Genomic DNA, 72,089 nt, shown 5'->3' with positions numbered 1-72,089 from the left:
AAGTCAATAACCATGTCCTTGGTTTTCAGTGTGTTGATCTTTAAGAAGGACTGATCACACCACGAAACAAACTCATCCACAACAGGCCCATGGGAATCCTCTTCACCATGAAGGAGGCTTTCAATGACTGTGTCATCTGCGTATTTAATGAAATGCCTATTAGCCTGTGTACTGCGACAGTCATTAGTGACAAAATATACAGTAGAGGAGAGAGACAGCAACCCTGTGGTGAACCAGTAGAAGAGTTCAGCTGTTTGGAAAAACAGCCGTTTACTCCATTTACTCTCAAAGAGATCCTGAATCGACTAACACCGCAAACAGTCCCCGACATACCACCAGCAGAAGAGCACCTCTGTATCAACAGCAGTCCACCAATCAAGGCAGAGATCACCAAAGCCATCAAGTCCTTGAAAAATGGAAAGGTACCAGGGCTTCCAGAAGCTGTCAAGGCAGACGTGGCAGCAGCAGTGGAGATGCTGCAACCTATCCTAGTGATAATATGGGAACAGGAGCAAGTGCCTGCTGACTGGAAGCTTGGGTACCTGGTGAAGCTCCCCAAGAAAGGCGATTTATCTCAGTGCGGCAACTGGCGAGGAATTATGCTGCTGTCCATCCTCAGCAAGGTGTTGACCAGAATCATCTTGGAGAGAATGAAGGAGGCATTGGACAAGAGACTGAGATCAGAGCAGGCAGGATTAAGACAAGACAGATCATGTACAGAGCACATCAAGTCAAGTCAAGTCAAGTTGGCTTTATTGTCACTTCAACCATATACAGTTAGTACACAGTGAAGCGAAACAACGTTCCTCCAGGACCAAGGTGCTACATGCAACATAAATTTACAACATAAATTAACAGAAAACACTAAACTAGCTAACTAAGAGGCCTAGTTAATGGTTATGCAACTTAATGGTCATGCAACACAGAGCACCTGTATAACAAAGGCCAAAGCCGACTGTACTTCCTCAGGAGGCTGAGGTCTTTCAACATCTGCAGGAAGCTCCTGAGGATGTTTTACCAGTCGGTGGTTGCTGGAGTACTTTTCTATGCTGTGGTGTGCTGGGGGAGCAGCACAGCAAAGAAGGACTCATGCAGGCTGGAGAAACTGATCAGGAAGGCTAGCTCTGTGGTCGGCATGAAGCTGGACACTGGTGACAGTGGCAGAGAAAAGGACACTAAAGAAGCTGCTGGACATTATGGACAATGCTGGGCATCCTCTGCACACGGCCATTAACAACCAGAAGAGTCTGTTCAGTGACAGGTTGCTTCTCCCAAAGACAAGAACTAACAGACTTAAAAACTCCTTTGTCCCACACGCCATCAGACTGTTTAACTCCTCTCTGGAGGGGAGAGGGAGGGGAAACAGGAGGACAAAGGAGGGGGGAACAACTAAGCTGTAGTGCCTCTTCACCTCACTGTGCAATACCTTTGTAAATCGTCAATGGTGCAATAGACCTCAATACTTGAAATGTGCAATTCACTTGTATTTTTATTTTTATTCCTATTTATTCTATTTATCCCCTTCGTATATTTTGATTATATATGTGTGTGTATTTATATACGTGTGTGTGTGTGTGTGTATATATATATATATATATATATATATATATATATATATATATATATATATATATATATATATATATATATATATATATATATATATATATATATAGAGCAGCTGGATAGCGTAGTGGTTAAACTACACGCCTTTGGAACAGAGGATCGCAAGTTCGATTCCTGCCTGGGGCGTCTGTATCCAGTAAGGGTCCTAAGGCTAGACCCCCTATGCTAAGCAAGCCTACCGCAGACATGAGCGAGACAGATAAATATGAAGGCATGCCGGCTCGGACGTCGCCCGGATCAACAAGGTCCGCGTCAGGTGTTGAGGAACCAGGGCACCCTGACGAAAAGTGGGCTACTGGAACAAGAAGGCATCGGTGGGCAAGGGACGAAAACAGGGCGTTGTTGGAATGCTACTACGCAAGTAACCCCGGCGGAAGGGGCTACATGAATAGGATGAGGGACCTATGGATTCTTCGATACCCAACATCCACAATGACGGCGAAACAACTAGTAGCTCAGTGTTCCAACATTCGAAAGAAGGGACTGCTCTCACAGCTAGAGATTGACGAGGTACAACACAAATGCTACGGCAAGGAGGAGTCAGGACGCCAGGTCAGGGGGGAGATATCATCACCCCCACCCGAGATTGGGTACATAGCCCCAAGTGCGATAGGAGAAGGATCGTTGAGTGCGAGAGGAACTGACCTGAAAAATAGGATCATGGCCAAGCTTGAAACCTGGATCCCCCGTAGCCGGTTACCAAGATTACGTGAAGTACCCTCAGAAGGTCTGCTAGATGATGTTAATGCAGCACTACGGGCAATACCTACAACCACGATTACCGACACTAACAAGCTGATCTACAATACGGCAGCAGTGATCAGTGAGATGCTTGGCTACAAGTTGAACAGCCACAAGGGGCAGTACCCTCCATGGAGAAGGAGGCTAGAGGGCAAGATCAAAGTAGCACGGAGGGAGGTTAGCCAACTAACGGAGTTGCAGAAAGGTGCGACAAATAAGGTGCCTAAGAAATACAGCAAGCTGTCCATACCTGAGGCCTTGGAAACTGCCAAGCAAAGACTCACAGCCTTGGCCAGCCGCTTGAGGAGGTACACCAGAGAGATAGAAGGCAGGAGAATAAACCAGCTGTTCTCCACAGAACCAGCAAAGGTGTACTCTCAGTGGCAAGGGAACAATAAGAGAACAGCACCACCAAGGCTGGAGACGGAGCAATACTGGAAGAGCATATGGGAGAAGGATGCAACCCATAACGGCAATGCTCAGTGGCTAGAGGATCTGAGGGCAGACCACAGCGACCTCCCTGAACAGGGTCCAGTAACCATCACAGTGGCAGATATCCAAGAAAGGGTCTCCAGTATGAAGAGTTGGACAGCACCAGGGCCCGACATGGTTCACGCCTACTGGCTGAAGAAGCTGACTGCACTCCACGAGCGTCTGGCAGCACAAATGAACCAGCTGCTAGTTAACGAAAGACACCCAGAATGGCTAACTGAAGGCCGGACGGTCCTGATCCCCAAGGACCCCAAGAAGGGACCGGTCCCCTCCAACTACCGACCAATAACCTGCCTCAGTACTACATGGAAGCTCCTGTCAGGCATCATATCGGCTAAGATGAACAGGCACATGGGTCAATACATGAGCGGGACACAGAAAGGAATTGGCAAGAATACCAGAGGTGCAAAACACCAGCTACTGGTAGACAGAACAATCAGCCGAGACTGCAAGACCAGACTGACCAACCTGTGCACTGCCTGGATTGATTACAAGAAGGCCTATGACTCAATGCCCCACAGCTGGATACTGGAATGCCTAGAATTGTACAAGATCAATGGGACCCTAAGAGCCTTCATCAGGAACTCAATGGGGATGTGGCGTACAACACTAGAGGCCAACTCCAAGCCCATAGCACAAGTTACCATCAAGTGCGGGATCTACCAAGGAGATGCTCTGTCCCCACTGCTGTTCTGCATAGGCCTGAACCCCCTCAGTGAGATCATTAACAAGACTGGCTACGGATACCGACTACGGAACGGAGCAGTTGTCAGCCACCTCCTGTACATGGATGACATCAAGCTGTATGCCAAGAGTGAACGAGACATCGATTCACTGATCCACACTACCAGGCTATACAGCAATGACATTGGAATGTCGTTCGGACTGGAGAAGTGTAGTCGGATGGTAACAAAGAGAGGGAAGGTAGTCAGAACTGAGGGGATTGAACTACCAGAAGGCAACATTGCAGACATAGAGGACAGTTACAAGTACCTGGGGATCCCGCAGGCAAATGGGAACCATGAAGAGGCCGCTAGAAAGGCTGCAACCACCAAGTACCTGCAGAGGGTCAGGCAAGTCCTGAGGAGTCAGCTGAATGGTAAGAACAAGATCCGGGCCATCAACACATACGCCCTGCCCGTGATCAGGTACCCTGCTGGGGTAATAAGCTGGCCAAAGGAGGAGATAGAAGCCACTGACATAAAGACAAGAAAGCTCCTGACCATGCATGGAGGGTTTCACCCCAAGTCCAGCACCCTGAGGCTGTACGCTAAGCGGAAGGAAGGGGGCCGGGGACTGGTGAGTGTCAGCACCACAGTCCAGGATGAGACAAGGAACATCCAAGAATACATTGGGAAGATGGCCCCAACTGACCGAGTGCTCAGTGAATACCTCAGGCAGCAGAAACCCAAGAAAGAGGAGGGAGACGAGGAACCATCATGGAAGGACAGGCCCCTGCACGGTATGTACCACCGGCAGATAGAGGAGGTGGCTGATATCCAGAAATCCTACCAGTGGCTGGACAAAGCTGGACTGAAAGACAGCACAGAGGCACTAATCATGGCAGCACAAGAACAAGCTCTGAGTACAAGATCCATAGAGGCTGGGGTCTATCACACCAGGCAAGACCCCAGGTGCAGGCTGTGTAAAGATGCCCCAGAGACAATCCAGCACATAACAGCAGGGTGCAAGATGCTAGCAGGCAAGGCATACATGGAACGCCATAACCAAGTGGCCGGCATAGTGTACAGGAACATCTGTGCCGAGTATAACCTGGAAGTCCCGAGGTCAAAATGGGAGATGCCCCCAAGGGTGGTGGAGAATGACCGAGCTAAGATCCTGTGGGACTTCCAGATACAGACGGACAAAATGGTGGTGGCTAACCAACCGGACATAGTGGTGGTAGACAAACAGAAGAAGACGGCCGTAGTGATCGATGTAGCGGTTCCGAATGACAGCAATATCAGGAAGAAGGAACACGAGAAGCTGGAGAAATACCAAGGGCTCAGAGAAGAGCTCGAGAGGATGTGGAGGGTGAAGGTAACGGTGGTCCCCGTGGTAATCGGAGCACTAGGTGCGGTGACTCCCAAGCTAGGCGAGTGGCTCCAGCAGATCCCGGGAACAACATCGGAGATCTCTGTCCAGAAGAGCGCAGTCCTGGGAACAGCTAAGATACTGCGCAGGACCCTCAAGCTCCCAGGCCTCTGGTAGAGGACCCGAGCTTGAAGGATAAACCGCCCGCAGGGGCGTGCTGGGTGTTAAAAAATTATATATATATATATATATAACATTCTGTAACTGAAACTTCTGTCGGTGCTGTGCTTTTGGAAACCGAATTTCCCAGAGGAACCCACCCGAGGGATTAATAAGCTTCTATCTTATCTTATCTCTTATCTTAGTTAGCTGGCTAGCAGAGACAAGACAGACTGACCTAACATAAATTACAACATAAATGAACAAAAACTAACTGTCTAACTATCTAAGGAAGCCTTTTTTTTTGGTTAACAGACAGCAGACAACAAAGTGCACATGCAAATGTGCAAACAAGAGCAACAAAGTGACAGTGTGACAAAAAAACACAACGTAACATAATAATAAGGTTTTGTGATGATGAGTTGAGGTAGTGGAGGAACAGTAAACATTCCTTAGTGTAGCAGCAAAAATTAGGAAGTGAAGAAGTTAGTGCAAAAAGTCCAGTAATAATATTGTGCAAAAGAGCATTTACAGGTTGGTGTGTACGATATTGATGGTGTAGGTCAGTGTGTTTGCGCTTGTGTTGATTAATCAGTCCAGTCTCAATGTTTTGAGGTAGTTGAGTTAAGCTGAGTGATAATGTTTGTGTGTGTGTGTGTGTGTGTGTGTGTGTGTGTGTGTGTGTGTTTATCAGTCAGTCCCTTTTTGCTGAGGAGACGGGTGGCTTGTGGAAACTGTGTTGCACAGTCTGGATGTGTGTGCCCGAATGCTTCGGTACCTTTTTCCAGATGGCAGGAGTGTAAAGAGTGTGTGAGAGGGGTGTGTCCGATCAGCCACAATGCTGGTGGCTTTGCGAATGCAGCGTGTGGTGTAGATGTCCTCAACAGAGGGGAGAGAGACCCCGATGATCTTCTCTGCTGTTCCCACTATCCGCTGTAGGGTCTTGCGGTCCGATATGGCACAGTTCCCAAACCAGACAGTGATGCAGCCGCTCAGGATGCTCTCGATAGTTCCTCTATAGAAGGTGGTCAGGATCGGTGGTGGAAGCCGGGCCTTTCTCAGTCTTCTCAGAAAGAAGAGACGCTGTTGGGCTTTCTTGTGCAGGGAGCTGGTGTTGAGGGACCAGCCGAGGTCCTTCTCCAGGTGGACGCCCAGGAATTTGGTGCTGCTGACGATCTCCACAGAGGAGCCGTTGATGCTCAGCGGTGAGTGGTCGCCTCGTGTCCTCCTAAAGTCAACAACCATCTCTTTTGTCTTGTCAACCTTCAGAGACAGGTTGTTGTCTTTACACCAGCCCGTTAGCGTCTTCACTTCCTCTCTGTACGCTGACTCGTCGTTCTTGCTAATGAGACCCACCACGGTCGTGTCATCAGCGAATTTAATGATGTGATTTGAACTGTGTGTTGCTACACAGTCATGAGTCAGCAGTGTGAACAGCAGAGGACTGAGCACACAGCCTTGTGGGGCCCCAGTGCTCAGTGTGGTGGTGCTGGAGGTGTAGTTCCCGATCCGTACTGACTGAGGCCTTCCGGTCAGAAAGTCCAGGATCCAGTTGCAGAGGGAGGTGTTCAGGCCTAACAGGCTCAGCTTTCCGATCAGTTGTTGGGGGATGATCGTGTTAAATGCTGAGCTGAAATCTATGTACAGCATTTGAATGTGTGAGTCCTTCTTGTCCAAGTGTGTGAGGGCAAGATGGAGTGCAGTGGAGATGGCGTCGTCCGTTGAGCGGTTATGGCGGTACGCAAATTGCAGTGGGTCCAGTGAGGGGGGCAGCAGGGTCTTGATGTGTCTCATGACGAGCCGCTCAAAGCGCTTCGTGATGGTGGGTGTAAGTGCAACAGGACAGTAGTCGTTGAGACAGGACAACGAAGACTTCTTGGGCACGGGGACGATGGTGGTGGCCTTGAAGCACGTGGGAACGACGGCACTGCTCAGAGAGATGTTGAAGATGTTGGTGAGAACATCTGCCAGCTGTTCAGCACATTCTCTGAGCACTCTGCCTGGGATGTTGTCTGGTCCAGCAGCTTTACGTGGGTTGACTCTGCGTAGAGTTTTCCTCACCTCAGCTGTAGTGAGACACAGGACCTGGTCGTTCGGAGGACGGGTGGTCTTCCTCGCCGCCACGTTGTTCTGCCTGTCGAACCAAGCGTAGAAGTTGTTCAGCGCATCTGGGAGGGAGCCGTCACTGTCACAGGCAGGTGATGTCATCCTGTAGTTAGTGATGGCTTGTAAGCCCTGCCACATGCGCCGTGTGTCGCCGCTGTCCTTGAAGTGGTTGTGGATTCTCTGGGTGTGTGCGCGCTTCGCCTCTCTGATGGCCCGAGAAAGTTCGGCCCTAGCTCTTCTAAGCGCCACCTTATCTCCTGCTTTGAGGGCAGAGTCTCGGGTCTTCAGAAGTGCACGCACTTCCGCAGTAATCCACGGTTTCTGGTTGGGTCGTGAGATGATGGTCTTGGAGACAGTGACGTCATCGGTGCACTTGTTGATGTAGCTGGACACTGATGACGTGTACTCCTCCAAGTCAGTGAAGTCGCTGTAAGTTGCAGCCTCCCTAAACATGTTCCAGTCAGTGCTCTCAAAACAGTCCTGAAGAGCAGAGATGGCTCCTGCTGGCCAGGTTTTCACCTGCTTCAGAACCGGTTTTGATCGCCTGACGAGTGGTCTGTATGCTGGAATTAGCATAACAGAGATGTGGTCTGAGTAGCCGAGGTGGGGGCGGGGCTCTGCCCGATATGCGCCGGGGATGTTTGTGTAAACAAGATCCAGCGTGTTTTCCCCTCTCGTTGCAAAGTCCACATACTGATGGAATCTAGGAAGCACTGACTTGAGATTTGCATGGTTGAAATCTCCAGCAACAATAAACAGTCCATCCGGGTGTGTATTTTGCAGTTCACTGATCTTTGTATACAGTTCCCATAGCGCTTCCTTAGCGTTAGCGCTAGGTGGAATGTACACTCCGATAATGAAAACAGTGGTGAATTCCCGTAGTAAATAAAAAGGTCTGCATCTAACAGTCACAAACTCCACCAGCGATGAGCAATAACTAGAAACTAGCACAGAGTTCTTGCACCGTTTTGCGTTGATGTAAACACACAAGCCGCCACCGCGAGTCTTACCGCACAGAGCTGCATTTCTGTCGGTGCGAAACGAGGCCAGCCCGTTTAGCTGAATAGCGGTGTCCGGTACTCTGTCGCTGAGCCATGTTTCTGTGAAAACAAAGACACAGCAGTCTCTAACCTCACGCTGTGTAGCCTGCTGGAGTCGGATATAATCCAGTTTATTATCCAGGGAGCAGACGTTGGATAAGATGATGGATGGTAGAGCCGGCCGGCTAGGGTTTGTTTTTAGCCTAGCACAGACTCCCGCCCGCTTGCCGCGCTTCCGCTTCCTTGCGCACCGCTTCCGATGTCCCCTCCTCCGGCCGCCGGCATCAGGCAACGCCGAGGCTTCGAGGCCTGGTTCGCGGAGCAAGCCGAGTTCACGCAGTGTTTCCCGCAGCCCATCCTGGATGTTGTCAACCGGGTTATTTAGGTTGAAAAGTGTCTGGCTGTTGTATGCACGGACACCGACACCAGTTGCGACGATATCCATACATAGTGCAAAATAAACACGCTGCACACAAAAAAACACACAAAAAACTTAAACAATGCAGCACCACTTTGGCCCCAGAGCGTCCGCTGCGTGCTATTGCCGCGCCGCCATCTTGTTTACAAGGTGGCGGCGCATCGCCACTCTGCGCCACTCTGCGCATCATCATCAAGCAGTCTATCGAATGGCCGTCTCCCTTGTACACAATCTTCGTTGACTTTGAAAAAGCCTTCGACAGTGTCGACAGGGAGACCATTTGGAAACTGATGCAGCACCATGGAATTCCACATCAACATCATCCAACAGCTATACGAAGACTCGTCCTGCCAGATCATCCACAAGGGAAAACTGACCAACCCCTTCGCAGTGAAAACCGGAGGGAGGCAAGGCTGGATGTTGTCACCGACATTATTCCTGATTGTCATGGACTGGAGCATGAGAGGAACCACAGAGGGCAGCAATACTGCATTCCAGTGGACCTTCACCAAACAGCTGGAGGACCTGGATTTTGCAGAGGACGTTAGCCTTCTGTCCCATAAGCAGCAACATGCACAGTCCAAGCTTACCTGACCTGAAGATCAACATCAGAAAAACAGAGGTGATGCAGCTGAACAACTGACAAAAAGATCCACTGCAGCTACAGGGAGAAGACTTAGTGGAAACCGACTGCTTCGTCTACCCTAGGAAGATTAATCAACAGCAATGGTGGCACAGATGAAGACATTAGGAGCCAGATCAACAAAGAAAGGCTTGCATTCAACATCCTGCGACCCATCTGTAACTCCAAAGCCTTATCTCAGCGCAGCAAGATCTGCATCTTCAACACCAATTTGAAAGCAGTCCTCCTGTATGGGTCCGAGATGTGGCAGGGAGTGTTGGTCAAAATAAAATAAAAGACTCAGCAGTCCTGTTGCTCTATTTTCACCTGTATAGCAGGAGTGGGGGGGGCGGAGGTTTGCCCCGGTGCAGGTGTGCCGCCACGGTCACACCTGCACATAAGGTCAGTACTTCCATGCTTTAAACGCTGCACGGTCATACTCTCTCCGGCACTCGTTATATTATCTGTTTTTGATCTGCACACAGCTGTTGCCACGAAAGTCGCACTCGCTTACGTCATTGACATGAGACACTCTCGCAAAAAAATCATGGTTTTAGTAACGCAGTAACGCAGCGTGCTTACGGGGAAAGTAACAGTAATCTAATTACCTTTTTTGCAATAGTAATCCCTTACTTTACTCGTTACTTGAAAAAAGTAATCGGATTACGCGTTACTCCCCATCTCTGGTGGCAGGTGACCAACACCATTACCAGCAAGATACAGAGCTTCATCAACAAGTGCTTGCGACACATCCTCAACATCAGATGGCCTGAGAAGATCTCGAACACAGACCTGTGGAAGAGAACCAGACAGAACCCGGTCGGTCAAGACATCAAAAACCATTCGACAATGGCAAGCACTGGACTGGAACCCACAAGGAAAACGGAAAGTGGGGAGACCCAAACAGACGTGGAGAAGATCTCTCGAGAGTGAAGTAAAGGCCGCCAGAATGACGTGGACCCAGCTGAAGAAAACGGCTCAGAACAGAGTCCGTTGGCGTGGTGTTGTTGCAGCTCTATGTCCACCAGGAGTCTACAGGCTTGATAATGATGATGATACATAAAACTGTATTATTGGAACCTTATAGATGGCAAATGGACTGATTCTTGAATAGCCCCTTTCTACTCTCCAGAGTACTCAGAGCGCTGTATACAACACCGCATTCCCTTTCTTCTATGCTTTTCAGTGCTTTCTAGTTAACAATAAAACGCTAATGGATGCATTGGAGAGCAACCTGGGGTTAGTATCTTGCCCAAGGATTAATTGGCATGCAGACTGGAAGATACACGGATGGAACCCACAGCTGGACAGGCCGTCAGGCATACCGGCCATTTGCCCGGTGCCCAATGGCAATTTTCCATTTTTATGGGTCGATGTTTTTTTTTGTTTTTTTCTGTTGTAATGGTATAAACCAGGGGTGTCGAACTCCAGGCCTCGAGGGCCGGTGTCCTGCAGGTTTTAGATATCACCGTGGGTCAACATACCTGAATGACGGCTTCTGGAGAACTTCAAGACATGTTGAGGAGGTCATTTAGCCATTTAAATCAGCTGTGTTGGATCAAGGACACATCTAAAACCTCGAGGCCTGGAGTTCGACACCTGTGGTATAAACAATGAAAGGTGGTGGATTGGCCAATTGGTCATGATCAACTCTGGGCTGGACCAATTACAGCCGAGGAGGTTGAACTTCAATATTGAGGTGAAAAGAATATTGAGGTGAAAAGAAACACGATTTGTCCTGTACTTCAGCTAGAATGAAAACCAATCACAAAGCTGGAGTTATTCTGTGTCTTTACACTGCACAGCTGCCTCTTCTTCTCTCATTCTCTCCCCCTCCCTCTCCTGTTGCTACTTCAATCATGAAACTGATCAATGATCAGCTGATCGGCTTTTCTGTCCCGTCTCTCGTGTTTGTTTAGTGCCCTCTTTGCGCTGGAAAGAGGAAACCAGCGGTAGTCGCAGGTAGTGCACTTTCTTATTCTCATTTAAAAATGTCTGATGATGTAAGTGATGGTGTAGGTTTAAGTTTATTAGATTGATACATATATACCAACAAGACAGTGTACATCACTGTCACAACAGGGTTCGTTTTCATTCACAGGCTTTACGGCTTTTCCTATAATACCTGGTGGGCCGGTCTGTAGTCAAAATGCCCGGGCCGATTTTTTTGTCCCAGTCCAGCCCTGATAGAACCACTAACCTTCCGAGCAGTAAATTACCTGCTTTACCTCCTGAGCTACAGTCACCCACTTACCTAAAATGATTATTCTGCAGAAAAATGTTCCCCACCATTATTAAAATATTTGTTGGCCTTTTTTGGGGGGCTGTATTGGACAGAGCAGTGAAGAGTGACAGGAAGATGGAGGGAGAGAGAGAGAGAGAGTAAGACATGTGGCAGAGGGGCTGAAAGGGCCAGTCCGCCCCCCCACGCCCCCGATCAGTATTAATTAAAATTACTCTTGCATGTGTTTAAGACTGAGCTCATTTACAATGGACATTTACAATGTTTAATGTCCATCATCATATTTTATAAATCACATTTGCGTTGACTAGCCATATACTACTGGAAATAGAAGTTGTTCATGACCTCAGAAACACAGGTCTACATCTTGAGTTTTCAAAAATTATATTAAAATGATCAATTATATCAAATTGATCAAATAATCAATCTTCTATACATCACACATGTTGGCCAAAGTGGTAGGCAAGAGGAAGCTCATTTGTTAGGATGCTAAATCACTGGAGCTCATTTATTTGCTAATGCTAGCTGTGTTTCCATAGGAAGTGCAAATTGTAACTGATCTCAGAGCAGTAACAAAAAACGACCAGCTCCTGTTTGCCTCACACTGGTTTCCCCTTAGTTTCCTGTCAAAGACAGCGTGCATGTGCAAGAACCCTAACTTTATCAGAAAAAAGTTGCTGGCCAGCTCCAGTCATTGTTACATGATGGACACGCCCTCAGAGACAGAGACATAACACCATTGCAATGACATTGAAATAGCTTTCAAAAGAAAAATAACACACATATATCAGATGTTGCTCCCAAAGAAAAACAAAAAAAACAAAAAGCTTTTGGCAGCAATAGCCGACTGCGGCAACAAGATGGCAGTAATGTAGCGGCTGGATGCACATATTAAGTGGCAGAAGAGAAGCTTTATGGCAGTGATGTCTGAGACGAAAGGAGAGAGATTGCTTTACTTTGGTATGTTTTAATGTAATTTAAGATAAGATAACTCTTTATTGTCATTGCACAGTCATATCTACTACAATAGTACAACGAAAGTGGAAACTGTTCCATGTTGGCACTATGCACAACTAAACACAACTGAGCACAACACAGTAACAACACAACACAGTAACAACACAACACAGTAACTTAAAGTGCAAGAAAGGTATGAGCAAAAAAAGAATGACTTAATAAATAAATAAAAGAATGAGTGAGTGTTTATTGCACATTATTATTATTGTTGTTGTTGTTGTCCCTCAAAAAGTCCAGGGAGGTAGCCAATCAGGTTAGTTGTTAGCACTGATATTGAATATTGATGAGACTGGCATAACAACTGTGCAAACCCCAGACAGAATGATTGCAAATGTGGCACTAAACAAGTCGGGGCAATGACATCAGCAGAGAGAGGTTCACCCTTGTATGTGCAGTTAATGCCATTGGCAACACAACTCCTCCAATGTTTGTGTTCCCATGCATACGTTATGCAGACACTTGTCAGAGATGGGCCAGTAGGAAGTATTGGTAATGGAAATATAGGATGGATGGAGTTCCTCATCTTTCTGAAGCACTTTGCAAACCACACCAAGGTCAGCCATCTGATGGTGATTAAAAACTTGACACAAACGCATACAATTCAGTTAATGAAGCTGGTGCACAAATACATTTTTTTCATCTTCATTATTATGTTCAAATCTTAGTGCAAGAGTTGTAGGTTACAATGCCCACTGAGCCAATGAGGCGAGACTGAATGAAGGCCAAACAAAATGAATGAAATATTCAGTTGGTGAAAAGTTGTTGTTTTTGTTAGAATAGGTTCAAAATCCATATTTCTGCACTCTGTCACACACACCTCCACACACACAAATGTTTATCCGTGCATTTAAGTGTTGAATAAAAAAGATTACATACTAAGGTTTTGTCAGCACCCTTATTTCATTGTGTTACATTATGTTACAACGTACCCAGACTATGTGGTTAATTGTAAAATTTCACTCATGCCATGCAATTAGTAAATAAAATAAAAAATAGCTCTACTATTTAATAACAGAGACATGCAGATATTTTGGATTGCAGTGTGTTACAACTATCCGTCTCCCCCACTTGAGCAGGGATGGAAAAATACACCCAAAAACGTGATGCTCACCTTGGATCATGATAGAGAAATCACAGAGAGGCTGCTGCAAGATTTTATGTCATCATTTGCACAAGTTTAAAATTACTTTTGAATAGGTTCATTTACAACTATCATAGCTTTGAACATGAAAAGTCAATCATTTTTTTCGTTATCATTTTACATAAATAGATTTTTTTAAATTCACCGGCTTTGAAAAGTTACATTTTCATTCATTTCCATTAACAACGTGTCGTTCAATTAATATGACTCAGCTCAGCTTTCACACTAATTCAGCAAGTGTGTGAGTTCAATGCATAAAAGAAAATTGGTATTTATATTTGGAGCCCTGAAGCAGTGGGAAGACAAGACTGGCGGTGTGTGTGTGTGTCTCTTTGCAGCGTACACAGCAGCGGGAGGGCTGCAGGTCGGTGACAGCAGACAGAGGCGGCGCAGCGACGAAGCTCTGCACTTTTCAGCAGCGATCGCTGTTGGTCTCTGGCTGCCTCAGCTGCAGTACTTCCGACCTTTAACACACGCACAAGACCGTTAGTGAGGATGGAGCCTTTCTTCTTTCTGTACCAAGGTAGAGGAAGTCCCTGATCAGGAAGTTCGTTTTCTCAGATGGTAGTCAGCTGGGAACGAAGGAGGCGCCTCTTCTCTGAGGGATCCACTATTTGTAATAATAGTTTAATTATGCCCGAGCTCAGCTTTGGATCCTGCGTGTTGCTGCTGCTGCTGCTGCGTCTGAATCGGGGTTCTTCTGTGCCTGTATTTGGAGTTATCTGAGCAGGCGGGTAACATCGCGTCCAGGTCAAATGACCGTCCAACGCTCGTGAACGTGATAAGAATTAACTGTGACATGGAAAAAACGGGACTCGACGGGATCCTTTATTGTTTCCTTATCAACTCAGCCTGTATGATTTGTGCCAATGGTAAGTGAAGTGACATGAAGGAAACATCGGAGATAGATTGGCATTAAAAAGCTCCTTCAGCTAAGCGCCACTTGCCCTGCTAATGCTGACACTAAGCAGCTTATCCTTCTCTAATAACATGAATAGATAAATAAAATGCTTTCACTTAAATAAAGCCAGGGGAGATTTTTGGATACCTCAGTAGAAACGTGTCAGACTATGAAAAGGATGTGATTTAAATAGGGGCAGATGAAAGACCAATCTGCAGAGGAGGGCATTACTCATTTAAAAACTTGCAAAATTGCCGTCTCACCTTTTTCTCTCTTCTACCCTTACACACCAAAGCTACATTTACTGAAGTCCCTAAAGATGTGAGTGTGGGGGAAGGAGATGATGTTAAAATGCCCTGCGCCTTTAAAGCTGTCAGCTCAGCACCCATGTCTTTGGAGATCCAGTGGTGGTACCTGAAGAAAGATATGTCTGAAGATGAGCTGCAGATCACTGCTCCGGCTAACAGAGCCAAGGTACTTATAGCCCTCACGCATATGTGTGTGTCTCTGTCTCTACCCTGCATCATCTGCACTACAATTTATTTTAACATCCTTTAAGCATTAACACTGACTATATTTGGGAATACTGCTAAAGCATTTCTCCACATTTCAGTAGCCATAAGCAGCACTTGTTGAACCATTTTAAAATCCACACATCACTCAGACTTTGGGCACTTGGTGATTGTCAACATTATCTGATAGGTCTGGTGTTTCAAGCCACCATCATGAGCGCATATGGAAATTCATTTCCCCTTCAGCCCATTACAACATGTAGCAGGGGGGAAAGAAAGCAGAAGAAAACACACCCAAGGGACAAAGAGAGAGGAGAGAGGCTATCAGCGGTGTCTTTGAGACAAACAGCTCTGCTTGTGCCATTTCCTCTCTCTGAAACAAAATGAAGGAAAACTCGTGTTGTTGCCAAAATGTGCAGCTGACATTCAGTGAGATTTTCAAAACTGATAAAAGTATCTCTTTTTTTAGGATGTTTCAAGAGAAGCCACAAAAATAAGTGTAAGTACCCGCTTTACTGTCCCGTTGAAAGTGTTTTATTCCCTGGATTTGTTCTATGATATTCACACTTTAGAGAGAGCATGAAATTCTTTCTGGCACATGAAGATTGATCTGCGGCAGCACAAAAGTGAGGCTCAAAGATTCCTCTTGTGCACATTTAGTTTATGCTAAACTAGCAAATAATATGTTATATAGGAGTTAGTAACATGTGTCCTTATTAGAGATAATGAAGGCTTTATAAATCTTTTGTGTTGATGTGTTGAGCAACTAATGAAGAGTCACATTTTGGTGGTTAGTCATAAAACATGGAACTACAGGTCGATGAATAAAATGCATAATAAAAGCAGATGTTACTGAGGCATTGCCATTTTTTCCCATGATCTCTGTGCTTGACTTTCAGACTGTGCGTGTTCAGGGCAATGCCATCTCTCACAGCCTCAGCCTGTCCAAGGTGAAGAAAGAAGACGAGGGCGTGTATGAGTGCCGTGTTTCTGATCTGTGGGCTGATGAAAGTCAGGAATTTAATGTTCATGCTACACTGCATGTCACACTGGCTGACAGCATGGTGGCTGAAGAGGCTGTGTCACACATTCAGAACCGTGGATCACTGAGGAATACCATCACAGCTTTGGGAGGTGCCTCATCTTGGAGGGCCACCTCTGAGCCTCGCAAAAATTTTGCAGGAGGTCAAATGCCAGGGCTGGGGAAGCAGCGGGTGTCTCAAGAGTCTCAGCTTGGTCTCCTGTCTCCCTTCATATCCACCACCTCAGTGGCCAGGTCATCAGCTTCACCCCTGTCAGGAGACGCAGGCATCCTCAGGCAGCAGTATGGGGCTGGTGAGTGAATGCTGGAGGTGGGTGGAGATGAAACAGAGCTACAGTGACCCCCAGGTGTTCTACAATCTGAGATTAAATGGTGCAGTTTATCTCAGACTGAGGCTGCTGGTCTGTTTCGAGCTTCATCTGTCTTAATAAATTAAATAAAAGCAAATGTGCTGTTTACCTCGTAGCTTTGTTTATCTACAGGTGCACTTCTATAGTTTACAATACTTTTTTACTTTTTGTTCTCATAACCCATTTATATGCAGTGTTGGGAAGGTTACTTTTAAAATGTATTCCATTACAGATTACAGAATACATGCCCCAAAATGTATTCTGTAACGTATTCCGTTACTTTACTCAATGACAGTAACGTATTCTGAATACTTTGGATTACTTAATATATTATCATGCTTTTTACAACAACGTGAATGTACTATTGCTGTGTGATTTATTACTGTTACTGAAGGTCCGCGACTCCGAACTGTAGTAAAGGGACCTCTGACTAATACGGCGGGGTCCCTGTCGGCTCATAGCCGAAAACTAGCTTTACTTTGTTGTGTGGGTCAACTTTTCTTGACAGAGAGAGGCGTTGAAAGGCTGCTCCAACGGAACTTATTGTTTTCGGAGGAAAACACGAACACAGCGTACAGTCGAGTCTTAATAGCTTACTTACAACTGGGCTCGTCAGGCACTCTTCTTGGCTGCAGTGGTTATTATTATATTTACATGTTTCCAGCTCCCGTTTTTCCTCGATGACAACTCGTACCTTTCCACTCCCCTTTTTCTCCCTCCTCGCGCTCACAGACACATAACGTGTATGGCAGTCCATTCTCCCTGCAGCACGGACTACACTGCCCATGGTGCTACATTCTTTAGAGCTATGCTTGTAGCATTCTGCCTGTTAGCTTAGCACAACAACAACAACAACAACGAAAAGGCGCTCTCTCACCCAGGAAGCACACAGTCGCAGAGAGAGAGAGAGAGAGCGTGTCGCCCTGTAACCATGGCAACCGTAACGCTGCCGCCTGGAACAACAGAACGTAGCTGTCAAACAAAACCCAAACAGTGCTGACCCGCGACGATATGAAACAGGAAAGTACTGCAGTGTAATCCATTTATTTCAACAAAGTAACTGTATTCTGAATACCACCTTTTTAAACGGTAACTGTAACGGAATACAGTTACTCATATTTTGTATTTTAAATACGTAACGGCGGTACATGTATTCCGTTACTCCCCAACACTGTTTATATGCCCATGGCAACACCTCTCATGCTTTTCAAATCTATTCTATTCAGACGAGCACATTTTTTGACGTCTCTACGCATGTCTAACACCTATTTTTAGTTAGAAGCTTGGCAGATGGTTAGCAAGGGATGGGAGGGGCGGAGAGTTGTAATCTGCCTCCCTGTAATTCATCTCCCTGCCCCAGTTTTGTTCGATGAAGCGTACTTGTGAATAATTAAAACTCATAGAAGTCTAGGCGCTCTGCTGATGTAGACTGCAGCTGGTCTGAATTGTATGCAGATCTCATGTATTGATTTGAAGTGCCTTTGCGTCGATGTGAATGTACTATGTTGGTAAATGATCAGTCTTTAGACAAAACGGTTAGGGTTAGGGTGTGTGCTTGTTCCTTTTAGGAAACTGTCACTCGTCAATATACCGTCATTCAGTGACTTCTCACAACGGAAGGGAGCAACATCTGATATATGTGTGTTATATTATTAGAAAGTATTTGAACAAAAACAGAAAACTAGATTTCGTCTGAAATACATGGATGATAGCTGGATCTGGAGAACTTACTCTTTGATTATTTGCGAGAAAATCAGTTAAAGTGACTGTTTAGTGGAATCTTTTACAAATTCACCTGATAAAGAAGAAAGTAGCAGAAGCAGATATATGTCAAAACTTTCACATATCTGTTCAGACCCTCCTGTCACTATAAAACACACTGCTCCCAACAAACTGTAATAACTTCAGACATCTGGAAGTTTGTCATCCTTCAGTCAAGTCAAGTCAAGTCAAGTTTATTTATAGAGCACATTTAAAAACAACCAAGGCTGACCAAAGTGCTGTACAGTAAATACAGATAAAAATACAATAGAACACAATTTCGTAATAACACCTCGCTGATAAAAATAAAATAAAAATATATAAAACAAATAAATTAAACCTTTCTAAAAGCCAATGAAAAGAGGTGAGTTTTAAGAGCGGTTTTAAAAGTTTCTAGGCTTTTGGAGAGTCTGACGTGAGGAGGTAAACTGTTCCACAGTCTGGGTGCAGCCACAGCAAACGCCCTCTCTCCCTTTGTCTTTAATTTATACCTGGGAACATCTAAAAGCATCAGGTCGGCTGACCTCAAAGATCTCCTGGGGCGATAAGTTCTAAGGAGTTCTGACAGGTAAGAAGGTGCAGTGCCATTTAAAACCTTAAAAGCCAGCAATAAGATTTTAAAATCAATCCTAAAGGCAACTGGGAGCCAGTGGAGAGAGCAGAGAACCGGAGTGATGTGGTCTCTTTTTTTTGAACCGGTCAACAGGCGAGCGGCAGCGTTCTGCACCAGTTGAAGGCGATGTAGACAGGAACGATCTAGGCCAGCATAGAGGGAATTGCAGTAGTCTAGCCGTGAAGTAATAAAAGCATGGACCACTCTTTCTAGATCGTTCCTGCAAAGGTAAGACTTGACTTTGGCTAAAATCCGCAAATGATAAAAAGATCCCTTAACTACAGAGCTGATTTGTTTATCAAGTTTAAAAGCATTGTCAAAAATAACACCAAGACTCTTAATGGAAGAAGTGCAATCGGAGGTTAGGGGTCCCAAAAAGTCAAGAGAGAAGTTGGGATCTTTAGGAAGCCCAAACACAATGACTTCAGTTTTGCTTTCATTAAGGTGTAAGAAGTTAAGAGTCATCCAAGTCTTAATGTCAGACAAGCAGGAGAGTAGCGGCTGCAAAGAAACATTGCAGTTCAACCTCAGAGGGAGGTAGATCTGAATATCATCGGCAAAGATGTGGAAGGACACATTATGTTTACGGAGCACATCGCCCAGAGGGAGCAAGTACAGAATAAACAACAGGGGGCCTAGTATGGACCCCTGAGGTACGCCACAGGTTAAAGGAGCTCTGGGAGATGACAGTTCACCAAGGTGAACAGAAAAACTCCTATTATTCAAATAGGACTGGAAAAACTTTAAGACAGTGCCCTTTAAACCGACACAATGTTGAAGGCGGGATAGCAGTATGTTGTGATCAACAGTGTCGAAGGCTGCTGTCAGGTCCAGGGTTACTAAGACAGCAGCACAACCAGAGTCAACAGTTAAAAGCAAATCATTAAAAACTCTCAGAAGGGCGGTTTCTGTGCTATGCCGAGCTCTAAAACCAGACTGGAACTTCTCATAGAGATTGTTGTTGTCAAGAAATAGCTGGAGCTGCGTGAGGGCGGCTCGTTCCAGTACTTTAGACAGAAAAGGGAGGTTGGAAATGGGCCTATAGTTAGAGAGTAGGGATGGATCTAGATTAGGCTTTTTAAGGAGAGGTTGAACAACAGCGTGCTTGAAGGGTGTTGGAAAACAACCAGAACTGAGGCAGGCATTGATCAGGACCAGAAGGAAAGGTCCGACTGAGTCCAGAACCTGCTTCAGAAGCCGAGAGGGGATAGCATCGGTGGAACAGTTGGTAGTCTTAACCTTGCAGACTATTTCATGCAGCTGAGAGAGAGAGATTGGTTCGAACTGATTAAAGGCAGAATGGCACAAAGACAAAACACAGGGATTGGAAGGTGAAGATGGAATGACAGACTGCAGGGAGGAAATCTTGTTTACAAAGAACTTTAGAAAGTCATTACAGAGGGTGGCAGAAGGTGTGAGGCTGGTGGATGTGTAAGGATTTACAATGGAATTTAAAACACGAAACAGAGTCTGAGGTTTATGGACACTACTGCTAACCAGGTTTGATATGTAGGAGGACTTGGCCTCTTTAACGGCTTTCTGATAGGTTGAAAGAGAGTCTCTGAGGATATTAAAAGAAATGTGCAGCTTGTCCTTTTTCCATTTTCTCTCAGCACACCTACAGGTGCGCCTGAGAGCATGAACAGAGTCTGTAATCCAGGGTTCAGCGTGAGCTTTGGGACGGAGTGTTTTTAGGGGAGCGATGAGGTCCAAAATAGAAGTACATGTTGAGTTGAAAAGAGCAGTTAAATCTTCTGCACACAAGGAATCAATCCAGTCCACCGTGGAGAGCTCAGAGTTGCTAAAAGCAGCAGAAAACTGAGATGGTACATGGGTATTGATGATCCGGTGACGGCGTGAAGGAGGTTTAACTGCAGCATCAGAACAATGTGCAGTGGCAGAAAATAGAACAGGAAAATGATCGGAGATACACGCACTCTCACAAATTTCAGAGATGTGGATACCCAAGCCGTGAGACATGACAAGGTCCAAAGTGTGACCCTTCTCATGTGTGGAGCCAGACACACACTGAGTAAGGTTGAAGGAATCCAACAGTGAAACAAAGTCTCTAACCAGGGGTTTAGATGGACAGCACACATGAATATTCAGGTCACCAACAATAAGAAAATGATCGAAATCTACTGAAAGCCCTGAAAGGAATTCCCCAAACTCACTGATAAAGTCCTTGTTAAATTTGGGAGGACGATATACCACTGCAATCAGTAACGGAGTGGATGAGTTTAGTTTAAAAAGCTGTAGTTCAAAGCTGGAAAAAGAGGAAAAAGAAATCTGATGGCAGTCATAAACAGATTTAAAAACACAGGCGAGGCCTCCACCTTTGCCAGAGGACCTGGGAGTGTTTAAAAAACAACAGCCTGGAGGAAGAAGCTCAGAGAAAGCCACAGTCTCACCAGCGCGTAACCAGGTCTCCGTCAGGAACATAAAATCCAAGTCGTAAGAAGAGCAAAAATCCTTGAGCAGAAACGTCTTATTGGAGAGGGATCGAGTGTTGATCAAAGCCATAGATAAGGTGAGATCAGTAGCTGTCATCGGGGTTGATATGCGGGTGAGTGGGCATAGGTTAGAGTTTATAGCACCAAATCTGCGGATCCGTGGCTGTAGGAGAGCCGATGACCGAGGACCCGGAACGGAAACAGCGAGCGACGGACCCGGAGAGTCACGCAGGAAGGGAGCAAACACCAGGCGTGGGCCGGAGATGGCAGAGAGTCGCCTACCAGAGGAGAACGCCGCCGCCGGCATGGCGAGGAGTGAGCCAGATGACCGAGGGAGGCGCGGGCCAAGAAGCGGGCCTACCGGTAAAGCCGGAGCAACAGCAGGCGGAGTTTGAGAGACGGTTTTCACCCAGGGTCCTCTGGGCTGGAGTGAGCCCCTCACCGCAGCAGAGTAGCAGAAACCCATCTGAGCGAGGGGAGGATCAGCCAGGCAGGAGAGTGATAGAAATGCCTTTGTGCGAGCCAGGAGACCACTTCACTTCCCTCGTCTTCTCCAACGTTTTTTCCGGTGTAGCTTGGGAGGGAGGAACCAGGTGCGACGTAGGTAAGGTGGAATACCATCGAACAGTGGAGGCACACCGCTTGTTTGTCCATCAAAGACAGAGGACAAAGGTGCTGACACTGCTGAGTCTCGAATAATAAAGAGAGTTTGCCGGTCATAAGTCCGGAGCGAGTTGATTTCCACAGTTAAGGCAAAGAACAGCAAACAAAAAACCAAAAAACAGGAGGAGGAGTGACGGCGAGCCGAACATACTGGCGCCATCTTGGGGGTGATTCTGACTCTGCAAAATCTGCCGGCCTCTTTAACGGCTTTCTGATAGGTTGAAAGAGAGTCTCTGAGGATATTAAAAGAAATGTGCAGCTTCAGTGCCTGGGTAGCTTGCAGTATGCCCCCAAAAGCAAAAAGCAAACAACGATGATCTAAGAAGTTGTGAGGTCAAGTGTCCACTGTTCATTTATGTAAGCAGCATCTGTTAGCTGTCTTCTAGATTATTACTGAAAGGATCCATAAAAGCTCCCAGCCACAAGCTTCCATTGCTGCTGTGAAAGCTTCTGACTATTTTAGACATTTCAGCTGTGTTATGGAAAAACTTTGGTGAAAACACTTGGCCGCTTTTCCTGGCTCATATCCATTTCTGTGAACAACCAAACATTATAAGTGGATGGTAACAGAGGTATTTATTATACTTGTATGTATTTAAATGCATGCTGTTAACACTCCTGCATACATCTGGGTGACTCAGCTTTTTAGTCTTGTTCATTTCTGATCTGTATCTGTTGTCTGGAGTTGACATCACTCAGAGTTGTGATCTGTGTCAGAAAAGGTTCTCCAGAGCTTGTCAGTGAGAGACCAGAGCAAGCAATAGAGCGTGATTACACGAGGGAAGCATTTCTCCTGACCTCAGAATGTGGGGAAGCTTTTTCTTTTTGCAATTTTGGCCTCGAAGAGTGCAGAGGCAGGTGAATCAGTGTGAAGCTGGGACATGAGCTTTGAAGCTGAAACTGTGATTCACAATCAGAAGGAAATTATGATTCAGCGGCTTATTGGGAGGGATAGAGGGTTATTGATTGCTATGCATGCTTTTTCCTAATATTTTGTTCGGAGCAAACATTTCCATACAGGAGTTACACAATCACATTTGCTTCCTTCACTGTAAAGATTTGTTCTCTCACAACTTCATTTGCTTTCAAAAGCTGGATTTTTTCTGGTGTACTTCTGTTTTATTACTGCACGGTACTGACTTTTTGGACTTTTTAAAGCAAACTGGCCTTTCTTATAATCAGAACGAATCGAATAGACACATAAAAAATGTTCAAATACTGGGTAGTAAAAATATAATAATAAGATTCAAACAGTCCAGTGAATGTACTACTGCTGTGTGATTTATTACTATTACTGAAGAATACTCACCACACCAACACCAACTAGATGTTTAAATCTTAATATAAATGAGTAACAGTAGGTGGACATTAGGTAAGGCTGCACTTTTTGCAGCGATCTTGTATATAAAACAGGTCCGCGACGCTGAACCATAGTAAAGGGACCTCTGGCTAATATGTCGGGTTCCGTGTTGGACTCGTAACCAAAAACTAGCTTTACTTTGTTGTCTGGGTCAACTTTGCTAGCGAGAGACAGACAGAGGCGTTGAAAGGCTGCTCCAACAGAACTTATTGTTTCAGAGGAAAACACGAACACAGTGTACAGACGAGTCTTAATAGCTTACTTACAACTGGGCTACACTGCCCATAAGGTTACATTCTTTAGGGCTATGCCTGTAACACTCTGCCTATTGCTTTCATATTAAATCATTTTTTGAACAATAATTTTTCATTATGTGGGCCGCAAGTAGGGGTGACATAGGCCGCTAGATTCAGACACACACATTAGAGCCTCTTAATGCGTGTTTTGTTTGGGTTTCCAATGACGTGGAATTATCAAAAATAGAGAGGGCATAGCCTAACATATGAAACAGGAAAAGACCGCTGTGTAATCCACTTATTTCAACAAAGTAACTGTATTCCGAATACCACCTTTTTAAATGGAAACTGTAACGGAATACAGTTACTCATATTTTGTATTTTAGATTTTGGGCGATCGTGGCTCAAGAGTTGGGAGTTCGCCTTGTAATCAGAAGGTTGCCGGTTTGAGCCCCGACTTGAACAGTCTCGGTCTTTGTGTCCTTGGGCAAGACACTTCACCCGTTGCCTACTGGTGGTGGTCAGAGGGCCCGGTGGCGCCAGTGTCCGGCAGCCTCGCCTCTGTCAGTGTGCCCCAGGGTGGCTGTGGCTACAATGTAGCTGCCATCACCAGTGTGTGAATGTGTGTGTGGATGGGTGGATGACTGGATGTGTAAAGCGCTTTGGGGTCCTTAGGGACTAGTAAAGCGCTATATAAATACAGGCCATTTACCATTTTAAATACGCAACGCCGGTACATGTATTCCATTACTCCCCAACACTGTCAAGGTCACATCTAAAACCTGCAGGACACCAGCCCTTGAGGCCTGGAGTTGGACATCACTGATCTATTCCAAATCGAAGAGGATTCTGTAGTTTGCAGATGTTGCTGTAATTATGACTGAGCAAAATAATTTAGTTAAATATAAGCATACTTTTCATTTTCCAGACTCTGGAAGTTCAGGTTACGTTGTCCAGGACCTCTTAGTTTGCCCAAGTCTAACACTAGTATGGTGTTGGTGGTAAGGGGAATTTGGAGAAAGAGGACTATGTTACAATCATTAATGCTGTGGTTGATGACAGATGATTCAGTCATTGAAGAAGAAGATAAAAAGCGTTGTAGGATGATGAAATAACAAAGGACCAAGGTGGAGAAGGAAACTAGAACTGAGGCAAAGCAAAGGAGCAATATGAGTTAGAGTGTGAACAACTATCTGATCATTGATGTACATCCAAGAAAATGGAGATGAAACAGTAGCTGTGGCAACTGGCCCTTGTTGAAAAATTGAAAAACTGAGAGGTGATTTACACGTTCTTGAGTAAGCTGAGAACAAAAGCTGTAAAGGAAGCTGTCGTGTTAGCTGATGAGTATGTTCGCGCATACTCATACATCCAAGTCTTACATCACCAAGTGCAATGCAAAGTGTTAGATCCATGATTTAAAATATGCTGCCACTGGAGTCTAGAGCAGTGGAAACATATTCTCTGGAGTGATGCCGCACACTTTTCCACCTGGGAATGCCGCTTTGCTCCTCTCAACAGACCCTACAATTTCCATTCCAAGATGCTCAAAAGGAATGCCGATGACAGGGAGAGGTTGGAGTGCAGCGCTGATGGAAATTTTAACAGATGCTATCTGACACTGTGGGCAACTTTTACAAAATGGAGCCACATCTTTGCTCAGACCAGGCCAGTAAAAATGGCGTTTGATGCAAGCTGTGGTCTTGGGCAGCGCACTCAGAATCTCAGAGTGGGTATTGACTTGCTTAGCCTGTGCTCTGGTAACGGCTACATGGCATTGCTGGATCTGATCGGACTCCAACAAATCAAAAAGCACAGGAAGGTCACGCCCATAAGGCAAACTGCTCATAACACACATATAAAGCAAATGCATCTGATCCTGAACCTTAATGAACCCAACTAACAAAACCTCAAACAAACATAAGACAAACTGACCTGCTGAAATGACACATGAACTTAAATACTGGCTTAGGTACACCATATGACACACAAGGGGAAGACAAATGGCTGCCATATAATCTACTAACACAAAATGATTAAACAAACTCCAAACACCCCCCAGGCACTGAAGCATTTGGTTTAGTCCAATGAGGCTTTCAGCAGTACTTCAGATCAATTAGCCCTCTGCCACACCTTTTACCAATCAGGGAGGAGAAGCCAAACCCCCAGGTTACTCAAACAAAGAAAGATGAATTAATATAACATAAAACAGAATTTTGACCATTGTTTCGTGTGGCCTCTTTCACTGCCACGTGACATGTGTACACTCCCTATGAACATTGTATGGTGTGATGAAAAAAATAAATTTAACCAAGAAATTATATTGGCTAATAAGTAAAACATATTTAAAGCAGTAACTGTTCAGTAAACTAAAGCGAAGCAAACTATTGGTGAGGTGTGACCGTTGGGCTGTATGTGTGGTCCAACTTGTGGACGATGGGCATGTCGGGGAAGTGGACCCCAGAGTCAGTATCCTCCTCCTGATAGTCGCCCTCTACTGGCTCCTGCTGGAGGGCAGGTGCTGGGAGGGGTTGCAGGAAGATGGGCCTCGCCTCACGCAGATAGGGGAGTGGATGCCACCCGAGGGCCAAAAAACTTCACCATTGCCTGTGAGGCATCCACTATCCCCACTTTGCCCACTTAGGCATGGTGGAAAGAGGAGAGCTGGCAGGGTAGGGAAGCCAGGTGAGTGGAAGTGGCCAGCAGCTCAGGTGCAATGTCAGGGTCCCCAGAACCTGCCAGCATGTGATGGGACAGGTGATGCAGGTAGAGGGATGAAATGAACACCAAATTGGTTAGACAAGCCTGGGTAGACATAGCCCCGTGTAGCCTAGCCAGCAGGGAGTCCGTAACCTTAGTTACAGGGAGTCAATGAGCAGGGAGTTCCTGCTAGGTGTTCTAGCTCTTTCTTGGCCTTCCCAGAAAACAACACACAAATAAACACTGACTGCCCCGGCTTCAACAGATAAGCCATTAGTTTCTACATTACTGCTCGTGAACTTGCAAGACTGTGGGAACAGGGGGACGCCCGCGACATCAGAGAACTCACTGGCCTCAGGCAGCCACTGCCAGGATCCGCTGTCTGTGTGAAATGTGTGACCATGGGCAATATGCCAGGGGAATGGCTGGCTCCAGGATCCCATGTGAGCACGAAGTGTGCAACCCGCAAGACCGCAAGACAAGGCACCAGCAACTAGAATCAGTGTAGCTTAGAGCTTTTTTTTCGGCTGCTGAGACAGGCTCCCCACCACAAAGGTAAATGGACACACACTGCTACTACACATTGAACTACACACTATACACACACTGTACATGCATGCACACTGCCAAGTGGAGATCAAACCTCAACATTGAAGTTTACCGAAAGCCCACACACACGGACCAGTACCTCCTTTTTGGCTCCCACCACCCTCTGGAACACAAACTTGGAGCAATCAGGAACCTGCAACACCAGGAAGAAAATGTTCCCTCTAAGCCAGAAGGGAAAACGAAGGAACACACACATGTGAAGTAACCTCTTAAAATGTGGTTATCTCAATTGGGCTTTCATGAAAATAGCGAAGATGGGTAGGAAAGAAGGTTTCAATTAATTAGGGAGAAACAGAATGACAAATGGAACAACACTGTCATCCCTTATGTAGCAGGTTTATCAGAGGAACACAGCAGAGTCTTCTCCAAGGATCACATCTACATAATGCACGGCACAAAATATAAGAGCCACCTCGATGGGACAAGACTCCGCTGTACATGTCTGTCGAAAAGACAAAGGTCACTCTTTCAAGGATGCTGACGTTCACATCTTTTACAGAGAAGACAGATGGTTTGAAAGAGGAATGAAAGAGGCCATCTATGTTCACTGTGAATGATGATCCTTGAACAGAGGTGAAATTTCTGCCACCCAGTTTTTCCCTTCCCAGGCACCTTAACCTCCTAGGACCTGGCGTCCACATATGTACAGAGATGGGCAGTAACGCGTTACTTGATCAACAGTGCATCATATATCAGTGCGGGAGAGAGTATGAGCGTGCAGCGTTTAAAGCGTGGAAGTACTGACCTTACTTTGAGTTTGATTCCATAAAAAGTGACAAAAACATTAGTGTCCGCTGTGCGTGGGAAGAAAACTTCTTTTTACAGCGAAAAAACCCTAAACTTCCAAGCAAACACCGAGTAGCTACGATGTAATGGGAAACTCACAGAGAAACTCGCGGCTTCTTCCACTGACCGCGGCACACCTGCACCAGGGTAAACCTCCGCCTGCCCCACTCCTGCTTTACAGGTGAAAATAGAGCAACAGGACCGCTGAGTCTTTGACTTTATTTATTTTCTGCTGTGTTTTACTTGCATCTATTTGAAAGAGTGAGTGTAAACACACACAAAAAAAATTATGTGCTGGAATGTGCAGGAAATAGGTTTAAATGTTAAACTAATTTCTTCCAGTCAGAGAATGTTGCAGATAATTAAATTTTTGCTTGATGCATAAAGTTAAAAGATTAAAACAAGTTTTAAAAAGAGACTTTTCCATTTGATTACATTTTGTACGATGGATTATGCAGAAAAAGTAGAATTGGGCTGACAGATCTATCGCTTTATCACCTATTCAGGGTGTAAATCGTGTTTTTAAAAAGTAACGAAGTAACGAAGTAACTAATTACTTTTTTGGGGGAGTAATCGGTAATTAGTTACTGATTACTTTTTTCAAGTAACTTGACCAACACTGATCACTACTTAGAAATGACTGTCTGTTAGCATGGTTATGTTTTTTAAATATCAGTGTCACGGCTGCCGAGGCGAGCCGTGTGGATTTAGAAGGAGGACCCAAGATGCAGGCAGTGGATGAGATACCGTTGGTTTTATTTACAGAGGTGTAGTGGCAAACAAACAGTGGGGCATAACAAACAACTAAAGACACCTAAACAGGGAGAACTAAAAATAACAGACCTGGGAGCATATGACAACAGATGATGAATAGCAGAGAGACGCAGACGAGGAACAGGACACCGTGGAACACAGGGTAACAGACTGACACGGAGGAACACAGACGAACCGGCAACAGGCAGGAGAACACACAGGGCTTAAATACACACACCAGTAATCAGGGGATGAGAGACAGGAGGGCAACACAGCTGGGAGGAATCTGGGCTGACGGGACAGGGGAAACGTAAACTGATCACACTCACATACGATGCGGACCTTCACAATAAAACAGGAAACTCAGACACATGGAACCAGACAAGACATTGAACTAAACAGACAGATTCACAAACAGATGGGGTGACACCATAGACAGAGACACAGACTCAAAGGCAGACCAAATATAACACACAGAACTCAAACAATAATAATCATCATCATAAACTAGAAAATGATAACTAAAAGCGCTGGGTCACCGACCCAGGACCATGACAGTACCCCCCCCCCCCTCAAGGGCTGGCTCCAGACAGCCCAGCAGAAACACAAAAACGGACCAAAACCAAAAAAGAAAAGCACCCGACCAGGGTGGGCGGAGGGGGCCCAGGACGGAGGGACAGAGTCCAAAAGGCCCAGATGGTCAAGTTCAGGAGGCCGACCATGCGAATGGCAGCGGGGCAGGTCCCGATGCCGGCCACGCAGTAGGCAGTGGCGTGGAAACAGTTCTGGGGGCCGACCATGCGGACGGCAACAGCGGCGTGGAAACAGTTCTGGGGGCCGACCGTGCGGACGGCAACAGCGGCGTGGAAACAGTTCTGGGGGCCGACCGTGCGGACGGCAACAGCGGCGTGGAAACAGTTCTGGGGGCCGACCGTGCAGACGGCAACAGCGGCGTTCAGGAGGGCGTCCACGGTGGCGGAGATGCCCAACAAGCGGCCAGGCAGATGACCGACGATGTGGAGGTGGTAGTAGGGGACCTGAAGGCTGCGTGGCCCCTGCAGCCCCAGGTGAAGCGGAGGCTGGACCAGACGAGGCGGAAGCTGAAGCGGAGGCTGGACCAGACGAGGCGGACGCTGATGAGGAGGCTGGACCAGACGAGGCTGAAGCAGAAGCAGAGGCTGGACCAGGCGAGGCTGAAGCAGAAGCAGAGGCTGGACCAGGCGAGGCAGCAGCTGATGAGGAGGCTGAAGCTGGGCCAGGCGAAGCAGCTGATGCTGAAGCAGAAGCCAGACCAGGCGACGCTGATGAGGATGCTGGAGCCGGACCAGGCGACGCTGATGAGGATGCTGGAGCCGGACCAGGCGACGCTGATGAGGATGCTGGAGCCGGACCAGGCGACGCTGATGAGGATGCTGGAGCCGGACCAGGCGACGCTGATGAGGACACAGAGGCTGGACCAGACGAGGATGAAGACACAGAGGCTGGACCAGACGAGGATGAAGACACAGAGGCTGGACCAGACGAGGATGAAGCAGTGGCTGGACCAGGCGAAGCGGATGAAGCCAAAGCAGACACTGGACCAGGCGAGGAGGATGCTGAAGCAGATGCTGGACCAGGCGATGAGGATGCTGAAGCAGATGCTGAAACCGGACCAGGCGAGGCCGAAGACACGGGGGCTGGACCAGGCGAGGCCGAAGACTTTGAGGCTGCAGCAGGCGAGGACGATGAAGCTGCAGCAGGCGAGGACGATGAAGCTGCAGCAGGCGATGAGACTGCAGCTGGTGATGAGACTAGAGATGGCACGATACCACTTTTTTATGTCCGATACCGATATCATAAATTTGGATATCTGCCGATACCGATATGAATCCGATATAGTGTTTTTTAATCAACAAAACTGTTTTTTAAAATATCTTGCTGCATTTTGCAAGTCTGCAAGTTCATACTCAAGTTTAAAACAACAACTACACTAAAGCTATTCTGTTATACCTGTATACAAAAAAAATATTTCATAGTTCAGCAATACTGATCAATCTAATAAACTTAAACCTACACCATCCTCCCTATTCTGGTATTTTAAAGAGTACTTAGCGTAAATATTAAGCAACCTAACTAATAGGGTTCCAACTCCCAGCAACAACAAAAATAAATAAATAAAAAATAGGGAACCACCCCTCACGCGCCACCTCATGATGCTTAATCGACGTAATCAACCTTAATTTGATGCAGTGTGAAAAAAAATGCACAGAAATCAATTATTTTTCAAGAAATATTAAATAGATTCAACATCTTTCTTCAACAAAATTGCAGACTGCACAGATGGTACCTTCCCAAAGGAAAAAGTAGTATAGCTTACTAGGGTATATATATTAGACTTAATAGTCACTATATACAGTAATTGACTTCTATTCATTTTACATCAAATTAAAACTTTGTGTGTCAGATAATTATTTATTAAAAGCTAGACATTTTAAATGAGAATAAGAAAGAAAAGTATGTCTTTGTGCCCCCTTTTCCCAGTTAATGCCCTATCGGCCCCCCTGGCTAAACTTTGCTAGATCCGCCCCTGCACAGTTACCAGCGTCAGCTACGTAGAAAAAGATCCTGGTGTAGAAAGTAATATTAAATAAATTCTAACTACAGCTTATCAAGCTTAAACGTGCTGCTGTTGTTCAGCCGCTGGTTTCCTCTTTCTGGTGCAAAGTGGGCCAAAAACAAAGACGGACTCGCGACAGAAAAGCCGATCAGCTGATCATTTAAGCAGTTTCACGATTGAAGTAGCAGCCGGAGAGCAAGAGGCAGTCGCTCGTTAAGCTTAACGCAGGAATGCTTTACAAACATTCAGAGATGGACTTACACACTTGCTTTACTTCTCTCGGGGATAACTTTGTCGGAGATGAAATGCCAGGTTGCTAGCGAAGCTCCAAATGCTATCCAGACCGCATGCCACAGCTGCTCTATCACGTGATGCATACTGCTCCGACATGCTAACGTTCTGAGGTGAGTTACGGCGTGTTGCAAGTTTTGTGAGGTGCTTTCGTGATATTTAATGGATCGGATTACATTTTTTATTTTTCTCCGATATCCGATCCAGTCATTTAGGTCAGTATCGGACCGATACCGATACGTAATATCGGATCGGTCCATCTCTAGATGAGACTGCAGCTGATGGCTGGACGGGCTCCTCGGGCCCCCCAGCTAACAAGGCAGGACGCTGGACGGGCTCCTCGGGCCCCCCAGCTGACGAGGCAGAAGGCTGGACGGGCTCCTCGGGCCCCCCAGCAAAAACAGTCTCAGAACCAGTGGGCACTGGAGCCCCTGGCACACACAGAACAGAACCAGCAGGTGCGGAGACCTCTGGCAGGAACACAACAGAACCAGCAGGCACCCGGGCCTCTGGCAGGAACGCAACAGAACCAGCAGGCACACGGGCCTCTGGCAGGAACGCAACAGAACCAGCAGGCACACGGGCCTCTGGCAGGAACGCAACAGAACCAGCAGGCACACGGGCCTCTGGCAAACACATAGCGGCCTGCAGCTGCGCAGAGCATTGACCCTGCTCAGGCAGCGACAGCTGGGTGCAGTCCTCAGCTGGCTTCTTAAACTCCAGGGGTCCAGAGTCTGATGGGGGCTGAAACCCAGCCTCTGGGGAGGCCCTGGAGTGCATCTCAGTCTCAGAACTGGCCAGCCTTTGAGGAATGTTGACATTGTTCTTGGGTTTGTCTCTCTGCTTAGAGTACGGAGTTGTTGAACTGTCCGTTATGGGTTGGACTGACATGGCTTGCTGTACAGGAGGAGTAGGTGAAGGTGATGGCTGAACAGGTGGTGGAGCAACTGACACAGGATGCAGGGCTGGTGACTGCTGAACAGGAGGCTGAACTGAGGATAAAGCTAATGATTCTTCTGCTAACCGGGCTACTGACTGGGCCATGGATTGTAACAGGGTTTGTAATAAGTCTGGCTGTGACTGTAATTGAGCTATGGATTGTGAGGCTGAATGTGGCGGAGGTGGCGACTGGGCTTCTGGCCGGGCGGCTAACTGAGCTTCTGGCCGGGCGGCTAACTGAGCTTCTGGCGATAAACAGTTTTTGTCCTGTGCCGTACAGAACATCATCCCTGAGTAAACGGTCCCACAGTTCAGACCAATAATACTGTCCTGTCCACTCACCACAGCTGGCTGCTCGGAAATCCCCAGGTCCGACTGTGGCGAGGAGCGTCGGCAGCGTGAGCGCCGTTTCCCCCTCGAAGGCTGGGTTGACGGGCCGGGCAGAACATCCTCTGTCGGACTGGGCAGTGAAGCATGAGCTGCAGGGTGGGTGGTAGCAGCCGGGGGGTGAAGACGGAGTCCATTCAGAATGAAATTCTGTGCGAGCGGGTGAAGTGAGCTGAGCAGCCAGGGGAGACCAGAAACCAAGCGCTGTAGCCGATTAGCCACGGCTTGGCGAAATTCTCTCCCCTCGTGCTCCAGCCACGCGTTGATTAATTTGTCCACGGAGTAAACAATGTCCTCCCGGAGCTCCTTGGGCAGGTTGAATGCTGCTGGGTCCATAGTGGCCGGTTCGTACTGTCACGGCTGCCGAGGCGAGCCGTGTGGATTTAGAAGGAGGACCCAAGATGCAGGCAGTGGATGAGATACCGGTGGTTTTATTTACAGAGGTGTAGTGGCAAACAAACAGTGGGGCATAACAAACAACTAAAGACACCTAAACAGGGAGAACTAAAAATAACAGACCTGGGAGCATATGACAACAGATGATGAATAGCAGAGAGACGCAGACGAGGAACAGGACACCGTGGAACACAGGGTAACAGACTGACACGGAGGAACACAGACGAACCGGCAACAGGCAGGAGAACACACAGGGCTTAAATACACACACCAGTAATCAGGGGATGAGAGACAGGAGGGCAACACAGCTGGGAGGAATCTGGGCTGACGGGACAGGGGAAACGTAAACTGATCACACTCACATACGACGCGGACCTTCACAATAAAACAGGAAACTCAGACACATGGAACCAGACAAGACATTGAACTAAACAGACAGATTCACAAACAGATGGGGTGACACCATAGACAGAGACACAGACTCAAAGGCAGACCAAATATAACACACAGAACTCAAACAATAATAATCATCATCATAAACTAGAAAATGATAACTAAAAGCGCTGGGTCACCGACCCAGGACCATGACAATCAGTATATTGTGATTTATACTGATTTTTGTGTTAGAAAAGGGCTAACACCTCCCTCCATCAGGGTCATAGGGTACCTGGAGTACAGTGGCTACATTGGTACTCCTGAAGTAAGCTTACATAAGCCCTGATGAAGGCCATCAGAGTTGGCCTTCCTGAGGTGGAATTTTAAGGAACAGTCATGGGATGGAAATCTGGTAGTTCTTATGACATCACAGCTATTGCACAGTTACAGTGCAGGTTTAAATGTTACAACTGAAACATATTTATGACTTCAGCAACAAGCAGATACACACACAGCTGAACTAGGACATTTTCATAGAACAGTTTCTTTGAAAAAAAGGTGAGTTTTGGGGGAACTGCTTTATAAGTGAAACTTACTTTTGATGCTGTAACTTTGATAGCTGATGGTAGATATTTACAGTGAGATTTTTGAGCATGCCCTCAGAATCAATCAGAATAATTTCTTCAACATTCGTTTTGAAATTGATGACAGCAACTCTGATGATGGACATGATGACAGCAACTCTGATGATGGAAATGACCACAATAACAGAGATACTGAAAATGACCACAATTATTGCAATTATAATAATGATGATCAAAATGCTGACAGCAGCAACGATGAAGAGGAACGCAATGAAGCTCATCAAGATGAAAGTGACCTTGCTGCTGCTGAGGTTGACTATGAAGTCAACCCGGATGAAGGAGAAGCAGCGGAGGATCTGCTTCCTGGAGGATTTAGGAGACAGTTTAGAGAGGAAGACAGTGATGATGAGAAAAGTAATGCAAGCCAACAGTTCCACTGGTGGGATGAATTTGCTGACAGCGACTCTGAAGAACAAGACTCCCTACTTGAAGGCAATAAAGAAAGCGATGAGGGTGATGAAGATGAGAGGTGAATCCAAAAGTGACATGCCAACCGTCACTCAGAGTGACTGAATGGAACCTCTTTAATAAAAATGCATCTTCTACTCAGTTGTCTTTTGATTAAATGCGAGCACTGCAACACTCTTGTTTTTAAAAAGATATAAAACTGCTTTTGTAAAACCAAATTACTCTTGCAGAATAGACGTACCAAGGTATGGTAGTATTCTGATATTTAAACACAATCAATGTGCCATCCTACAAAAACAACTTTACAACTTTTTTTGATAAAATCAAGGACTCAGCGGGCCTGTTGCTCTATTTTCACCTGTATAGCAGGTGGATGTTTGCCCTGGTGCAGGTGTGCCGCAGCGGTCAGTGGAAGAATCCGTGAGTTTGTCTGTGAATTTCCCATTACGTCGTAGCGTCCTGGGTGCTTGCTAGTGATGTGCGATACCACTGATTTCCTTTCTCTCCCTCCCTCGCTCACAGACACATAACGGGTGCGATACCACTGATTTCCTTTCCGATCCGATACCAAGTAATATTCAGGGTGGTATCGACGATACTGATCCGATACCGATACTTTGTAAAAAAACGGATTTTATTTATTGTATCTTAAATTATAGCGTCATAATGATTACAGGACATCAGATTACTTGTTCTTATCACGTAACAATGCAGAGTTCATCATATAGAAATAAAAAACCTGAAGTTGTGGCTATTTGAACACGTTGCCTGCCTGCAGCACTAAAGGACTCCGTGAGAGACTCTCACCCTAGCACCACCTGTCCCTGTCCTCTTCAGTCTCAACATACGCTCGTCATATTCTGTGATATGAGTTACTCTGAGATGTGTGACAAGGTTAGTGATGTTGCCACAACCATACATGCCAACCCTCCTGATTTTTCCGGGAGAATACCAAATTTCAGTGCCCCTCCTGAAATTCTCCCGGAGCCACCATTCTCCCGAATTTCTCCTGAATTTCCACCTGGACAACAAAAGTGAAAAACCATATCGCAGAATTCATAGCCAATTCCAGTCTCCAACAATGGCGGCAGCGACTTAGTTTTAATATCACTCTTATTTCTCTTTCTGGGTCGCAAAAAACTTTTAACATGTTGTCAGGTGAGAATGTAGCTGTGTGAACTTCAAATATCTGAGCCGACACATCGTCTTCAAACCCCCGCGGTCGTTAAACATGATATATAAGTCACTTTGATAACCTAAAAATGTTCTTGTTTGGCTTTTTCAGTGTTTTATTTGTTCGTGAGTAAATCGGTTTGGCTGAGATTAAAGTTATTAGATTAGATTAAATAAAATTTAACTTTATTAATCCCTCGGGAGGGTTCCTCCGGGGTTTTCACACAGCTGAATAAATGACAAACAGAAAACTGATTAAACAAAGTGTGAGACGGTCGAGAGTTTACGTCAGCGCCCGGTTATATTTTAGATAGCAAGGAGCAGACGGCAGAGTTTCAGTCCGCCGAGGGAGCTCGTGCCGTACTACCCGGCTTTCTTTAGACCACGAAGGCCGGTCCTCAGGTGGAAGCAGCCTCTGAATTTGGACACCCGCGCTGTTTCCGGGCTGGCCAATAATAACGGTGATTTAATGTATTTTATCCGATAAATAAACACTGTAAATTTATGTATCCCCCCCCCCCCCCCAACAGCCCCTCTGAATGTCTCCCTAATTCTGAGGTGTCAAGGTTGGCATGTATGACCACAACACCTCACTTTTTTGCCACATGTATCGCAAACCACGTCTCAGCTGTTTGTGGAGGTAAAACAAGTCCACACATGACTCAACTACGCTCAGCCATTGTTGTGAGTGCATAAGAAATACAGCAAACTGTCCATACCTGAGGCCTTGGAAACTGCCAAACAAAGACTCACAGCCTTGGCCAGCCGCTTGAGGAGGTACACCAGAGAGATAGAAGGCAGGAGAATAAACCAGCTGTTCTCCACAGAACCAGCAAAGGTGTACTCTCAGTGGCAAGGGAACAATAAGAGAACAACACCACCAAGGCTGGAGACGGAGCAATACTGGAAGAGCATATGGGAGAAGGATGCAACCCATAATGGCAATGCTCAGTGGCTAGTGGATCTGAGGGCAGACCATAGCGACCTCCCTGAACAGGGTCCAGTAACCATCACAGTGGCAGATATCCAAGAAAGGGTCTCCAGTATGAAGAGTTGGACAGCACCAGGGCCCAACATGGTCCACGCCTACTGGCTGAAGAAGCTGACTGCACTCCACGAGCGTCTGGCAGCACAAATGAACCAGCTGCTAGTTGACGAGAGACACCCGGAATGGCTAACCGAAGGCCGGACGGTCCTGATCCCCAAGGACCCCAAGAAGGGACCGGTCCCCTCCAACTACCGACCAATAACCTGCCTCAGTACTACATGGAAGCTCCTGTCAGGCATCATATCGGCTAAGATGAACAGGCACATGGGTCAATACATGAGTGGGGCACAGAAAGGGATTGGCAAGAATACCAGAGGCGCAAAACACCAGCTACTGGTAGACAGAACAGTCAGCCGAGACTGCAAGACCAGACTGACCAACCTGTGCACTGCCTGGATTGATTACAAGAAGGCTTATGACTCAATGCCCCACACCTGGATCCTGGAATGCTTAGAATTGTACAAGATCAACAGGACCCTAAGAACCTTCATCAGGAACTCAATGGGGATGTGGCGTACAACACTAGAGGCCAACTCCAAGCCCATAGCACAAGTCACCATCAAGTGCGGGATCTACCAAGGAGATGCTCTGTCCCCACTGCTGTTCTGCATAGGCCTGAACCCCCTCAGTGAAATCATTAACAAGACTGGCTACGGATACCGACTACGGAACGGAGCAGTTGTCAGCCACCTCCTGTACATGGATGACATCAAGCTGTATGCCAAGAGTGAACGAGACATCGATTCACTGATCCACACTACCAGGCTATACAGCAATGACATTGGAATGTCGTTCGGACTGGAGAAGTGTAGTCGAATGGTAACAAAGAGAGGGAAGGTAGTCAGAACTGAGGGGATTGAACTACCAGAAGGCAACATTGCAGACATAGAGGACAGTTACAAGTACCTGGGGATCCCGCAGGCGAATGGGAACCATGAAGAGGCCGCTAGAATGGCTGCAACCACCAAGTACCTGCAGAGGGTCAGGCAAGTCCTGAGGAGTCAGCTGAATGGTAAGAACAAGATCCGGGCCATCAACACCTACGCCCTGCCCGTGATCAGGTACCCTGCTGGGGTAATAGGCTGGCCAAAGGAGGAGATAGAAGCCACTGACATAAAGACAAGAAAGATCCAAGAAAGAACAAGCTCTGAGCACAAGATCCATAGAGGCTGGGGTCTATCACACCAGGCAAGACCCCAGGTGCAGGCTGTGTAAAGATGCCCCAGAGACAATCCAGCACATAACAGCAGGGTGCAAGATGCTAGCAGGCAAGGCATACATGGAACGCCATAACCAAGTGGCCGGCATATATATATATATATATATATATATATATATATATATATATATATATATATATATTGTTTAGTATTAAGCTTTGCTTGTTCCATATTCAGTTTTTCAGCAAAACTTGTTTGAGTCCATAAGAAAAGATTCATTCTCATATCTGGAGGAATAAATATATTTCAATAAATATTAATGTTAGCCCGCGACTTTGTTCCAGTTTTGAATTTTGGCCAACTGTGTATTTGAGTTTGACACCCCTGCTCTATGCTGTCGCATGCTGGGGCAGAAGGTTAAGAGTCACAGATGCAAGCAAACTCACTAGATATTATCCAAGGTAAGGACAACGGTAGACAATACCTCCCACCCACTGCATTACGTGCTGGCCAGTAAAAGGAGCAGGTTCAGTAAGAGACTGAGATCAACCAAATGCACCACTGAGTAATACAGGAAATCATTCTTGCCTGTGGCTTTCTCTCTGTGTATCTCTCTCTGATTCTGACATATGATCAATTGTGGGTCAACGACCTCCTTAAGGGACAAGGGATGAAATATCCCACTAGGGATTAAATATCTAGGACTCACCACCATTTGGTATTAGAACTGCAGAAGCTCAGATGAGAGGTGAAATGTCTTCAAGAAATTTAAAGAAGCCAAGTTTACTTTTTTCACAAGCTCCTTAAATCTGTCTTTTTCACTTATTTTTCTGTCTTTCAGATGATTTGTTGAAAATATTTGACAACAGATTAAGGTTAAAAAGAAAATAAAAACTGAAAGATTATCTTTGCTAGTGACAGCCAAAGAGATGCCAGAGGAGGGGGCCACTCAAAAACATGGGCATCTGTCATTTGACTGCAATGTCATCTGACTTAGAGGCAGGAGGGTAATGGAAGGGGAAAGATAATTTGTCAGATGTTTCAAATTGCCTGTCATGTTTTCATCTTCTCCCTTTCATTACGGTACATTCTGGGGCGATCGTGGCTCAAGAGTTGGGCGTTCGCCTTGTAATCGGAAGGTTGCCGGTTCGAGCCCCGGCTTGGACAGTCTCAGTCGTTGTGTCCTTGGGCAAGATGCTTCACCCGTTGCCTACTGGTGGTGGTCAGAGGGCCCGGTGGCGCCAGTGTCCGGCAGCCTCGCCTCAGTCAGTGCGCCCCAGGGTGGCTGTGGCTACAATGTAGCTGCCATCACCAGTATATGGGTGGATGACTGGATATGTAAAGCGCTTTAAGGTCCTTAGGGACTAATAAAAGCGCTATATAAATACAGGCCATTTTACATCATATTAATGTGTTCACTGAACCCTTGCAGCTGTTGGAGTGTGTAAATTATTATATGTGGTGATCATATTTATATTACAGTATATAAAGATTTTCTCTCTTATAAGTCATTGTCATTACCAAATGGACAACACAGGGTTTGATCTCTGATTATGAGATAACGACAAAGAACAGTGAGAGACAAAGATAATATATACACAAGAGGGAATCAGGGCAGAGTGGACACACCTGGGGAAAATGGCTGGATGGCCTGATAAGACGGGTGAAGCAAAACTGAGCAGAATTCACACGAGACAAGGACTGTCAAAATAAAACAGGGAACATAAACACAGAGACAGAGACCTTGACTGAAAAAATACAACTAGACACAAGGAAAGGGTAAACAAACAGGGATAAGACCCACAAACAGAGTGACACAGACTTGACACTTGTAAACAGACATGACTGACTACAGGGGCTACATGCTTTTCTCAATGGTGTTTTATTTTTACATTTTTATTGTTTCAAAGTGTAGACCTTCAGACCACAGTAAAACTTTAGAAGCGAGAGACAAAATGCAGGATCATGCAGTCATTTTCCCTCCAGAACACCTTTCCAGGGGTAGAACTTCAGGAGAATAACGCTAGTCCCAATATCTGAGAATGGTTTTTCTGTCTTATGCCAGATTGTGGATATCTCCCTTAGAGATGTCATGAATAGCATTGTTACCTTTATTGATTAAAATCGATTCTGGCTTGGATAACGTGAAATCGATTCATTAAAATCCTGAATCGATTTTTTAATATAAATGTATTTTGCCCAAAATGCCAGAATCTCAGGTTAAACCTCAAAATTTCAACAGCCACCAAACCGCTAAGACAGTAATGAGAGCAGGAACACGGATTCTGCACAGAGACGTAAACACACAGCGCCGAGCCGCCGACGGATCAGAATCAGTGAGATGTGACTTTCTCACGGTCGGGGCTGAAAGCCGACAGCTCGCTGATTCTGATGTTTCGGCGGGTCGGCGCTTTGTGTTCACGCCCTTTTTGCGCCGATTCTAAAGCTGTTAGTTTGATCTCTCTCCAAACAACATTGACTGAACCAGCAGCAAAAGAAGATCCAAACTGGGCTTCACATAAACATAGTTATGGATTCAGTCTGACTTTTATTGTTTTGCTTCCACCAGGATAAAACCACACTTCATGCACAGCTCTCTCTCTCTCTCTCTCTCTTTCTCTCTCTCTCTCTCTCTCTCGCTCTCTTTCTCTCTCTCTCTCTCTCTCTCTCTCTTTCTCTCTCTCTCTCTCTCTTTCTCTCTCTCTCTCTCTCTCTCTCTCTTTCTCTCTCTCTTTCTCTCTCTCTCTCTCTCTCTCTTTCTCTCTCTCTCTCAGTAATGCCATAGTGATCGTTTGATATATGGACCTGCAGCGGAGTTTAGGCCCAGACACGGCTAGTGACGTCAGAGTGAACAACCGGATACTGAACAAATTTAAACTTTAAAATTATGCAAAATGCAAAACGCTTAGTGTGTCTCTAATAAAACCACTGTAATGTCAGAGGTAACGTTTATATGTTGATTAATGGTTTTCTTTTGTTTTTGATCTACTGCAGAATATTTTTATAAAATCCAGGCCAGGATAATCACCTTCATGTATTTCTGTGTTTTATCCTCAGCTACTTTGACACAAAGGCCTCGCTGTGATGCTCACACCTTTGATAAAGTCTGGAAAGTGTCAGCTTCCTTTTTATAGATACAAAAATATGTAAATGTACTGATCTGAATTATAATATTTCTGACTGTCAAAATTTCCCAGATTCAAATCAAATCAAATTGAATCGAATCAAATCAAATCGAATTAAATCGAATCGTGGATCGAATTGATTTGGGACCCTTGTGAATCGGAATTGAATCGATTCTAGAAATCAGTGACGATACCCAGCCCTACTCTCTAGGCTTTTCTGTGTAGAGTTTGTATGTTTGCTCAGTGCTGTTTTTCTTCCACCTACTCTGATATCATCACACAGTCCTAAAACATGCATGTTATTTAACAGGTAACCTAAAATTGGCCACAGTGGTGTTTTGAACTTGTTTCAAGACCTCCCAGAGTATTTTTGTATACACACACATATAAACACATATCGAAAGTGCAGAAAGTTTGATTGTTTTTACACCATTGTTGATTATTGGAATATTTTGTGACTGGTGACAATAGTGTAAAACTTATAAAGAGCTGTGTGTAAAGGGCAAAAATGGTTTGTACTATAAAGCACTCTAAGTGATGAATGCCATATAAATGCCAGAGAATCCTAACATTCATTTTCTTTATGAACCCAGGGTTGCTGAGAATGGCAACATTCAATTTTTAGATTAACTGATCGACTGTTTGATAATTTGTTTGTTAAATAAATAGAATCTTTTATTTGTTTATGTGTTCATTTCTATCTGTGTTATTACATTATATGTGGAATAAAAAAAGAGGAAGAGTGTGTGTGTGTGTGTGTGTGTGTTGCGGTAGTGGTGGTGGGGGATAGCACTAGGACCACAAAATTTAAAAGGGCCACAGGCACCCAAGAACCACCCAGCACTCCCAGTAAGGGAGAGGTCCAAGACACCCCGAGCTACCGAGTCAGTCACGCACCCCGAGTGGTGACCCCGTCTCACCCGGGCTCAGCAAGCCCCAGACTCAGGCTGAGCAATGCACGCACACACGCACACACACAAACCATTCACTAACTCACTCACTTTCATCCACCCACTAACGACACACAGAGTGATAAAGACACATATACATGCACTGACCCCCCCTCCCCTGTGGTGTTGGCAAGCAGATGCTGCAAGCTATTCAGATGATCCAGTGATTTCTGTTACTATAGTTAACTGAACCTTCATAGGCCGTCAGCTGCCGAGGTTAATTAACACACTGAGATGAACAACTGTATATTACGATTCCTTTTGACTTTGTATGTTATGAGCTTCGTACGAATCACTGTAGAGGCCAATGGACAAGCAGAAATCTTTGCATTATACAACGCTGTTGTAAATATTGCCACATCTTTCTGTGTCTTCCAGACTGCAGTGTGATGAGCACCATGGACCGGCTACTGTGCATCACTCTCGTGTTCATGCATAAGCTCCTTCCATTATTGCTGGCCCACTGAAGAGACATCAGGCAAACCTGTGAACCTGCAGCATTCTTACTTTCTATGTCAAACAGAAACCAAGCAGCACTCAATGGTTACCAGAAAGATCAGTGTATATCTATGGTGTTGCATCACATCTTTGCTAGGAGTAAAAGCAAAGCAACATAAAACGCAGGAGCTTGACACACAAATAAAAGAGATGGACCCCCTCTGTCATGACATGATGGAGATAGTCTTGATGGCTGACAGCGGACAGGAGAAAAGAGCATATAAAAATAAAACCAGCATCACTAATGATCCACAGAATCGTTCAGCCTGTGTACTCTGTGCTCAAACACTCATCACTGCCAATTTGACCACGCACAGAGGCTAGAGTGTATTTGTCTAACATGTCATGCCCTCCTTCTTGCACACACACACATGCCACCACCACCACCACCACCATCATTATCATCTCATAGCTGTGTTGAATAATGTAAACGAAAATTAAAATGCTGATATATTTTTAGAGAGATAAGGCTCACTTTACCACTGACACTAATTACCTCTATTGATGTTTATTTTTTGACACTTTTCATATGTATTACATGACATGATTTACTTGTGACAGCAGCTGAAAACAGTTTATTGTTTTCCTAATAAAAGGTAGACCGCAAACCTCTGCATGTTAATGCTTGTCTTTCTACAGGACCAGGATACAGACAAAGGTAGTCAGTAATCCTTGCTACTCACAGCTTCATGCTAGGAAAACTGCTTTACTTCAATGAAAACTGAAATGTGATATCAGCATTCCTGATCTCAACAGCTCTATTGGACAATTTCTTTAGAAAATATTTCTTAATGATAAATAACCAGATTTAAATAACCAAGTGCAAAAGGACTTCACAAATCCAAGAAGGCATGAAGCCCAGAGAAAACAGGCAACACACACACACACACACACACACACACACACACACACACACACACACACACACACACACACACACACACACACACACCAATGAAGGGAAGCCAGTATAGGAAAAAAATATGCTCTCTGTCTTTCTAGTCCCTGTCAAAAGTGAGCTTTTAGGACATCTTGATAATAATGAATTACAGTAGCTCAGCCTAAAAGTAATGCATGCATGAAATAGTTTCTCAGCGTCACCCTGAGACAGGATATTTCTAATTTTAGAGATATCGCAGAAATGGAAGAAAACAGTCCTACATATTTGTTTAATATGTGCATTGAAGGACATGTCCTGGTTAAAAATGTATCAAGGTTCCTGGAGGCCAAGGTAATGCCATCCAGAGTAAGAATCTGGTTAGATAGCACATGTGATATCGGAATTTAGTAGCCGAGGTCATCCAGGTCTTTGTGTCTTTAAGACATTCCTGCAGTTTAACTAATTGGTGTGTGTTATCTGGTTTCATGAACAGATAAAGGTAGATATCATGCGCATACCAATGAAAATGTCGCAGTGTTTTATAGTAATACTTCCAAAGGGAAATATATATTATATAAAAATATTGATCCTACCAAAAAACCCCTCTTTAACTCTGTAACTAACATATGCATGTGTGTGAGGAACACTCAACATCTACATGCACGAATTTGACCCTATCACAGCTACCGTAGGGCAAGAGGGTACACTGATTGGCAGTCTGTCACAGGTCCAAAAGAGACAAAAGAGACAAATAAGTCATGCCAGTGGGATGGAAAAATTGGCATCTGGGAATAACTCCCAATAGAGCATCAGAATATTTTTTTGAGAATATGTTCTAAAAATATCAATGTGCCACAGTGTACATAAATTGGGATTATATTCACAGTTTGATCTATGAACAAGGTTGAGTTTACATCATCAACCTGCTATTTAAAAATACTCAAAATACCAAAAGTACTAAAGTAGAGTGATCATTATCGTATGCTGTCAGTAAATTCAAACCACTTTATATAAAAGTGATTTGGTATGCTTTGAGTGATTTAACAAATTTCTGAACAGCAAAACCCTTGTGGATATCCTAACTAGGGTATTGGGAAATATAGACTTTATGACAGGTCACAGCAATATGCATAAATAAGACCTCAGCAGGCAGCTGCCCAGAGCTTTGCACTAAAGCTCAATTTGCAATGCAGCTCTCAGAACTAATCTCATCTCATGGATGTTGATGCAGGCAAAGAGAATGTGACTAACCTGAATCTTACATAAGCCATGGCATGTCCTGCAAAAACAGGAACACCATGAGGACACATACTCACCTCATTTCACTTGACAATAAAATAAACCACGAGTTAGCAGAGCTTCAGGGCACACAGAAGTACTGCATGAATGACTAAAATAGCCAAAGCTATGTTCAAGATGATTCATTTTCACCTCTTTTACTTCATCAATTTTCACACCTGTACCACACATTATGAATTATTATATACTTGCCTTTACACAGGCACATTTGTCCTACTAAAGTGGATGGCAAATAGGGAAGGATTAATGCTTCTGAAAATCTAGGACACTCTTACCATCACCCCCCCCCCCCCCAGTTTTAAGATAATAAGAAAACTGCTGTATTTAATAAGACAAAGCATTTTATTGACCATCAAAATTAATGTGATCATATATTGTATTATTAATTGACACTAATAAACTACTCACATGCTGTGTTATTAGGTGGATTGCTAATGCCAGTCACAGGAACATACTGAGCTGATAAGAGTTTATTAACCCCTGACAGAAGAGCTATGACGGTATGACAGACATTCAGAAAATCTTAAGATAATGGCTCCATGTATAGATGTTATTACTGTGAGACAATTGCCCATTCCTTAGCCTGCCTTTTAAAAAAGTACAAAATTGTATATGTACAGACAGGAGAGATACATGCATGGGAAAAGCTGAGATGAGAAGGATACAGAAATAAATCAAGCACCATATGGCAGATGCTCTAGTGAACATCTGGCAGTGAAGTCTGTGGCAAGCTGAAGCTGACATTTCAGACAGGCGCTGTGGTCTTTGCACAGATCCGATTTGATTCCAGGTTAAAGAAGGTCAGAAGGGATAACACAGCGGAAGGCAGGGTATGGCTGGGGCAAAGGATGAGCACACACATGCACACAGACACACATGTCAGGTGTTGCTATCCTAGTGGGGAGATCTGATTGGGATAATGCTTTCCCTAGCCACTAACCCTAACCATCAAAAATGAATGCCTAACCCTAACCCTTACCCTAAACCTAACCATAACCTAATAACCTAATCACACTAAAACCACCTGGACCTGGAATTTGGTCCCCACGAGGACTGTTGGTCCCACCAGTACAGTAAATTTCAGATTTTGGTCCCTACCAAGATAGGAAAAATCGGTATACTACACTGTGATGGCATGCCACACATGGTAAGCTCCACACCTCATCACCCGTTGATTCACTTTAGTTTAATTTACAGTCACTACTTTAAAATATTCTATTTATTGTTCAATATCGTTTCTTTATTAAATGTATTCATTTTTCCATCACACCTTCCAATGTTTATATGGCGTGCACACATATTAACCTTGCAAGGTCAAAGTTCTGTTTTATGTTATATTAATACATCTTTCTTTGTTTGAGTTACCTGGGGGTTGGTGTCTCCTCCTGTCTGGCAAAAGGTGTGGCAAAGGGCTGGGAGACCTGAAGTACTGCTGACAGCCTAATTGGATTGCACCACATGCTTCATTGCCTGGGGGGTGTTTCATGTTTGTTTAAATGTTTTGTATTAGTTGGTTATATGGCAGCCATCTTGTTTTCCCCCGTGTGTGTCATTTGGTTTAGCTAAACCAGTATTTAAGTCCCCCTGTGTGTCATTTCAGCAGGTCAGTTTACCATATGTTTGTTTGAGGTTTTGTTAATTATTATCTTGAGTTTAGTCTGTTGAGTTGACCTCTTTTATTGGTCTGCCTGTTTAAGTTTTGGCTTTGTTAAATATATTTTCATATTTTTGGGTCAATAAAACCCGTTTTTTGAATTAAAACCACCTGTGTCCTTTATGCTTTACTGCTTGGTCCCTGACAATTGGTGGCAGCGGTGGGATCATCCAGTATTGGACACAGGTCTTTTTTCTTTTTCTTTTTTTCTTTCTTCTGTTTTTCCCCATGAGGAGGAAGAATGCATCGTGGTGGCAAGAATGAAAAGAAAAAGGGATCTGCTCAGCAAACCTGCGAAGAGGAGGAAAATGGAGCCTCAGGAGTCACTGAAGTTGTGGAGAGAGTTGAAAAGGAGCCTACTTTGTCTGATCTAGTCAATATGCTACATGCTCACATGGAACAACAGGACATCCGGGATGCAAAACAGAGTGAGTTAAATGCACGACAAGAACAGCGATTTAAAGCCTTTCAACATCAGTTTAGACTTTTGCAGTCAGAAATCCAAGTCAGAACATCACCATCAGATTCTGCAGAAGCTCGCTCTGAATCATTAGAGTTTGATATTCATCCTTCTTCCTCTGTTCAGCAGGCCCAGGCTGAACCAGTTATGACTAATTCCAATCCAGCCATTTCACCAGCATTTCAGTTTCCCCTACAAATAGAGGGCAGATTGGAAAGATTAACTGAAGCTGATGATATTGAACATTTCCTGATCACATTTGAACGTATGGCTACAGCTTATCGATGGCAGAAGTCAGATTGGGTTTTTCATTTGATACCCTTGCTTACTGGTAAAGCTAGAGGTGCCTATGTTCACATGGACATTGATGATTCATTAGACTATGATAAAGTGAAATCAGCTATTCTGTCAAAATATGACATTAACCCTGAAACATATAGGCAAAGATTCAGATCCCTGGACGTTCAACCAGATGAAAGCCCTCGTGAGCTATATGCGAGACTGAAGGAGCTTTATGGGAAATGGATCCAGCCAAAGGGTAAAACTATTCATGACATTGGTGAAACTATAATCTTGGAGCAGTTTCTCAGAATGTTATCTCCTGAGCTTCAGGTTTGGATCAGAGAACACAACCCTGGTTCAGCAATGGAAGCAGCTCGGTTAGCTGATGTTTTTGTTGCTGCCAGAAAGAAGGGGCAAGCATGGAGCCATAATGCATGGAAGGTATCGAGGGACACCCGGAAGATACCTCAGCAAAACCATCTGGATTCAGCAAATACAAGCACCAGTAAGAGCTCTGTCTACCACTAGACCACCAAAGGCCTCTGGTAAGAAGCTCATTTGTTATCTTTGTGGATTAGAGGGCCATACAAAACCTATGTGCCCAAGAAATTCTGCTAAAATGGTGCAAATGTGTTTTGCTCCTCGTTCTAATGCTGATCCTGAGCAGGAGAGTGACAAATCCATCAAAATGAGCCAGATTGAAGTGAATGGGGTTCTACTCAATGCCCTTCTTGACTCTGGCAGTTCTCGGTCTCTTATTCACTCAGATTTTGCCCCACCTAATATTGTTCGCACCAGTGATACAATTTCAATCTGTTGTGTCCATGGAGATGAGAAAAGATATCCGACAGCTGACATCTACATTAAAGTTCAGGACCAGATGTATCTGCTGAATGTGGGTGTTGTGAACAGTTTGCCTTACTCTGCCGTGTTAGGGCGTGACCTTCCTGTGCTTTTTGATTTGTTGGAGTCTGAGCAGACTGAGGAGTGCAATGTAGCTGTTACCAGAGCTCAGGCTAAGCAAGTCAGTACCCACTCTGAGACCCTGAGTGCCCTGCCTTTTTTTAATGAGGAGTTTGAGACAACTGTGGTGAAGCCACGGAAGACCCGCAGACAAAGAAGGCAGGAGAAATTCAAATTTTCACCTGTGGATACACTAACAGACGCTGAGCCAACACCGTCACCCCTAGGGTTTAATATTCCAACTGAAATTGCTGAACTCCAAAAATCTGATCAATCTTTAATATCTCTTTTCCAGAAGGCCAAAGAAAAGGAACCTGGAGTGGAGCAGGTTAACAGTGAGTACATCTTGCAAAATGACATTCTCTATCGTCAGCAGGGGTCGGTGCTGCAGCTGGTGGTTCCCCAGAAGGTTAGAAACGCCATTCTCACCTTAGGGCATTCTATTCCGTGGGCTGGCCACCTTGGTAAACACAAGACCACAGCTCGCATCAAACATCATTTCTACTGGCCTGGTCTTAGCAAAGATGTGGCTCAGTTTTGTAAAAGTTGCCCACAGTGTCAGATAACATCTGCTAAAATCCCCCATAGAGCTCCACTCCAACCTCTCCCTGTCATCGGCACTCCTTTTGAGCGTCTTGGAATGGATATTGTAGGGCCTGTTGAGAGGAGCAAAGCAGGAAATTGTTACATGCTTGTTGTAACAGATTATGCCACAAAATATCCTGAGGTGTTCCCTTTAAAATCTATAAAGGCCAAGCCCATTGCATTTTGTTTAGTGCAGTTCTTTGCAAGAGTTGGGTTTCCACGAGAAATACTAACTGATCAAGGCACTAACTTCATGTCTACTCTGTTAAAGCAAGTTTATCAGTTGTTGGGCATCCGGAGTCTGAGAACTTCACCATACCACCCTCAAACTGATGGGCTGACAGAACGGTTTAACCAGACATTGAAACAGATGCTCAGGAAGTTTGTCAACGACAGTGGTAACGACTGGGATCAATGGCTGCCATATCTACTCTTTGCTTATAGAGAAGTCCCCCAAGCCTCCACAGGTTTTTCACCTTTTGAGCTGTTGTATGGTTATGAGGTTCGTGGCCCTCTAACTCTGTTAAAGGAGATTTGGGAGGGAGACAAGGTGGAGGGGGGATCCAAGAACATTTTGTCTTATGTCATTCAGATGAGAGAACGGTTGGAGAAAATGGGTGAACTTGCTCAATCACATATGGTGGAGGCCCAGCAGCAGCAGAAGTCTTGGTATGATAAATCTGCTCGTCAGCGTGCGTTTGAGCCAGGACAAAAGGTGCTCGTGATCCTCCCCAGTGACAACAACAAATTGTTGGCAAAGTGGCAGGGGCCATTTGAAGTCATGAGGAAGCTGGGACCCACCACATATGAGGTGTCCACCCCAGGGCAGTTGCGCTCCAGCAAGGTCTTGCATATAAACCTTCTGAAGGAGTGGGTGGAGCGTATTGAACACAAGGCGGATGCAATGCTCATACGGCGAGTGCCTGAAGAAGATGAAGCAGATGAGCAATATCTACCACCTGCTGGCTCTCTAGATTATGATCTCAGCCATCTCCCAGAGGACAAGCAGCAGCAGGTGGGAGAAATGTGTAAATCAGCAGTCTTTCAAGAGAATCCAGGGAGAACTGACATTGTCGAACATGATATTGTGGTACGAGAAGGTGCCTCTGTGAGACGATTAAGTTACAGGATCCCAGAACGTCTGCTGCCTTCATTGAAGAAGGAAATCGATTTGATGCTATCTCTAGGGATCATTGAAAGATCTAAGAGTGAATGGTGCAACCCTGTGGTCTTGGTACCCAAAAAGGATGAGAGTATGAGGTTCTGCATTGATTTCAGGTACCTGAACTCCATATCCATGTTTGACTCCTACCCGACACCAAGAATTGATGATCTACTTGAACGTCTGGGAAAAGCAAGGTACCTGACCACAATAGATCTGTGTAAGGGTTACTGGCAGGTCCCACTCACTCAACGGTCCAGAGAGTTCACAGCATTCAGAACACCATGGGGGCTTTTCCAATTTACAGTCTTGCCATTTGGACTACATGGAGCTCCAGCAACTTTCCAACGGCTGATGGATCAGGTATTACATGACTGCTCTGACTTTGCTGCTGCTTACTTGGATGATATTGTTATCCACAGCAACACCTGGGAGGAGCATGTGGAACACCTGCGAACTGTTCTGGACCACCTGCACTCAGCTGGGTTGACGGTGAATCCGTCAAAGTGTGTTTTCGCCGCTGCTGAGACAGAATACCTGGGCCATGTCATCGGCAAGGGGGTTATCAGGCCACAAGTCAGCAAAATCGAGGCCATGGAATCATCCCCCCTGCCCCAAACAAGGAAGCAGCTGAGATCCTTTTTGGGCATGGCAGGTTTCTACCGTCGTTTCATCCCTCAGTTCTCCAACAGGGCAGCTCTGCTCACAGACCTGACGGGATCACGTTCCCCCAATTACATCCAGTGGACAGAGGAGGCAGTGGCAGCGTTTCATGACATACAACAGTCACTAAGTAAGCAACCGGTTTTGTACAGTCCCAACTTTGATGAACCATTCATATTACAGACTGATGCTTCAGATCGGGGCCTGGGAGCTGTCCTCCTTCAGGAAACCATGGAAGGCCGCCATCCAGTGGCTTACATCAGCCGGAAACTGTTTCCACGGGAAGTTCGGTATTCCACAGTAGAGAAGGAGACCTTAGCGATCAAGTGGGCCCTGGACTCCTTCCGCTACTATCTACTGGGAAGAGACTTCACCTTGGAAACTGATCACAAAGCACTACAGTGGCTTGAGCAGATGAAGGACACAAATGGGCGAATTACCCGCTGGTACCTGGCCTTACAGCCATTCCGATTCACTGTCCACCACGTACCAGGCAAGGAGAACCTTACTGCTGACTATCTCTCTCGCTGTTCCAGCGAGAGCTCTGAAGAGGGGAGGTGTGTGATGGCATGCCACACATGGTAAGCTCCACACCTCATCACCCGTTGATTCACTTTAGTTTAATTTACAGTCACTACTTTAAAATATTCTATTTATTGTTCAATATCGTTTCTTTATTAAATGTATTCATTTTTCCATCACACCTTCCAATGTTTATATGGCGTGCACACATATTAACCTTGCAAGGTCAAAGTTCTGTTTTATGTTATATTAATACATCTTTCTTTGAGTTACCTGGGGGTTGGTGTCTCCTCCTGTCTGGCAAAAGGTGTGGCAAAGGGCTGGGAGACCTGAAGTACTGCTGACAGCCTAATTGGATTGCACCACATGCTTCATTGCCTGGGGGGTGTTTCATGTTTGTTTAAATGTTTTGTATTAGTTGGTTATATGGCAGCCATCTTGTTTTCCCCCGTGTGTGTCATTTGGTTTAGCTAAACCAGTATTTAAGTCCCCCTGTGTGTCATTTCAGCAGGTCAGTTTACCATATGTTTGTTTGAGGTTTTGTTAATTATTATCTTGAGTTTAGTCTGTTGAGTTGACCTCTTTTATTGGTCTGCCTGTTTAAGTTTTGGCTTTGTTAAATATATTTTCATATTTTTGGGTCAATAAAACCCGTTTTTTTTGAATTAAAACCACCTGTGTCCTTTATGCTTTACTGCTTGGTCCCTGACACACACACACACACACACACACACACACACACACACACAACATACTTGCACAGAAATACATACAGCAATATCTTGAGCTCTACAAATCAGTCAACTTTGGCACAAAGTGTCTGTGAGCTATTTATAAAAATTGTTTTAGTGTTAGCTGGACTGAAAGTATAAAGTGAGGTTAGTCCAGCAGTGGCATTTTCATCCGTGTCCATCCTTGGCTTTCCTCCTCCTGCTGCTTTCAGACATGTGACTCATTTGCACTTGTTCTTGCTCCTGACATTGAGCAAGCTTAGATTACACAGCCTTCTTACAACAGATATACAGCCAACAACATCATCAGAAGTAAAGTCTCTACTGTGAAAAGCTTAGCAAGAAAAAAACCCTAGCCAATGGATATGGGAATTGACTGCTTTGTCACATAGTGGTTTTTTTTGTGATAAATTAAGTGCTTAAGCTACTCGGCTTCCTCTTATTATATCCAAAGACATGCAGTTAGTGGGGTTAGATCCATTGATGATTCTAAATTGCCCATTTGTAATTGTGAATAGTTGGCTTGCTCTCTGTGTTAGCCCTGTGTCACACTGGCAACCTGCATTTGCCCTATGGTAGCTGGTATAGGCTTCAGTCCCCCTGTGACCCTGCCACAATCATCCCATCACTTGCCTGAAGGATTATCGTCCTGTGGCCCTCACTCTGGTAATCATGAAATGCTTCAAGAGACTAGTCCTTCAGCACATCAAGGACTACCTCCCCCAAGACCTCTACCCCTACTAGTCTGCATACTGCGTGAACAAAGCTATGTCCCGATGCTCTTCGTGGATTACAGCTCAGCTTTCAATACAATCATCCCGAACATCCTCATCACCAAACTGGTCAATCTTGGGCTCCTCCTCTCTGCCTGGATAAAGGACCCACACACATGCAAGGCCCCAGACTGTGGGACCTGACCCACATCTCTCTTCCACCCGCACGCCGAGCACTACAGGTGCACCAGTGCAAAGACTGACAGACTCAAGAACAGTTTCGTTCCAAAAGCCATATTCGCCCTGAAGTCACACATTCACTGACAACACAGTTTCGCCCCCCAATCCAAAGACTTCCCTCAATACACAGACTATGCAAACTACCATCACTATTGTGAAATGTTACATTTACATGCAATTGGGTTATTGCACTGTAAATACATAATCCAATGTAATTATTTTTATATTTGTATACAGCGCCACAGAACTCTGCACCTTAACCCTAAATCCTTTTTTTGTTTTTACAGGTCTGCACTTGCTCTGAACCTCATTGTACATGTGTATAGTGGCAATAAACAGCATTCTATTATTTTATAAGGATAAGTGGAAGGAAGATGGATGATATTGTAATTCAACTAATTATTTCTTTTTTTAAATAAATATACCAAAATACACAAATTATAAGAAATTACAGAAGGAAAACAACAACAAAAACAACAACAAAACGTCTGTCCCCCTCATAACTATTTGTTTCCCCCAAAATTTTTACTTGGGGTGAGATCTGAAGGATAGACTGATAGCTTCGTAAAACCATTCAGCAAGGCCTCATCGTTTTGGAAAAGATGATAGGGAAAGGCAGGTGATTTTATCCCTAGTTCCTCTAGTCCACATGTTGAAGTGTCCTTGGGCAAGATACTTAACCAATGGACTGTGTGTGTCTGTGTGTGACAGATACAAAAAAAGCTTAAAGTACATAGAATAAAAGCTGTATGAAGTTCTCAGTAAGAGTTAAAAGCATTACATAAATATAAATATATAGACAGCAACAAACAGTATTGATGAAAATTCCCTCAGTAGGTAGAATGGTCTGCACTTGATGATCATTAACTCTAGCAGAGGTGAACAGTGTTTGCATGGCCAGCGTCATGACACCAGGCATTGCTCATGTAAACACAGTCCCACTCCGCAAGTCTTACCACCTCCTACTTCTCTGACATCATCACTAAAAACAGCCATAATGCTCGGGTCTTATTTTCTACAGTTGACAGGCTAACAAACCCTCCTGTGTCAGTGGCAGCTGAACTTCATTTGACCATGGCCTGCAATGACTTTGCCAAATTCTTCACTGAAAAAATCCAAAAAATTAGACAAGCAATTGGTACATCAACAGCAGATCCAGGATATGTACTGTGTCCACCAAAAAACTGTTTAAACACTATGAAACAGTTTCAACCTATTAATAGCAAAGACCTGGAGGACATCTTAGGTAAACTGAACTCCTCCTCCTGCTGTTTAGATGTCCTGCCAACAAGTTTTTTCAAAAGGGTCTCAAAGACTTTAGAGTCAGACCTGTTACAGATCGTCAACTTTTCTTTATTATCAGGTGTGTTTCCAGAACCACTAAAAACTGCTGTAATCAAACCTATACTGAAAAAGGACAATCTTGACAAGACACAAATGAACAACTACAGGCCGATCTCAAATCTCCCGTTTTTAAGTAAGATCATTGAAAAAGCAGTTTCTCAACAGCTCAGTTACTTCTTAAAACAGAATAATTGCTACGATGCCTTCCAGTCAGGTTTTAGACAGAACCACAGCACTGAAACCGCTCTGACCAAAGTGTTTAATGACATATGTCTGAATACAGACAGTGGAAAAATGTCAGTCCTAGTTTTACTGGATCTCAGTGCAGCATTTGATACAGTTGACCACAATATATTACTCAAACGACTGGAGAACTGGACAGGTCTTTCAGGAACTGTACTAAACTGGTTCAAAACATATGTAGAAAACAGGAAATACTTTGTATCAATAGGTAACTTCACATCTGAGCAGACAAGTATCACATGTGGAGTTCCCCAAGGTTCCATCTTGGGACCCCTTCTGTTTAACATTTACATGCTCCCACTGGCACAGATTATAAACAACAACAAAATAAACTATCACAGCTATGCAGATGACACACAAATATATATCACAATGTCACCAGGAGACCGAGGCCCTGTACAGGCTCTTGGTAAATGCATTGAGGAAATCAATGACTGGTTGTGCCACAATTTTCTCCAGCTAAACAAAACAAAACTGAGGTAATAGTCTTTGGCGCCAAAGAAAAACGATTACAGGTCACCAGAGAACTTCAATCTATACATCTAAAAACCACAAACCAGGCGAGAAATTTGGGTGTAGTGATGGATGCAGACCTAAACTTAGAAAAACACATTAAGACAATAACAAAGTCAGCTTACTATCACCTCAAGAATATTTCAAGGATAAAAGATCTGATGTCTCAACAGGACCTGGAAAAACTAGTCCATGCATTCATCTTTAGTAGGCTTGATTACTGTAACAGCATCTTTACAGGTCTACCTAAAAAATCAGTCAGACAACTACAGCTCATTCAGAACTCTGCTGCTCGAGTCCTCACTAAGACCAAAAAAGTGGACCACATCAGTCCAGCTCTGAGGTCCTTACACTGGCTGCCTGTCCGTCAGAGGATAGACTTTAAAGTTCTGATGCTGGCCTATAAAGCTCTGAATGGTTTAGGACCAAAATACATCAATGACCTCCTGACCCAGTATGAACCTTCCAGATCCCTCAGGTCATCTGGATCCGGTCTTTTATCAGTTCCCAGAGTCAGAACCAGACACGGAGAAGCTGCATTCAGCTTTTATGCTCCTTATATCTGGAACAAACTCCCAGAAAGCCTCAGATCAGCTGAAACACTCAGTTTATTTAAATCCAGGTTGAAGACTCACCTGTTCTCAGCTGCATTTGAATAAAGCACCAAATCCACACTTTAAGCTTAAATTTCAAAACTTACATTTAACTACTGATTTTATCTACTGTTCTGATTTTATCTGTTTTGATTTTATATACTGTTGTTTGTTTGTTTGTTTGTTAATTAGTTAGTTAGTTTATTTGCTTCTTTTATTCAATTTTAAATCATGCTTTTTATTTGTTCTTGTTTCTAATGTCTCTGTAAAGCACTTTGAATCACCTTGTTGTTGAATTGTGCTATACAAATAAACTTGCCTTGCCTTGCCTTGCCTTGCCTTTGGTGTGAGTTCTGTCTGCTCAAAAACATGCTAGCTGGTCGAGTTGAATGCCGCTGTCATGTTATTGTTAAGCCAAGTTTCTACAAAGACGAAGACACAACACTCCCTCATTGACTTCAAATTGGACCGAAGTAAACATACATGATCCAGCTTGTTGTCCAGGGAGCGCACATTGGACAGTACGATGGTGGGAATAGCGGGTTTATGTGGATTAGCGGCTTACCCTCTTCTGTTTCCTGTTACCCCTGAGACATTTCAACTGTGGGTGCAATCTAGTAGCGGGGGTCGCTAATGGCTAATGCCTCATGCCTCCAAAGCAGTCCGCAGTTCCTCAGTTTATTTCGTAGCGCTTCCATGTGTAAAAGGTTTGTGGATTTGCTTCTGTTGATTTGGAGCAGGAGCTCACGACTGCACGAGCGTTCTTGTGAAAAACAGGAAAAAGAGCATAACAAAGATGGGAACGCCATTTTGTCGGTACAGAGAGCAGCCGCTGCGTGTGTCTGCGCCGCCATCTTGATCATGTATGTGTTTTATCCCAGGGTTGGGTTTCTGTTCATCTGGGCATATTGCTTTCAATGGGAGATTTACTTTAATTACTCATCCAAATGACTTCTTCAGTCTCAGCTGACTGCAGGTTTCCCCAACCTTATAAACAGTGCATTTGCATAATGACTGAAACTAGCACCACTGATTAACAATGGCCCTTGAGGTCTGTGGCCATGGGTACCATTTGTAGAAAGTTGGGGAATGGCTGCAATCACAGCCTCACAATTGTAAGACAGTGAAAGATGTACCTCCTCAACTCAGAGATGGTCTTTCCTTTTTCATGTAAATGGCCTCTTTGACACCCCCCTCAACACACCATTCCCCCCTGCCCAGGATGTGTACATCCTCATCATCGAAAGAGTAGACACTAGCCTATAGGTGTAATTAGACTGCGAAGTCCTGGCCCAACGAGTTAGCTCTTTTGTGTTGTGTCATCCACTTAGCCAGAGGTTGTTTGGTTTCCTAGATGTCTAAATCACAGACACCCTGCTGGCCATTAACAGCGTACATGGAATTACTCTGTCTGTGTGGTGGGACCCAATCCTTAGGGTGGACCATTTGTTTCGCAGTGTATTATGGGGTTTGAAAGCCACAGAGACGGGGTGTTTAGAGAGAATTTGTCTCTACTGTTCTGATACTCCTGACACATGGGATCAGTAAAGGCTTTCGTATAGGCAGCACTTGTCCTTCTTCTCTCTTGTATTGGCAAATTCTTCAGGTGCCTTCACTGTTTTTTGGATATGATGTTCTTCTTCCCTGGCCATCTGTAGGGATGGCATTTGCTCGGTGTGCATTGGTTTATACATCAACTTTTAAATGTCCACTATTACTGATGAAAATCTCAAAGTCAAAGCTTGTCATTTTTCATATCCCCCTTGGTGAACTTGATGTGTTTGACCACTGAGTTAATGTGATTAGTGAATAATGATTTGATTTTCATCCAGGTGTCATCCAGATACCTGAACCAATGACTTGGTGGTTTACAATAATACAGAGAAAACCCCAACAATCAGACAACCCCCTATGACTAAAGGACTTAGATGACAAAGGGAAGGAAGAACTCCATTTTTACAGGAAGACACCTCAGGACACCTCATAAGACACCTCAGGAGGGGCGGCTATCTGCCACAAGCTTTTGGGGGTTATGGGATAGAGGCAGCACAACAGACATGCTGTGGAAGAGTGCCAGAGATTAATAATCACTCATAATTAAATGCAGATGATGCATTGACTGTTTCTTCTTCTGTCACCTTTTTCACTCACTATGTGCTTATACACCTCTCTGCATTATCCTAATAGTTATTATTAATCTCTGGATCTCTCCCACAGCACATCTTTGTTCTCTCTTCCTCCCCTCACTCCAACTGGTCTCGGCAGATGGCCCCGCCCCCCCTTGAGCCTAGTTCTGCTGGAGGTTTCTTCCTGTTTAAAGGGAGTTTTTCCTTCCCACTGTTGCCAAAGCACTTGCATATAGGGGGTTATATGATCGTTCGAGTTTTCTTTGTATGATTATATGGTCTTTACCTTACAATATAAAGCACCTTAAGGCAACTATTGTTGTGATTTCATGCTATATAAATAAAACTGAATTATGCAAACTAAATATTTATTTTTCTATTCTAAAGATGACATTTGTTGAGGAAGTAAAGCTTTTGTCATGTTGAGTCACTTTCTAAAGTAAATCACCAGTAAATAATGTTATAGTAGTTTGTCCACATCCATATATGTGGATAAAAAGTTGACATAAAAGATAGTGGACAGTATCACAACAGCCATTGATCTTCTGCTGGAGTGCATTACCACAGAGATCTGTATAGAGATGAAAAAATATGTTATTGTGAGTTTTGTTTATAGGGCTCCTGGATCCCGTATTGATATATTCGGTACTACAACCTTGATTTGTTAAATCCCAAAAGAACATAGAATTACAGAAGATTTCATCAACTGTAAGTAAAGTATGGCCCTATACCCAAAAATTGCTAGAACCAGTCAAATTACTTATTTATCTAACAACATAAATAAACATAAATGACCTTCCTGTTTTTATTGTTTACCACTGTAAATATAGGAAACAGAGGAAAACTAGTCATTTAAATTTTAAAGTAGTAGAGCCTCAGCAACTCTCTCTAACTGCCCACACAAGTGCAGGGCACACCGAAGGTAAGAGCTGCTCTCAATATGAGAGACAGACAACATAACAGTAGGTGGTAGGTTGCTGCATATGGCCAGAACCACAAGCCGTGTTCTGAGGCAAAGCTCTTTAGCAGTATTCAGCTGCAGGATTTTCTGCCCGAGTTTCCTCCCGTAGCCTTTCTCTACCCAAGGTGTAACCCACAAGCACATGCACATGCAGACGGCAGAGACTAAAACTATTGAGATAAGATAAGATAAGATAAGATAGAACTTTATTAATCCCTCGGGTGGGTTCCTCTGGGAAATTCGACTTCCAAAAAGCACAGCAACGACCGAAGTTACAGTTACAGAATTGTTATATATATATATATATATATATATATATATATATATATATATATATATATATATATATATATATATATATACACACACACACACACACACACACACATATATAAATACAGAGACAAATATAAATAAAATATACAAAGGGGATAAATAGAATAAATAGGAATAAAAAATAAAAATACAAGTGAATTGCACATTTCAAGTATTGAGTCTATTGCACTGTTGACTATTTACAAAAAGTATTGCACAAGGTATTGCACAGTGAGGTGAAGAGGCACTACAGCCTAGTTGTTCCCCCCTCCTTTGTCCTCCTGTTTCCCCTCCCTCTCCCCTCCAGGGAGGAGTTAAACAGTCTGATGGCGTGTGGGACAAAGGAGTTTTTAAGTCTGTTAGTTCTTGTCTTTGGGAGAAGCAACCTGTCACTGAACAGACTCTTCTGGTTGTTAATGGCCATGTGCAGAGGATGCCCAGCATTGTCCATAATGTCCATCAGTTTCTTTAATGTCCTTTTCTCTGCCACTGTCACCAGAGTGTCCAGCTTCATGCCGACCACAGAGCTAGCCTTCCTGATCAGTTTCTCCAGCCTGGATGAGTCCTTCTTTGCTGTGCTGCTCCCCCAGCACACCACAGCATAGAAAAGTACTCCAGCAACCACCGACTGGTAAAACATCCTCAGGAGCTTCCTGCAGATGTTGAAAGACCTCAGCCTCCTGAGGAAGTACAGTCGGCTTTGGGCTTTTTTATACAGGTGCTCTGTGTTGCATGACCAGTCCAGTTTATTGTCCACCCACAGCCCGAGGTACTTGTACTTGTTGACCACCTCCACCTCCTCCCCCTCTATCTGAACCGGCAGTGGACCTTCTCTGGACCTCCCGAAGTCCACAACCAGTTCCTTAGTCTTTGAGGTGTTGAGTTGCAGGTGGTTTGTGTGACTCCATGCGACAAAGTTCCTCACCAGACTTCTGTACTCCTCTTCCTGATCATCCCAGATACACCCCATGATGGCTGTGTCGTCTGCAAACTTCTGAATGTGGCATAATTCAGAGTTGTAGCAGAAGTCAGAGGTGTACAGGGTGAAGAGAAGAGGGGACAGCACAGTTCCCTGTGGTATTGTGGCTGGTATCTAATGTCTCTTCCTAAGCCTAATGGATCTGTGCTTAAATCATCCTAAATTGTGGTAGATTCACTTTTCCTAAATCACTTTGAAAAGAAGATTAAAATGTTCAAGCAAAGGAGGCCAGAGTAAAATACAATTACAAGTGTTTGTCAGCTGGTTTATTTTCAAAGCAACTCTTTGTGTCAATTACTGATTATCAGAAAGTGCTCCGGTGACTCTGTTAGTCTACTGAAATCAAGGAGGTATTGATCAGTAACATAATAATTTTCATTCGTTAAGTGCATCTACTGTTCATGAACTTTTAGGATCCCAGGACTTTGAGTTTCATGCCTTTTATTTTTCATTGTAATTCATTTTCTAATGTTTTGTTCACACCTGGTTCTGTTCTGGGTTTTAGTTTATTTTGTATCCCCTATATATTCTTGCCTCACTTACATTCCTGTGTCTGGTGTAGTCCTGTCTCAGTGTTTTGGCTCACATTGCTCCGTGTCTGGTTAATGGTTATTCCTCAGTGTTCTGGTTCTCCTTAGTTTTCTCATAGTGTTGTCTGGTGGTCCATGTTTCCCCTTGGATTCTGAGTTTTCCTTAATTTGTACTCCAGCCCTATGTATTTAGTATTCACTCCTGAGAGAAATAAAGCTGTTGCTGAATTTAGTTCTGCATTTGGGTCCACAATCTGCCTGCCACATGGTGACACATGACATGCATGCTTGAGCAGTTTAGTCATCCATTAATCTGAGAGTATGTTAAAGTTTTGGATTTATTTCTGAATGCACTGCTCGGTCTCATCGCTGTGAAAGTCACAATGACTATGTTACTGTCCCATCTGTGTCATTTATGTTACAAAATTACACCTAGTATAACACAAAAGTGGCACTTTCAACCCTGCAAGAATGTAAGTAGTCACATGAGGTCATGTTTCTTGCAGCAAATTTGATTGCTGCAGTAGATTAAATTAAATACAATATGGTACCATTATACATATAATTTCTTTTCACACAACTATGCTGAGCCATCTCCACCACTAGATGGCAGCAGATGCTCAACACATCTTCATTAACGCTAAAGAAGCTGATAGGTTAAAAAAAAAACCTGTTCTGCTACCAGCAGACTTTCTCTCCCCCCTCTCTCTCTCTCTCTCTCTCTCTCTCACACACACACACACACACACACACACACACACACACACACACACACACACACACACAGAGTTTACTTTTTAATTTTCTATATATTTAGTCCCACATGTGGTGGGAAGTCCAGAGTCAGGAGATAGGGGCTGTCCCTCATCATAATGTCAGTGGTTTGATCCCTAGCTTCTCCATTACGCATGTCAAAGTATGTTTGGGCAAGATATGCATTCATCGCAGTGTGTGAGAATGTTAGATAAGGTGCTTAGGCATAGAAAAAAGGACTGTATAAATGAAATTTAAAGTAGTAAGCCTTTGGGTATAAAATTAGAGCAGCAGATAGGTAACGATACAAGATGTCACCACCTAAGAGGTCTCCTATGTGCAAGCACTAGGTGACAGAAAAAAGCCACAGAACCATGAACACAAAGTACACACTAGAGTTCATGCCAAATAACAGCATGAGTGTTATTGGTGGTGTCAAGTCTTCTACAATGTCCAGCCTTCCCATTGATGTTTTAATAATAAACCTCTGTAGACATCTACATCATCTGAGTGTAAAGTTCTTTTATTCTTTACAAAAGTGTTTCTTTCAGATTTCAAAACACAGCACAGCTGCACACAAGGATTCTTGTGTAGATGGACCTCATGATGTAACAATTTATTGTAGGGTCTTTACCTTAAAATATGAAGCACCTTGAGGAAACTGTTGTTGTGATTTGGTGCTATATAAATGAAACCAAAGGATTTAACACGCTCATTCCACTGTGTGGTCTCCTCCTGCAACTGGTGAAGAGATCAGCAGTTTACCTTTCACTGAGGATCTGCTTACCAACAATGATGATAACAACCGTCATCATCATCATGTGAATGTAAAAGTTCTTCCCCACTCATCATTTGCATTGCTAACGTCAGTGTGACTAAGTCTGACTTCGTGTGAGTTTGTGTGTATGAGAGAGAGAGAGGATGAGTAAGAGGGCTGAATGGCTTGATCTACGGCAGGTTGAGGTGAACATGAGGAGGGTCAGTAATCCAGTGTCTTAGGTTTCCTATTAATTGCTCTTAAAGGAAGTGTTCAGAGGTTCCCACACACACAGAACAATGAAGCCAGTCTGCTTCTGGAATGCTGGTAAAGCAACCTGCCGTCTTTCTATCCGTCCATGCATCTGTCTTCCACACTTCTTTACTCTACTTTCACTGTCCCTGTCTTTGTGTTCCTTTCTGTCTCTGTAGGCGCTATTGATGATTAAATAAGCAGGTAGAAACGTCGTCACCATTAAACGCAGTGTTTTAGTCGTTCAGCATCTCACCCGGTCAAATCAAAATTCCATGTTTATTGTTTTTGTAACCATGAATTTTGCAGACGCTCAAATATCAAAATAAACCAACGACATGTTTACACTTTATAAGACACAGTATGCAAAGTATAATCAGTGTAGTTTATAAGGCACATTTGTTTAATAGACTCTCTCTTACATGTGTCCAATATTCTGGACCAAAATGTTTACCCATGTTTTTTTATTGTTCTGAATTAATCCATGAGCTAAAAGCAACAGTATGTTGATCAGATTAGCGTGGAATGACACTGAATCACCTATCTCATCTGTGGCGGTGTAGTCCTCGATCGTACGTCACAGATGTGGGCCTGCCATCATGGTCAGAGATGTCAGCTTGTTTAATCTGGACAGCTGTGCTTCCATGTTATACAGATGGATACTGATAATATTAATATAATGATGATGAGGTGGTATTAGTGTAGTAATGATTTATAGGGCCGTTGTGTAACATTAAAATGTGGACATTTAATTTTTTCTTGCAGTATTTTTTAACTTGGTTATGACGTCTATGAGGACAGTACACTACTGATTGTTAATGATGAACTTAGCTCTCCTTGGCTTTAGAAAGTAATTAAATAACATACTTAGCAGAGTAATTTAAAGATTTGAGTACATGTGGATTTTGTCAATTCAATTCAATTCAATTTTATTTATATAGCACCAAATCACAACAACAGTTGCCTCAAGGCGCTTACACACACGCTCACAGCTCATGCTTAAATTCAACAATGTAGCCTTTTCTGTTTCCACTACAGCCAACAGTTTCAGGTGACTAACGATCAAAAATGATCCCAACCAACCACCCAGCATTCTGATTTCCACATCACAGTTATGACAGGAATTAATTATGTTGTTTAGGGGCTGGAGGTGTGTACATTGTCATTATATGAGTTACATTTCCTGCGTCTATTGCACAATAAAAGCTTGAACTGTGAGGCAGCAAAAGGAGAAATCGGAGCATTTGCATTTACAGTAACTGGTAAACAGTGAGGAGCATATCACTGAGACCATACTGTCTGTACTGTGTTATATGCAGCCTCTGAATCCTACAGAAAAGGAATAGCAAACTTATATAATTATGAGTTTTCAAAGTGAGCACAAGAAATTACTATACTGCAAAAATAGGCAGTAGGCTATAATAAAAATGGTGATTATAAATGTTTTTGCAATAAAGTAAAATGAAGGCTAATGCAAACACTGTGTTTTACATTAAATAGACTGGACTTGCCTTACTAATCAACCATAGCCATTTGTCTTAACAGCACATTGACAGAGCACTTTAATCTCATCACTCATTGATTGGGGCAACTTTGGCCTGAAAACGCAATAAGATGCAGACCAGCCACTTTTCCTCTGATCATTATTTAGCTTTAGAGACGTCATAGCAATCTTTTTCACTGATACATGAAGCCATTTCCAGACAAAGCTGTAAAAGGCTGCAGTACATGACGTGCTTAGCCGCACATGTGGGACAGGTAGCATCTGCCTTGTTAACACATTGGAGGATTTGCTTGATTAAGAGACAGATTTTCCTTTCTGATTATGGCAGAATAGTAAACAACTGGCAAGAGCAGTCATCTGAAGCAAACAGAATGGAAAAGAGGGGGGCTAGAAGATGGACAGCAATAGGAATAAAGAAGAACGACCAACGAAGACAGAAGCAACAGTTGTTGGGTTGTGTGCATTTGTGTTGTGAAATTGGGGCCTTAGATGCCTGTGATCAACTAACCACGGAACCTGCCCTGCACAACCTTGCATTCAGACACAAATGATTGCTTTCCCTTTTCAATTTACTAGCATTTATGTGCTCATAGTATACGTAGTATTTATTGAACTATTCTCAAGTCCTTCCTTCTCTGACCTGACAGCTAACCTTTGTGTGGTTCTATGGTCAGATGACAGAAATGATATTTACTGTGAGCTTGCCTGTTTCTAGCCTGATCACAGCACTCAGTGAGCTTGTTAATAGCTTTTATTGTTTTTGAGTTAAAGACAGCTTTTCAGCTGTCTCCACATCACACCACACACCTTCCCCCTGGAACTGCTGTCACTTAAGCAGGAAGAGCGTGAACACTTGACATGCTGCAGCTGGCGTACCAGCCTCCCTGGCACTGCCCCTCGAGCCTGCAGCTGAGCCAAAGACCACACCTCTGCCACATCTAGCCTTTCTAAAAAATGAATAAAAACTGTTATTATTTAAAAACAACATGTGTTACTTCTGTGGAAAGATCGATTTTTCCTCACTTCCTCCTTCTTTCTTCAGTTGGGCATTCTTCTCTTATACAACATCCTCATTGCTTTCTTCACTTCACCTCATGGTAACTATGTTTTCTTATAAAAGCAGATTCTGTACAGATTGTATAAAACCCTTGTTTTATAATAATTCTGATTCACTAATATAAGCATGATTGTAAGGATAAAATTGGGCCATGGCCATATTTCATGCATCCAACAGTAATTTTGCACGTCCTTCTTTTTCTCCCCCCCCCCTCTCTGTCTCTCTCTCTCTCTCTCTCTCTCTCTCTATCTATCTATCCCCCCCCCCTTTTTTTTTTGAGGAGTTGACCTGGATATCAACAAGTCATTTTCACTTGGAGAACCTTTCTCTTTTGGACTTATCTCTGTACATGGCAGTGTATTTACATGATATCATATTGGCTTACTGCTGTTACTGCCCAGGAGGGCAGCCTAACTTGCATGTTAACCTCACAGCAAACCTCAACTGGCTAAGGACTACATACTTTTAGTGACACAAGTCAAAAGTTTTTCATTGGTGTTGAGTTTGTCTGGTTGAAAGGCTGCTGCTCAGACACCCATGGTGCCAAATGGGCAGCTGAACGGGCCAGGCCACCCAGGGTGCCTCACCCTGGTTCACATACACCCACACACATTTGCACACATACATTCCTCGGCTACAATGGCATGTTGTCTGTGGAGTGTGCCATCTTGCACTGATCCTGGTGCATGCGCATACAAACTCACTTGTTTCTTCCAGATCAAAACAGCACTGGTCTTTGCCCATGTGGCTGATTGTCTTGACACTTTCTCTTCATTTTCTTTTCCTTTGCTTTCACTGACAGTAACAAATAAAAACTGAGCATGTATATTCTATTCTTGATTTACCTTTTCCCTCCCATCCTGGCACCAAGCTGAAAGGTTCCTGTTAGAACGGCTTATGTTTTTGTTCAGATATTTTTCTTGGCCATTTTTAAATGGCAACATTTTGTTTTACAATTTCCAAACAGGTGTTACAAGGCTTCTAGTAGTTTTTCTTCACATTACAGTGTTGGCCATGGAGAATTTTCAGCAGCTGATGGAGGCGGTGCTGGAGATTTTGACTACTCAAATGCAAAAGGCGACCGTGGCTCAGGGGGTTGGGAATCGCATCTGTAACCGGAAGGTCGCCAGTTTGATCCCTGGGCTCTCTGTCCTGGTCGTTGTGTCCTTGGGCAAGACACTTTACCCTACTTGCCTACTGGTGTTGGCCAGAGGGGCCGATGGCGCGATATGGCAGCCTCGCTTCTGTCAGTCTGTCCCAGGGCAGCTGTGGCTACAACTGTAGCTGCCTCCACCAGTGTGTGAATGTGAGAGTGAATGAATAGTGGAATTGTAAAGTGCTTTGGGTGCCTAGAAAAGCGCTATATAAATCCAGTCCATTATTATTAAAAGCAGCTTTGGAGCAGAATATGGGCCAGAAAAGGTCCAGCAGTATTACCGTATTTTCCACACTATAAGGCACACTTAGAATCCTTTAATTTTCTCAAAAATCGAGAGTGTGCCTTATAATCCAGTGGACCTTATGTATGCATTCTGGTTGTGATTACTGACGTTGAACCGATTTTATGTGGTACACGGCGCTCAAAAATCTGTCAAAAATGTTTTAGTACAACTACATCGATCACTACGGCCGTCTTCTTCTGTTTGTCTACCACCACTATGTCCGGTTGGTTAGCCACCACCATTTTGTCCGTCTGTATATATATATTCGGTTCCGAATGACAGCAATATCAGGAAGAAGGAACATGAGAAGCTGGAGAAATACCAAGGGCTCAGAGAAGAGCTCGAGAGGATGTGGAGGGTGAAGGTAACGGTGGTCCCCGTGGTAATTGGAGCACTAGGTGCGGTGACTCCCAAGCTAGGCGAGTGGCTCCAGCAGATCCCGGGAACAACATCGGAGATCTCTGTCCAGAAGAGCGCAGTCCTGGGAACAGCTAAGATACTGCGCAGGACCCTCAAGCTCCCAGGCCTCTGGTAGAGGACCCGAGCTTGAAGGATAAACCGCCCGCAGGGGCGTGCTGGGTGTTTTTTTTATTTTTATTTTATATAGTTAATTTTCATAAAATACTAAGGGAACTGTCCTTAGTTGGCTATAAACTGGCCATTGTCCTGGGACCCCTAATACACACTTGTTTGAGTAGGTAACACACTAACACACACCATTTCCTGCATGTCATTCCTCCGTACTCCTTTACCACACAGACAACTGCTTGTTGTCGTTGAAAGTCTACATTTTATGGGCATCATAATATTCTGTGGTGCTGTACAGAGACAAAATGACAAAAACATTAGCTAAAGCTATTAGTTATTAGCTAAATACTTGGAGGAGTTGTTGGCATAAATACTGGCTGCCAGTAGAGCTCCGTATGGGAAGGTCAAACACTTCTTTTGTGAATGTGCTAGATCTGGAAATCCTAAGTTGGCTTACTAAGTAGTTAATAACCTTTATGTGACTGTGATTGCCAGTGTAGGTGTTAGTGAAGCCAGATAAGGAAAATATATCTTGGGTGTGCTTGCTCAGCAGTACAGGCACCAGGGTCAGGCAGGTCACAGAGATGGTGGGATAACCAATTCATGTAAGACTGTTATTGCAGGTGCATTGGCAATACGAGAGTCTGCACTGGTGCACCTGCTGTCACAGTAGCTTTCCTTTTCCTTTTTTTTTAACCTATGCATCCTAAATATGTCATCACAATACTGAATGTGAACATACTGTAATTGGTCCACGCTGTGTGTGCAGTTACAGGTGTGAACATCTGTATTTCTGCATCAAAGCCACTTTTTATTATTTTAAAATGAATGGACTTTTTAGTGAATCGTGGCAGGTACTTTGGAGGCTGTTGCTCTGGTATTCTCATCAGCAGACTGTTTACATACAGTACACTTTATCAGTTAAGTCAAACCAAAGGCATCATTTCCCACAAAAGAAAGGTCTGAAGGTGGAACTGATTTTTTTCTCAGTTAAATACAGCCCATTGCTGTGATTTTATCTAACCTGCTCTCGGAAGGTAAGGCATATAATTTTATTTTTCATCTGTCAGTTTACATTTTTATGGTGATTATGGTTGTGTAGTATTGTGATTTAAATAGTCAAAATTCAAAGGGAGACAAATACTTCAGAGCTATTTTAATGACATCATTAGGCTAAAACATTTAAAGCTTTTCTGAGCCTCTTATGAGAGTTTACAAAAGCAATCATATGTGTTTTAGCGATAGCATACTAGTAGAACTTATAGTAGCACTTTCTATTACAGCTCGGTATTAAAGGGGTAATAGTAGGGTAACAAGGGGGAAACAAGAGGGTAATTTGTAAGTTATTACTATGCAATTACCAAAGTAATAACCACGTAATATCCAAGTAATATCAAGGTAGCAACCATTGTTACAGCTGAGTAATATTACGCTGACATTTATGTAATTGGATAATAAGGGCCCCAAAACTGGGGGTAACAATACTGAGCTGTAATAGAAACTGCTGCCAAATTCATTTTTCTTTTAAAAGTTAATGTAAATTCATACGTCTCGTGAAAATCAAATAATGCAACTCCCCCCCCCCCCCCCCCCCCCCCGCCCAAACCCCCCCCCAAAAAACAAAACCAAAAACAGAAACATTAAAAAATGCTTTTCCCAGTCAAGCTAGGGACTGTTGGTATCCAGCGGACACAAGTTGCAAATAGTTCTGGCTTCCTCAGTCATGAGTGGCATAGAGCTGAAAGCTCTTAAAATGGTATGTGTACAATGACGTTATTGTAAATTGTCACACTATTAACTGCACACTAGATGTGGGCATCACAAGGTAAAGTGGGTTGTCTGATAATGTAAAAGGAAGTCAGTCATAGACCAGGTTTTTATTTGTTTTTTGACAACAGCTGCTTGCATACAGTTGTTGTGACCCTGGTAGTTAAAGCAACATGAGACAAAGATTTGCGCAGTGATTTCTGTAGCGCTCCCCCAAGGACAAACCAGTCATTTTATACACCTCACTTGGAGTCATTTCAGTCAGAATGTCTTTCAGTCACTCCATTCCTACTGTAATATGAGCTGTAATGAACATTATAACCAGTGGGGGCTGCTAGCAGAGCTTTAGACTTGTTTAAACATGACAGAGCAGTGTAAAGGAAAATATCAGGGACATTCTTACAGGTATCTGAGGGGAAATACTTTGCTTATGTATGGATTTAACTGCACTGGCAAATAATACCCCATGTCTAATGTACAGTCTCTGTGGACAACTTCATGAACTTGGAATTTGTCTGATTTTTTTCTAGACCTATATGAGTTCAACTCAAGGTGTCTGAAGATAAAGTGAATAAAGGTCAATTTTATTACACCCTTGCTCACAGTGTTGTGTTAAAGCCACCACTTTTTATCTGTAGTTAAATGTGCTGTCTGGCTGCAGTATTTGTGTGCAGTTGTCCCTTTATGTAGTCTTTTCAGCACACCAAGACACTGTGCATGTGCACCCACACACCCACCCGCCTGCAGTATAGTACAGTAGAGGGGCGACAGAAGGAGATGTGAGGCGATAGCTCCCTTTTTTCAGGGCAGAAAAAGACCCCAATTGTGTCTGAGTGCCCTCCTTTCCCTCGCCTCACCTCGCCTTGCATGCCTCTGGAAGTGCAAAGAAAAGAGAGAAAGAGATTTAGAGAAAGGGAGAGGGAAGGAGGGAAGGCTGGTTCGCTGTGCAGCTGCTCCCGCAGAGGCCTTTGGATTACATCAGAGTGTCTGAGAAGAAAGGAATGAGAGATGGGAGAGAGAGGAAAGGAGAGAGAGGGGCACCCAGAAAAGAGGGGGCACCCAAAGGAGGGTGTGAGGCACACTCCACAAATCAGACCCCCCCCCCCCCTTTTTTTTTTTTACCATGCTCCCTTTATTCCTGCTCCCTCACTCTATCTCTCTATCAAGGGTTGTAGTGGTACGGCCCTCCACAGAGCTATCATTGTTGTAAGACTGAAGAGGACACACAGTAACATAAACAGAGGGGAGGAAGTTAACTTTTCTTCCTTCTTTATTGCTGAATAAATTATATTCGAATTATTTTTCTGTGTTTACACTGAAGAAATACCTGGTTAACTAAACACAATTGTTAAACTCTAAACCCCAGCCTCCCATTTCTGTTTTTTTAAAGCCTTCAATTTGCTGATTTTCTTTTACTAAATCAACTAAATTTTGGAACATGCCAGTAGATTTGCTGCTTTTCAGCAATGTGAAAATCATGTGATCAAAAGCATGGATACGTGCTTCAGAAAGTTGCCATCAAAGAAAACGACATAAATGAGGTGCCTATAGCTCAGGTGGTAGAGCAGGTCACAGTGGAAGGTTGGTGGTTTGATTCTCTGCTCCCGTCTCCATGCCAGATATCCTTGGGCAATATATAACCCTATGTTGCCCTCCGTTGGATGAATGTTAGATAGAAAGAGCTTGGGTGAATGAGCCAAGCTGTGTAAGGCACTTTGAGAAAAGCACTATTTACCATTTGATAAAAATACACAGCTGTGCACAAAAAGCAATTAAAGCACAGCAGTTGACACAAAGATGGGAGGAGGAAATTAATTTCAAATAACCAGATTTGGTGAATTGTGCTTTACAGTGATAATGGCAGCACAGTATCCTGGCTTCCACAGGCTTCCTGTACTCTGCCTTTTAATGATACTGTCACGGCTGCCGAGGCGAACCGTGTGGATATAGAAGGAGGACCCAAGATGCAGGCAGTGGATGAGATACCGGTGGTTTTATTTACAGAGGTGTAGTGGCAAACAAACAGTGGGGCATAACAAACAACTAAAGACACCTAAACTGGGAGAACTAAAATAACAGACCTGGGAGCATATGACAACAGATGATGAATAGCAGAGAGACGCAGACGAGGAACAGGACTCCGTGGAACACAGGGTAACAGACGAACACAGAGTTACACAGACTGACACGGAGGAACACAGACGAACCGGCAACAGGCAGGAGAACACACAGGGCTTAAATACACACACCAGTAATCAGGGGATGAGAGACAGGAGGGCAACACAGCTGGGAGGAATCTGGGCTGACGGGACAGGGGAAACGTAAACTGATCACACTCACATATGACACGGACCTTCACAATAAAACAGGAAACTCAGATACATGGAACCAGACAAGACATTGAACTAAACAGACAGATTCACAAACAGATGGGGAGACACCATAGACAGACAGATACAGACGCAGACTCAGAGGCAGATCGAAAATAACACAGAACTTAAACAATCATCATCTAGAAAATGATAACAAACCAAAAGCGCTGGGTCACCGACCCAGGACCATGACAGATACCTCCTAGGGGATGTGTGTATAAAGAATACAGAACTGTACTAGTACTATCCTAGTACAGAACCCTGTGGAATAACCTTAGTGTGTGAAAATAAACAAATTCAAGTCTATTAGCTAGATAGGATTCAGACCACTGCACCACAGTATCTTCAATACCTACAGCATGCTCTAATAACTGTAATAAAATATTGTGGTCGATAATATTGAACGCTGCACTGAGGTCTAGCAGGACAAGCACAGAGATGAGTCCACTGTCAGAGGCCATAAGAAGATCATTTGTAACCTTCACTAAAGCTGTTTCTGTGCTGTGATGAGCTCTGAAACCCGACTGAAACTCTTCAAACAAGCCACTGCAGATGATCTGTTAGCTGTTTGACAACTACTCTTTCAAGGATGTTTGATATAAAGGAAGGTTGGAGATTGGCCTATTATAAATGGTAAATGGACTGATTCTTATACAGCGCTTTTCTACTCTACCAGAGCACTCAAGCGCTTTGTACAACATGCCTCATTCACACAAACACTTTCTTCTGTGCTTTTAAGTGCTTTCTATCTCACATTCATACTCCAATGGATGCATCAGAGAGCAACTTGGGGTTAGTATCTTGCCCAAGGACATTTGTTATGCAGAATGGGGGAGCCAGGGATCAAACCACCAACCTTCTGCTAGAGCCACCACATAATTAGCAAAGATATTCACTGAAAACTCAGTTTCTGGGTGAAGATTGGCTTAAAACTGGCTTTTCAATTTCAGTGTTCATATAATGAATAGACACTCAGTAATACTGACAAAACAATAATATTGTGATTTATGTCTTTATTGCAGAGTGAACCATGTTCTCTGGGACACTTGTGGTGATATTGCTGGTTTTCCTCCTGTGTAGACGGGTTTTATGGCAAGGATTATGCATCTATATTTTTCACAAATTATTCAAGAAATGTGCACAAACTAGAGAAACTGAAGCAGGAAAACCCCTGAAAAAGTGATATGTAATGGTATACCTTAAAAATTATGAGACCATTCTACGTATGAGATAATATGAGTTATCTAAATGATAGTGCTGAGATGGGAAGGGCATGGAGGACCCACAAGCTGCATGCACACCTTGATCAAGAATCTTTGTTCATCTTAAAACGAGGAATAAAATGATTAAAGAAAAGCTGTTTTTTATGATTTTTATATACACATTGCTATGTGCACATTAAAGAGTTGGCACTCGATGTGATAAGGGTGGAAAGCTTCGATTCAGCACTATGACTGAGTTGATGTATTGTGAGTGACATGTAGAGTGCAGAGGGTTTTGCAAACAGGCCTACGTATCATAACTGGTTAAAG

General features: G+C 44.1%; 1 protein-coding gene across 1 annotated transcript; it reads left to right on the top strand.

The window, feature by feature from the left end:
- The first annotated feature begins 13,960 nt into the window (after nt 1-13,960).
- Nucleotides 13,961-47,297, top strand: vstm2b (V-set and transmembrane domain containing 2B). The gene is made up of 5 exons (XM_076887360.1): nt 13,961-14,510; nt 14,835-15,013; nt 15,521-15,550; nt 15,951-16,386; nt 42,248-47,297. The coding sequence occupies exons 1-5, from the start codon at nt 14,438-14,440 to the stop codon at nt 42,334-42,336; spliced, it is 807 nt and encodes a 268-aa protein (XP_076743475.1). The 5' UTR covers nt 13,961-14,437; the 3' UTR covers nt 42,337-47,297.
- The last annotated feature ends 24,792 nt before the right edge of the window (nt 47,298-72,089 follow it).

Source organism: Maylandia zebra, linkage group LG1 (assembly GCF_041146795.1).
Source record: "Maylandia zebra isolate NMK-2024a linkage group LG1, Mzebra_GT3a, whole genome shotgun sequence".
Classification (NCBI taxonomy): Eukaryota; Metazoa; Chordata; class Actinopteri; order Cichliformes; family Cichlidae; genus Maylandia; species Maylandia zebra.
This window is presented reverse-complemented; position numbering and strand designations above follow the sequence as displayed.

Bases quoted from the DNA above. Each gene is read 5' to 3' on its own strand.
- vstm2b (XM_076887360.1), top strand. From the start codon at position 14,438: ATGGAAAAAACGGGACTCGACGGGATCCTTTATTGTTTCCTTATCAAC. The intron at 14,511-14,834 runs GTAAGTGAAGTG...TACACACCAAAG, and splicing joins CTGTATGATTTGTGCCAATG to CTACATTTACTGAAGTCCCT. The intron at 16,387-42,247 runs GTGAGTGAATGC...TGTGTCTTCCAG, and splicing joins CAGGCAGCAGTATGGGGCTG to ACTGCAGTGTGATGAGCACC.